Genomic DNA, 72089 nt, shown 5'->3' on the forward strand with positions numbered 1-72089 from the left:
TAGATGGTGGCGGTATAGGGGGGGCAGGATAGGGGTTAATAAATTTATTATAGGTGGCGACGGTGTAGGCGGGGCAGATTAGGGGTTAATAAGTTTAATATAGGTGGCGGCAGGTTCCAGGAGTGGCGGTTTAGGGGTCAATTTATTTAGTTGCGGCGGGGTATGGGATTGGCAGGATAGGGGTTAATAAATTTATTATAGGTGGCGGCGGTATAGAGGGGGCAGGATAGGGGTTAATAGGTATTATGTAGGTGGCGGAGGGGTCCGGGAACGGCGGTTTAGGGGTTAATACAATTATTATAGTTGCGGCGGGGTATGGGAGCGGCGGTTTAGGGGTTAATATATGTATTATAGTTGCGGCGGGGTCTAGGAGCGGCGTTTTAGGGGTTAATAACTTTATTTAGTTGCGGGGGACTCCGGGGGAGCCGGTATAGGGGGTAGAACAGTATAGTACAGTGTTTGTGCTTAGTGACAGCTTATCAATAAAGCTGTAGAAAAGCCGAAGAGCAGCGAGATCGGATGAGTGATAACTATCACAGTCCGCTGCTCATTGCCCCGTACTTGGTGCGCGACTTTTTGACAGATTTATTGATAACTTTGGCGAGCGTATTCAGGTCCGCGACGGCGATCTGAGGCGAGCTTAGGCGAGCGTATTGGGGCCGGCGAAGGAAGGTACGTACGGAGCTTGATAACTAGAGGCCGTTGTGTCTAAATCATAAAAGTTAAATGTTGGTTTTCATGTCCCTTTAATGATAAGAAGAAATTATCAAAGCATATGAGATGTATATTTCTCTAATCTGCACATATGTAAAAATGTGTTCATGTTGTTTACATGTAGCCAAAAAATGTCAAGCACTACCCAGGGGCAGAATATAAAATGGGCATGACCCTAAGATTACATTAAAATTAAGATATCAAGAATCGAAGGAATATCTTCAAATACTCATAAATTGAGATTTGTATTACAATGGAATCCCAACTCTGATTCATGATTCTTATTTTAAAATAACAAGAAAAGAGAATTAGAGTATCCATATAAATATAGATCAATGTGAATGGATTATGTAATGTTATGTCCAAGTTTGTAAGATAAAGGTAAATTAAAATGAGACATACTATGCTGTGACGAACACGGGCTTGAGGTTCCAGCAACAACATCCATATCTGTAAAATATTCAATCAGGATTGGATATCATTAATACAAATCAGGCCATGGACACAAACAATCAGATTTTTATATTCTAATTGACAAAGTAAAATTATATTTGTATTCACGTGAGTTCATTGTTTCCTAAATTAATGTATAAATAAAGAGATCATGTATTCTTATTTTCTATCTTTTGGCCTCTGGGTCTGGACTTTCCGATCCAGCAGCTGGGAGGGAAGAAGAAGAAGTTGAGGAGCAAGAGGATCTAAATCTGCGGGGGACCCGGTGATTGAGGAGGCCAATAAAGTGACCTCCGACAGGCTTTTACCCACTCCCATATTTGGTCGACTTTATGGCTTAGTTGCAACCTCATATCCCTGACCCTACGCATGATTTGATCCGTGGTCCTCTGGATGCCACACACCAAATTAACATCATTGGTGATAGACGACCAGAGGGCCTTCTTAATACTTTGCTTCGTCGACTTCTTCTTGTTCCCAAACAGCTGCGGCTAGAAGTCCTCGACGGCGTTGACAAGTGCTGCACTCTCCAACCTTGTGAACCTGGGAGACGTCATGCCTGCCGAGATGTGTGTGTATATATATATATATATATATATATATATAATATTAATATACCAGCAGGCATTAGAGAACTGACAAAAATGGCGACATGTAATGGACTTTTATATGGTGAAGTAAACATGAGATGCACCATGGGACATGGTATCTGTACGTCTGATTGGATAAAATATTGAAATTTTGTTATCATGTCTGTGAGACCATACTGACTTAAGTTATGTTTGTGTGATGAACTCTGATTGGTTGTTCCTTAATGTTTCATATCTTAGTAACTTCCATTCACATACCTCCTGGGGGTGCTGTTACTACATTTTTCATGTAGACGTATTTGTAACTCATGGGACTGTTAAACGGATATGTGAGACGCAGATTTAATATATGTAAAAATATTAATTTTACATTTGATCTCTATTTGATTTTTGGCAAATATAATCCAGTCACATTAGTAAATGTTTTACACATTCGATGTTTAATCTTGATCAGGTAATTTAATATAAATAATTTTTATTTGAAAATAGTAAACATTGTATGTATTTATTGTTTATTAAAGAAATATCGTGACTTATTGTGAAGTATTCACATTGCTCTATTAAATGTATTTATAATGCACATTGATTGTGTGCTAGTGCGTGGCATTATACTAGTATTTTTAAAGATGCGAATCTTGTGTTGCCAGATACGTTTCCCACGCTATATTTCTGAAATGCGTAATTTGTATTTATAATGGACGGAACATGGATAATCTGTTAAACTACACGTTTGTTCATTATTAGTAAATAAACCTCGAGCTTGTATTTGTCTGAACTGCTCACATATGTTATTGGGCAACGGCGTCTTTATTTTTAAAGGGACATTACACCCAAGTATTTTCTTTCTTGATTCGGAGAGAGAATACAGTTTTAAAAATGTTCAATCAACTCGATCTATTTAGATTATTCTTTAGATATCTTTTACAGAAGAAATAGCAATGCACATAGTTGAGCCAATCACACAAGGCATCTCTGTGCATCCACCAATCTTCAGCTACTGAGCATATGGTTGTAAAGGAAAGTATATCAAAATAATGAAGGGAATTAGATAATATAAGTACATTTTAATGTTTACATCCTGAAAGAAACACTTTTGAATTTCCGTCCCTTTAATGAGTTAATATGCAATCTTTAAATTTATCAAATACATCTGTCTAAACATTGTAAATATGCATTGTTGCCCACCCACAAATAAGTAGATATTTCCCTGTAATGCTTTGCTGATCATAAACCTATGCGTCTCCATTTCTCAAACTTAGGATAACATGAGAATAAAGCATATTTGTATTACCTTCTGTATTGTTTGCCCCACTGTGAATGAAATATCTTCCAATGGCTGTATTTATACAGCTTTACCTTAAAGGGACATTAAACTATATGTTCTTTCCTGATTTAGATGGATAATACAATGTTAAAAAAACGTCTAATTTAGTTATATTATCTCATTAGCTTTTATCTCTTGATATTTTTTCCTGAAAATCATATCTAGATAGGCTCTGTTGCTGCTGATTGGTGGTTGCACATAGATGCCTTGTGTCATTGTCTAACCCATGTGCATTGCTATTTCTTTAACAAAAGATATCTAAAGACTGAATCTAATTATATAATAGAAGTAAATATAAATGTTGTTTTAAAAGATTTGTATTATCTCTCTGAATAATTAAATTACATTTTGGTTTTAATGTCCCTTTAAGGACAAAACCATTAGGAATATGTGGAGTTAACATTGTAGAAATAAACTAAACTAAAAGGTAATGGAAATACCTATAGATATGCGATATCTATCCAAAAGGTAAAGAGTATAATTGCTAGATATTATCTTTTGATATATCTATATTAACTGACCCTTCAAATAACTCCACTAGAGCTAAAAAGTAATCAATATGGCATACAATAACTAGCTTGGTATAAATGTGAAATTAACTTACGTTTTATTTAAAGATAATTTCTAACATATTACCTTAAAAATAATTAAAGCCGAATAACCTATATTTAGTTTAAGAATGTTTTTGGATACCTAAGAAATATTATAGAGATTAGAATGTAAATCTAGCATTAAAGTACACTGTCACTTTAATGCAAGTTAAACACTTTAATTTCTTAAAATTTAAATGAACAAAGTTGTTATGCATAATTTATACTACATATCCTCGTCATAAAAATTGTATGATTTTAACATCTATAAATCACACAATAAAAGCATAGATGGATGTATTTAACTAGAAACTTAAATTTTGTAAGATACTTGACTTTAACATTATCTGAATAAGCTGTGTTGATATTTTTTTTATTCAATACATTAAACAAAATTAGTATATTTGATATCAGGCATGTGCTTGTAAAATAGATGACTTTAACAGTCATGGGACTAATATTTTGTTTACATGTCAGAATATTAGATGGATATATTTCTTCTTAACTTACTGTGATAGAGATATGTCTCAAAGAATATGTATTTTAAAAAATTACATAGAAAAATATATAGTATGAAAATATTATTTTTTTACAAAAAAAATAAATAAATAGGGAATTCATCACAGATGAAACTCTGAAAAAGAAAGAAAATAAATATTAAAAACATTAATCATTTAGGTTATTTAAAGAACACATGTCTTAACATATTCATGAAATAATTAATATAAATCATATATATATATATATATATATATAAAAATAATAATTGTTAAATCATCTTGCGTCTATGCTCTAACATATATTTTTTGTCTTGATATTAAAAACAGGTTCAGACTTGAAATCTATATAGAGCCATAATTTGAAATTAATCCCATTATATTGTCTAATCAATAGTTGAATTACACATTAGCATTTAAAATTAGACGAAATAATGCATATCAATTTTTTAAATAATTTTAAATTTGAATGTATGAGGAACATAATTGAATGTAATATTTCATGTCCCTTCAAATAATATACCTAAATATCAACTATAAAATATATCCCTTTGTCTGATTGGTCAGAATCTGAGTCCTCTCTAGCACAAAGTAGGGGTAATGTATCTAAAATAAACATATTCTAATATAGGACATGTATATATTCCTAATTCTTGGAACATTCTTCCTCCTATGATTCTTAAATAGCATGCATTGTGCAAACTAACCTGGATGTATGGTCTTTGAAAGGCAATTCTCTTCAAAATATCAGTTTATCTTCATTAGGTGTCATATTCATAATTTTCAAAATAGAGGATTGTGAAATACCATCTAAAAATCAAATATAAAATTAAATCTAAGTGTCTCCAATAGGATGCATCCACAGTCTTGTTCTTACCATGTGAACATGTTTTTGTATGGTTTTCAAGGTCAGCACATTTGAAAGACAATGCCACAGACATGATCCCATTTGTATTCTTCACTTTCAGTCTGGGATTCTTCCCTTTCAGTCTTGAATTCTTTACTTTCAGTCTTGAATTCATCACTTTCAGTCTTGAATTCTTCACTTTCAGTCGTTGGATGAAGTAATCTCCCTAATGGAAGAAAAAGTGTATATCAAATATTTAATTAAAGTGTGTGACTTAGTTCTGCATCCCCCCTCACCATTTCTGAAACTATTTAGATCACTAGCTTACTAAGCGTGTGTAGCATTTTGTGTTATGTTCTATCAATCAAGTGTGAAACTGAGTCATACATTGTGCAGACCTAACCTCTGATGTATGACTTAGAATATGACTTGGAAGCATATAGTATTGCTAGATAATCCCTTTCTGAGTATCCAAAAATCTAGTAATATGTAAACTAAATACTACTTTTTAAAATGTATTCCATATGATGGCTGATTGTGCAAAATTCCCCCCACCCACAGTCCATACATTGTTTTTACTTACCATCTGATGTTGTCTTTGAAAACCAGGTGGTGAAGTCATTACAGGACCCAATGCCAGAATCATCTGATGTATAAATTACCTATGATAATAATTTTAAATTATATTTTTTTTATAATCATTTGATGAACAATCCTAACATGTTTGCACAATTCTCTCCTTCTCATTTCCCTAAAATTCACACATATTCACAATGCTCCTATATAACTTCTAGTATTTACCGTCTGAAGTGGCGGTTAATAATGTTTGCTCTGACATTGAGCCCCTCATCCCGGAATGGCCCCTCTAGAACAGGGTCATTCTCCTCATCTTGGAGGAGGTCTCGGGGCGCCTGGACAGCCTGCAGCATCCCAGCCCACTGAGCAATGTTATGCAGGACGCTACAGGCTATAATGATCTTCGCCACCTTACTAGGGCTGTATTGGAGGTCTCCTCCAGACCTGTCTAGGCATCATAACCGCATTTTGAGGAGCCCAAAAATCCTCTCCACTACAGGTCTAGTCCACTTGTGCACCTGATTGTAGCGCTCCTGGGCCTCGTCCGTGGGGTTACGTATAGGCATAATGAGCCAAGGCCGGCTCATGTAACCCGAATCACCTATAAATAATGAACATAACAAAATGACAAATATTAAAAATATAGTTCAAATTATTATATTAAAATACAATTCATTTGTGTACACGAAAATCCCCTAAAATAGACATTTGCTGAAAGACAATTAGATGGTTGAAGCGCATTCTATATCTGCCCATTTAAGCTAGGACATGCTACATATGCGTATTTCGCATAAACCAGACATTTGCTAAAAGAGAAAGAAATGGTTAAATTGCATCCTAGAGCTGTCCATTTAGGCTAAGACATGCTACATATCTGTTTGGAGCTAAAACTAGACATTTGCGCAAAGAGACAATTAAATGGTTAAAGCACATTCTATATCTGCCCATTTAAGCTAGGACATGCTACATATGCGTATTTCGCATAAACCAGACAATTGCTAAAAGAGAAAGAAATGGTTAAATTGCATCCTAGAGCTGGCCATTTAAGCTAAGACATGCTACATATCTATTTGGAGCTAAAACTAGACATTTGCGGAAAGAGACAATTAAATGGTTAAAGCGCATTCTATATCTGCCCGTTTAAGCTAGGACATGCTACATATGCGTATTTCACATAAACCAGACATTTGCTAAAAGAGAAAGAAATGATTAAATTGCACCCTAGAGCTGGCCATTTAAGCTAAGACATGCTACATATCTGTTTGGAGCAAAAACTAGACATTTGCGGAAAGAGACAATTAAATGGTTAAAGCGCATTCTATATCTGCCCATTTAAGCTAGGACATGCTACATATGCGTATTTCGCATAAACCAGACATTTGCTAAAAGAGAAAGAAATGGTTAAATTGCATCCTAGAGCTGGCCATTTAAACTAAGACATGCTACATATTTGTTTGGAGCTAAAACTAGACATTTGCGGAAAGAGACAATTAAATAGTTAAAGCGCATTCTATATCTGCCCATTTAAGCTAGGACATGCTACATATGTGTATTTCGCATAAACCAGACACTTGGTAAAAGAGAAAGAAATGGTTAAATTGCATCCTAGAACTGCACATTTAAGCTATGATCTGCTACATATCTGTGTGGAGCTAAAACTAGACATTTGTTGAAATAAATAAATGGTAAAATTTTTTTGAAGACTACAGTGGCAATTGTCTAACTAATTAACCATGTTGTGCACAAGTACTCACCAACAAGCCACCCAGGGGGAAACTGTCTGGCCTCAAACTGCCACCACAGGGACGACTGTCTGAGGATGGGGGCATCATGACAAGCCACCTGAAATTCACACATACCTGCATAATCCGCATATGTGTGTCGCAAACAAACTGCATGTTGAGACTATGGAAGTGTTTGCGATTTCGGAAGGGCAAGTCATCTTCTAGAGCACGCAGCGCAATGTGGGTGCAATCTATTGCTCCCAAGACATTGGGCATTCGAGCTATTGCAAAGAATTCCCTCTTTAGGCGCCTCCAATCACCATCATTTTGAGGGAATCCTATGTAACGCTTACTGACTCGTACCATGGCATCCAGAAAGTTGTCAAAAACCACAGAGAAGGTACCCTGAGACAGCCCATGCATGTACCCCTCTCCAGATTAAAAACTCCCGGAAGCCAGGACGTGTATGCAACTTAGCATCTTGGTCATACCAGGGATTGCAGTTCGCATACGTCTACGTGGCTCCATATGAGGTTTAAGAACATCGTAAAGGCTAATGAGCTGTTCGCGATTGAGCCTATACTTGTCATAAACCTCGAAGTTGCTCATGTTATCCAAGGTGGGCCTCACCCTATGAACAGGAGGACCTCTAACCAGACGAGCCCTTTGTCTCTCATGGAGACGCCGAGCCTGCCTGATTCTATTGAACACCACTCGTGCAACAGCACCAGCAGCAACTAACTGAGGATTATCCATATTTGCCAAGCTAAGCAGCACAAAGCCAAACAGCAGAGCAAACACACAAGGAGTAACAAGGTATGCAAAAACACAAAAGCGATTTGATACAATGTCGATCACAAAGGACGCTTTGGCCATGTTGTTTGGGGGATTTATAGTGCAATTAATCCAATGGTAGCAAGTTCGTAATGATTGCTGATTGTATCCACTTGATTGCATGTGAGCAGCGCGAATGCTTTCAAAGTGGTTTTTTTTAGTTGTTTGCTGAAATTTTGTTTTCCCCCAAAAAATCATAATGTGATAGTGTAAAATGTAACATATACAGTGCATCTTCGCAATGTTTGTTCATATGCGTAATAAAAACGTATTAAATGCGATCTTATAGTAAAAAGCACACGTCCACGCTAACATAAATGAAAGTGCATACTTGTGTATAATGTGCCTAGACATGGCATAGAATCTGATTGATCAATGTTGCTGCAATATTGTTTAAAAACGATAAAGTAACTGCTGACGTCTGTAATCTTCTATATATAATTTATTGGCGAAATTTCAATATTTTACGTGTCCCATTGAAATCGCAATAATAATGAAGATCTTCCGGCTACCATCTGTAGTATTGTATATATAAGTGATTTGCGAGATGTCAATATTGTACGTGTCCCATTGAAATCGCCATAATAATGAAGATCTTCCAAACTCTCGTTTATGTATATGTAATATTGTAGTATTGAGTGAAAAACCTCTGAAAGGGGTGGTACAGTCCCAATGCTGTAATCTGTATGGTTGAAGCTTATAATGACGTCATCATATTAGCAACCTGCCTGTCTAGTTAGCAAATCCTCATTCTGTTGTTGTATTTTACAACATTGTTATTGTGCGCTGATTCAAATATAAATGCGTGCTTTGCTGTTGTGTGATGCGTGTTATGTACATCTATGTATGTATGGTGATTCTCTCACACATATGCTGACATATAAAGCAGTGTAGCATTGTTGTTCATTCCAAAAAGTGACAGCTGTAATATGTTCTAATGATGTTCTTATTGTACGTAATTCCTAATGGTATATTATGAGTGAATCGTGATGTTAAAGGGACACTAAATCCATATTTTATGTTTCATGATTCATAGGGAGAATCCAATGTTAAGCAACCTTCCAATGTAGTTGTATGATGTAAATGTATTCATTGTTTATATGTGTTTTTTGGCCAGAATATCAATGCACATGTATGAGTAAATGGCAAAAGTCATGTATGTGCATCCATCAATGATCATGTGTTGAACCTATGTAGATATGCTGTTCATCCAAGCATATGAGTTGAATAAATGAAATGTTATAATAGAGGTAAATGAGACGTGTTTACAATTGACTACTGTTTGTGAATAATGAAATGTAAAAATTATTTTTCTTTCCGTTTAAATAAGATGTAATTTTAAAAACCGATTTCGTATTGTTGATGGTGATTTGTAGTTGAAGTAATGTAATTTCCTTTAAGAATGTGATGTTGTAGTGATGTTCACACAAGTAAAAGCCATAACTCCATAGGGAAATAGTAATTTCTTCATCTATTTGTCATAGCGGGACTAACGCAAGAAAGAATGAGTTCGTTCCACAATTGTAACGCTGGTATTACGAGTTTTTAAGTCTACGCATTTTGCATGCGTTAGGTAAATCTGCCGGTCGCGTGCAAGAGCACGTCTTCCCCATAGAAGTCAATGGAGGAGAAAAATTTGTTGAGAAATAAAATCCAACACTTGTTTTGAGCGTAAAGTGAGTGACGCCATGTTCTGGTGTGAAAAAGTAGCTAAATCGTGTTTATTTCCTAATAAAAATCTGTTTTGTTTAGGTAATGTGCTGTATATTGTTTGTATGTATCGATTTGTGTATGTATGTGATAATATTTGTAGTTAGATGTAGCTATATGAGTGTATGTTCCCATCTGTCTATGTAAGTCAATGTAAAATGGTTTTGTGTGGGTTTTTTTTCAAACATTTAAAAATAAATATTGTGTAGGGTTTGTATGAGTGTAAGTGTACTTTGTGTAATGTTTTTGAAGTGATTTGTGGATGTTTTTGTTAGCGGTATATGATTTACTACTGGGTCTGGGTTTACGTTAATGATTTGAGCAGAGATGGTGAATTTTGTTGCGTTACGTAAACTCGTAATACCAGCGGTAGGGAAAAAGCAGCGCACAACTCGTAATCTAGCCGACTGTATTTATATGTATATAATCTATACACATTGGTTAATAAAAGCAAATTAAATCAAATGAACTGTTGGGCCTGAGACTCCTCATCTATCACAGAATCTCACCCACTTAAGGTGCAATAGTCCTATTTCTGATAAATAACCCAAGAGCAAGCCACACAGATATGTGTTACACCCAGTGCTGGGTGATCACACAGCAGGACTGCTTACAGGCTTACATTTAATGTATTGTAGGAAGTGTTACTGCCAATTACTAGATCTCAATATCCCTCTAACCAGACTGTGCTTCAGCTCCTCCACCAAACGCAGCAGCAGTGTTTAGTGAAGCGTTTATGTTCTCTTTCCAATGGGATTAGCTGAAGAAGCCCATGGAAGTATGTACCTTTTACAACCTATTCTTTGGCTGACTCATCAGCTGATTTAGTGGTAGAAGAGGAATCATGAAGTATTAATAACCCATCCTATTACTTCATCATTCAAATGGAAGGCGTTCTTTATAGAATCCCATAAGGCTTTGACAACCTGTGCACAAACCATTAGTTGATTCAATTTTCAAAACTGTTCTGGAGGATTAAAATTGAACTAATCAGATTCAATTGTCTCTTAAGAATACACAGAAAGTTCAGGTACACCTTGTGATTAGTTTGGTTACAAGGACATAATGAGCAATGGCTGGTGAATGTCATGAGGGACATATGTCACAATGTATCTACCCTTAGGCAGAGATATGTCCCACAAATGGTAATAGCTTCTAACTTTATTTCCTTGTCATATTATGGTCTTAATATATATCTTCCTAATTGTTTTACAGTAATAGCAATATTGGTATCTATTATTCAGCATACATGGACAATTAAAGGGACATTATATATTTTTAAAATAATCTTACTAAATGCATTTATTTGATCTTTTGTAGCTTTCTTATTTTCACATCTATTGAATAATTATTGTTACAGTTAATGTTTTCCACCATAGTTGTCTATCTTTCCATGTTCCCTGCTTCCCATCTTGCTCCAAAAAATGAAGAACACTTGTGTAATCAAGTAATAATGATAATCATAAGCTGTACTATACACACCATTAAATAAAATGCTGTGCGCAGTCATGCCAGTCTGCTCAAGCAAATGCTTTATGTGTGAGCCATCTTAGACATATCAAGTACGCTTGAGCAGAGCTGAGTGAGTGCACATTGACTATTGTCAATGGAGTGGACAGAAGACCTCTTATTAGCTATACCACTCACTTACAGAACTGTTAAAACAGGTCAAATGGGAGTCAGGGGACATAGGTGGACACTAGACACCTTTTGTGTTGAAATATAATTATTGTAAAGTATCTAAAGATAGGAATTAGCACACAAAGGGCTCTGTTAGAAGTGGAGTACAATTAAAGGGACACTCAGGTTAAATTAAATTTTCATGATTCAGATACAGCCTGTAATTTTAAACAACTTTCCAATTTACTTACATTAAAAAAAATGTGCACAGTCTTTTATATTTACACTTTTTGAGTCACCAGCTCCTACTGAGCATGTGCAAGAATACACAGACTATACGTATATGCATTTGTGATTGGCTGATTGCTATCACATGGTACAAGGGGAGTGGAAATATACATAACTTTGAAATTTGTTATAAAAAAATCTACTACTCATTTGAAGTTCAGACTAAGTGCTATTGCATTGTCTTGTTATCTTGCATTTGTTGATTATGCAAATCTAATGTGTTGACTGGTCCTTTAAGTGCGAGTAACCTGTTTAGTGACGCAAAGAATAACGCACAAATTTGGTATGACAAATAATGGTTGAACACTTTAACAAAAAGCATCTTAACATGTCAAAACCTTTTTTTTAACGTAATCTATCATTTTGATTGATAGCTCAGGGTGCGCTATTGGGTGACTTATTGCAGATAAATTACAAGTCGTGAGTTAAGAGGATATGAAGCACCAATTTTTTTTTCATGATTCATATAGAGCATATGATTTGAAACATATCCTATTTTCATTCTCTTGGTATCTTTTGTTAAAAAGCAGGGATGTAAGCTTAGGAGCCAGACCATTTCTGGAGCACTATATGGCAGCTGTTTTGCAAGAATGTTATCCATTTGCAAGAGCAATAGATGGCAGCACTATTTCCTGCTCCAGGTGCCTAGCTAAGTATCTCTTCAACACATATAAAGGGAAAGCAAATTTGGAACTTTTTTAAAATGGTACACTCTGAATCCCAAAAGAAAATATGTTTGGGTTACATATACCTTTAAGTGTTGCCCTCAAGTGTAATCACACACGAACTACCCAACATGCAGATGTTAGTGCACCCTAATGCTTGAGCAATAAAAATGACTTTGTACTTGTAATATGAGCTCAAAAATAGAAGTGATATTGATAGCACTTGAGCAATGTTAAAGGGATATTAAAGTCAAAATTAAACATTCATGATTTGGATAGAGCAGGCAATTTTAAACAACTTTCCAATTTTACTTCTGTTATCAAATTTGTTTAATCTCTTGGTATCTTTTATTGAAGAGTAAAACTAGGTAGGCTTATAAGAGCTCAGGAGTGTGCACATGTCTTTAGTACTCTATGGCCTCTATATATCAAGGTCTGTCGGACCTGATCCGACAATGCGGATCAGGTCCGACAGACCTCGCTGAATACGGCGAGCAATACGCTCGCCGTATTTAGCATTGCACCAGCAGCTCACAAGAGCTGCTGGTGCAACACCGCCCCCTGCAGACTCGCGGCCAATCAGCCACCAGCAGGGGGGTATCAATCAACCCGATCCTACTCGATCGGGTTGATTTCCGGCGATGTCTGTCTGCCTGCTCAGAGCAGGCGGACAGGTTATGGAGAAGCAGTCTTTGTGACCGTTGCTTCATAACTGCTGTTTCTGGTGAGTCTGCAGGCTCGCCAGAAACACGGGGCATCAAGCTCCATTCGGAGCTTGATAAATATGCCCCTATGGCAGAAGTGTTTTACAACATTATTTGTAACTTTGTAATACAATGTTGCAAAACACTGCTGCCATAGAATACTAAAGACACGTGCACACTCCTGAGCTCTTATGAGCCTACCTAGTTTTACATTTGCCTTCTCTGAGATGGTGGAGAGGGTTTAGGAAGCAGTGAGCCTGCAACCGATAGGGGCATTCTGCATGTGATATATGTGCCCAATCGTTTTTTAAAAGTTCCTTAACTTTTATGCATACAGTCACGCTTGCTATGAACACCATTGTTGCTATACACTGCTTTACAGGGAGTAAAGTAAGTAAAGTCCAAATTAAACGTACATGATTCAGATAGGGCATGTCATTTTAAACAACTTTACAATTTACTTTTATCATCAAATTTGCTTTGTTCTCTTTGTATTCTTAATTGAAAGCTAAACCTTGGTAGGCTCATATGCTAATTTTTAAAGCCTTGAAGGCCAACTCTTATCTGAATGCATTTGACAGTTTTTCACAGCTAGAGGGCATAAGTTCATGTGTACCATATAGATAACTTTATGCTCACGCCCTTGGAGTTATTTAAGAGTTAGCACTAATTGCCTAAAATGCAAGTCTGTCAAAAGATCTGAGGTAAGGGGCAGTCTGCAGAGGCTTAGATACAAGGTAATTACAGAGGTAAAAAGTGTATTAATATAACAGTGTTGGTTATGCAAAACCGGGAATGGTAAACAAAGAGATTATCTATCTTTTTAAACAATAACATTTTTGATGTTTACTGTCCCTTTATGTGGCTATTAATAACCAAGGCATATGTCTCAAACTCATTAGATGTGTATTTCTGTGACACTAAAACGTACTACAAACATTGCAAAAGAGCTAGACAATAATTTAGTCAGCTTATGTTGACATAAAAGCCAGTAATGTAGACCATCGTTCGGATAATGGGGATCAGTGTAATCTTTACTGAAATCTATTTATGAAATTTAACTAAGCACTAAGACAGGGGTGGCAAAACAGTGGCACAATTATGGGCTTCTACCATACGGATAGATTTAATTTGCTGTATTTGTAGTGCTTATAAAAAAAAATCCATTCTATATATCATTAATTAAACTTTTTTTTTTTTTGTTCAAAAAGAGCATGTCATTTTAATATACTTTTCAGTTTAATTCTATAATCAAATTTAGGGCTAGTTCCATAAAGTCTTACGGCTAGATTTAGAGTTCTGCGGCCAAAGGGGTGCGTTAGCTATGCGTGCTTTTTTTCGCCCGCACCTTTTAAATATCGCTGGTATTTAGAGTTCACAGAAGGGCTGCGTTAGGCTCCAAAAAGGGAGCGTATAGCATATTTAATGCCACTGCAACTCTCAATACCAGCGTTGCTTACGGACGCGGCCAGCTTCAAAAACGTGCTCGTGCACAATTCCCCCATAGAAAACAATGGGGCATTTTGAGCTGAAAAAAACCCAAACACCTGCAAAAAAGCAGCGTTCAGCTCCTAACGCAGCCCCATTGTTTCCTATGGGGAAAGACTTCCTAAGTCTGCACCTTACACCCTAACATGAACCCCGAGTCTAAACACCCCTAACCTTACACTTATTAACCCCTAATCTGCTGACCCCGCTATCGCTGACCCCTGCATATTATTATTAACCCCTAATCTGCCGCTCCGTACACCGCCGCAACCTACGTTATCCCTATGTACCCCTAATCTTCTGCCCCCTAACACTGCCGCCCCCAACGTCGCCGCCTCCTACCTACAATTATTAACCCTTAATCTGCCGACCGGGCCTCACCGCTACTATAATACATTTATTAACCCCTAATCCGCCTCACTAACCCTATAATAAATAGTATTAACCCCTAATCTGCCCTCCCTAACATCGCTGACACCTAACTTCAAGTATTAACCCCTAATCTGCCGACCGGACCTCACCGCTACTCTAATACATTTATTAACCCCTAAAGCTAAGTCTAACTTTAACCCTAACACCCCCCTAAATTAAATATAATTTAAATCTAACTAAATAAATGAACTCTTATTAAATAAATGATTCCATTTTAAAGCTAAATACTTACCTGTAAAATAAACCCTAATATAGCTACAATATAAATTATAATTATATTGTAGCTATTTTAGGATTAATATTTATTTTACAGGCAACTTTGTAATTATTTTAACCAGGTACAATAGCTATTAAATAGTTAATAACTATTTAATAGTTACCTAGTTAAAATAATTACAAAATTACCTGTAAAATAAATCCTAACCTAAGTTACAATTAAACCTAACACTACACTATCAATAAATTAATTAAATAAAATACCTACAATTATCTACAATTAAACCTAACACTACACTATCAATAAATTAATTAAATACAATACCTACAAATAAATACAATTAAATAAACTAACTAAAGTACAAAAAATAAAAAAGAACTAAGTTACAAAAAATTAAAAAAATATTTACAAACATTAGAAAAATATTACAACAATTTTAAACTAATTACACCTACTCTAAGCCCCCTAATAAAATAACAAAGCCCCCAAAATAAAAAAATGCCCTACCCTATTCTAAAATTAAAATAGAAAAGCTCTTTTACCTTACCAGCCCTTAAAAGGGCCCTTTACGGGGCATGCCCCAAAGAATTCAGCTCTTTTGCCTGTAAAAAAATAACATACAATACCCCCCCCCCAACATTACAACCCACCACCCACATACCCCTAATCTAACCCAAACCCCCCTTAAATAAACCTAACACTAAGCCCCTGAAGATCTCCCTACCTTGTCTTCACCTCACCGGGTTCACCGATTCGTCCTGGCTCCGACATCTTCATCCAAGCCCAAGCAGGGGGCTGAAGAGGTCCATGATCCGGCTGAAGTCTTCATCCAAGCGGGAGCTGAAGAGGTCCATGATCCGGCTGAAGTCTTCATCCAAGCGGGAGCTGAAGAGGTCCATGATCCGGCTGAAGTCTTCTATCAAGCGGCATCTTCAATCTTCTTTCTTCTGGATCCATGTTCATCCCGCCGACGCGGAACATCCATCTTCACCGACGACTTCCCGACGAATGACGGTTCCTTTAAGGGACGTCATCCAAGATGGCGTCCCTCGAATTCCGATTGGCTGATAGGATTCTATCAGCCAATCGGAATTAAGGTAGGAAAATTCTGATTGGCTGATGGAATCAGCCAATCAGATTCAAGTTCAATCCGATTGGCTGATCCAATCAGCCAATCATATTGAGCTCGCATTCTATTGGCTGTTACGATCAGCCAATAGAATGCAAGCTCAATCTGATTGGCTGATTGGATCAGCCAATCGGATTGAACTTGAATCTGATTGGCTGATTCAATCAGCCAATTAGAATTTTCCTACCTTAATTCCGATTGGCTGATAGAATCCTATCAGCCAATCAGAATTCGAGGGACGCCATCTTGGATGACGTCCCTTAAAGGAACCGTCATTCATCGGGAAGTCGTCGGTGAAGATGGATGTTCCGCGTCGGCGGGATGAACATGGATCCGGAAGAAAGAAGATTGAAGACCCCGCTTGGAAGATGACATCGCCCGGATGGAAGACTTCTTCAGCGCCGCTTGGAGGATCACTTCATCGGATGGAAGACTTCTTCAGCACCGCTTGGAGGATCACTTCTGGCGCTCCGGATCTCCTCTTCAGTTCCATCGGTGGCTCGGCTGAGTGAAGACGACTCAAGGTAGGATGATCTTCAGGGGGGTAGTGTTAGGTTTTTTAAGGGGGGTTTGGGTAAAATTAGGGGTATGTGGGTGGTGGGTTTTAATGTTGGGGGGTTGTATTTTTCTTTTACAGGCAAAAGAGCAGTTTTCTTTGGGGCATGCTGGTAAGGTAAAAGAGCTTTGAACTTTTGTAATTTAGAATAGGGTAGGGCATTTTTTTAATTTGGGGGGCTTTGTTATTTTATTAGGGGGCTTAGAGTAGGTGTCATTAGTTTAAAATTGTTGTAATATTTTTCTAATGTTTGTAAATATTTTTTTATTTTTTGTAACTTAGTTCTTTTTTATTTTTTTGTACTTTAGTTAGTTTATTTAATTGTATTTATTTGTAGGTATTGTATTTAATTAATTTATTGATAGTGTAGTGTTAGGTTTAATTGTAGGTAATTGTAGGTATTTTATATAAATTATTTATTGATAGTGTAGTGTTAGGTTTAATTGTAACTTAGGTTAGGATTTATTTTACAGGTAATTTTTTTAATTATTTTAACTAGGTAGCTATTAAATAGTTATGAACTATTTAATAGCTATTGTACCTGGTTAAAATAAATACAAAGTTGCCTGTAAAATAAATATTAATCCTAAAATAGCTACAATATAATTATTATTTATATTGTAGCTATATTAGGGTTTATTTTACAGGTAAGTATTTAGCTTTAAATAGGAATAATTTATTTAATAAGAGTTAATTTATTTCGTTAGATTTAAATTATATTTAACTTAGGGGAGTGTTAGTGTTAGGGGTATACTTAGCTTTAGGGGTTAATAAATGTATTAGAGTAGCTGTGAGGTCCAGTCGGCAGATTAGGGGTTAATACTTGAAGTTAGGTGTCGGCGATGTTAGGGAGGGCAGATTAGGGGTTAACACTATTTATTATAGGGTTATTGAGGCGGGAGTCAGGCGGATTAGGGGTTAATACATGTATTATAGTAGCGGTGAGCTCCGGTCGGCAGATTAGGGGTTAATAATTGTAGGTAGGTGGAGGCGACGTTGGGGGCGGCAGATTAGGGGTTAATAAATATAATATAGGGGTCGGCGGTGTTAGGGGCAGCAGATTAGGGGTTCATAGGGATAACGTAGGTGGCGGCGGTGTGCGGTCGGCAGATTAGGGGTTAAAAAATTTTAATAGAGTGGCGGCGATGTGGGGGGGGGGCCTCGGTTTAGGGGTACATAGGTAGTTTATGGGTGTTAGTGTACTTTAGAGCACAGTAGTTAAGAGCTTTATGAACCGGCGTTAGCCCAGAAAGCTCTTAACTACTGACTTTTTTCTGCGGCTGGAGTTTTGTCGTTAGATTTCTAACGCTCACTTCAGCCACGACTCTAAATACCAGCGTTAGAAAGATCCCATTGAAAAGATAGGATACGCAATTGACATAAGGGGATCTGCGGTATGGAAAAGTTGCGGCTGCAAAGTGAGCGTTAGACCCTTTCCTGACTGACTCTAAATACCAGCGGTAGCCCAAAACCAGCGTTAGGAGCCTCTAACGCTGGTTTTGACGGCTAACGCCAAACTCTAAATCTAGCCTTTAATTTGGTGTGTGTGAGGTTGCAAACCGAAAAATATGCTGTCGTAAGCAATTTTATCGACTGCTTCCGATGGTGTGATATACCACACTATTGAAATATTTTTGTATCCCATAGAAAGTATTAAAAGCCGTTAAATGCTAATTTACACCAGTTTTCCAATGAAAGCACAAAGCGCTAATACACTGTTGGAGGCTGTCAATACATTGGAAAATATTAAACCCAGCTCAACTAGGTGTAAAAGAGGAAATATTTGCTTTTTGAGTCCTTCTTCCCATTGAAATGTTTAAACTTGCAAATAATGCAAGTGTTTCAATATAAAAATGTAATATGCAATATTTATTGTTGTCCTATGTATAGGAATAGTTGCATTTATGTTCTTATGGAATTATTAATATGTATTTGCATACAAGAATATATGTTAGCACAAACTAGACCTATGCCTAGGGCAGCAATACATATTACATATATTCATAAAGTACAACATGCAATTATAATAAAAAGTAGTAATTGCTTATAGTTAAAAATATGTATTACAAATAAGTATATCTTTGTTTTGTGCACAAAGTATTTCAATGGAAACCTGGTACTAAAATAGAACTGTAAACTACTTTTAGCTGTCAGCAACTTAGGTAGGTAGCGGCTCCATTATTTATGGCTCAACGGAAATGAGCCCTAACTTTTTCTCTTGGTTTTCTTTGTGCAGGAGAAGCATTGCACCTCTTGGAGCTTGATGGTAATTGTTCGCTGCACACAAATGCCTCTTGTGATTTGCTCACCAGATGCATTCAGCTAGCTTCCATCAAGCAATAGGGAAATAATAAAATACTCTAACCCATCACAGCATTATCTTTACCATTTGTCAGTCCCTTTAAGTTACAACTGGTGAAATAGATTACAGATTTACAAGTAAAAAGAATTTTCATTTTGTTCTGCCCCTTTAACTAAAAGGCACCATTCTTAGAAGATTATCACCTATTTTAGTGCACTTCCTCAAAAAGGATTGTCACCTATGACCTGGAACCAGACCTGTATTAACTGTTTACAGGGAGATTCTAAAAGAAATAATCTGTCCCCCTGTACCATCACCCATACCTCTGTACAGTCGCCCCACTGTTATAGCTTCAAGACGTTCTGAGGTCACTCCTAACCTGCAAAAAACACAGTTTGCCCCTTCAAAATTGCTGAGGTTGGCTGGAATAAATTAGTTTAAATCTGACTACTGTATCTGAAAATATAGGCAACTTAATTATGTTTTACTGTATAATGTCTATTTTTAAATAATTTCAACAGTGATACCTTCTATATGCAGCATTGAAGCAAATGTGAGTTTCATGTATAGGGAACCATTTATTATCAAATCCTGGAGAGACAAGGTTCATTGCTTGGAATCTATCCGCCTGACATCCATTGTGCACAGTTATCATTGCACACACAACCAATTTTGCCAAAACAGGGCTTTGTCAGTCGTCCTGGTTGGACCTGACTGGTATGATTTAAGAAGCAGCAGTCTTGCAAGTTTACATCACTAAGGCTTTAAAGTGTCAATCTCAGCATCACAAATGGAGCCAATAGAGTAAAGGGTGTGAATTCTATAAGTTCCTATAAAACTAGGCTTGCTACTTGTGGCTCTTGCAAGTTATGAATTTCACTTTTGAATTGGATCCTGCGCTGCAAAACAAAACAACTTTATGATAAAGAAAAACACTGTGCAAATTCTCCCAAATACCCCTCAAAAAAGATGCTACTTACAAATGTAGACACCCACTGGTTCTATAATAGCAGTGACTCAGTTCACTGCACTTCCATCTACAGGAACACTTGAATGGTGATAAGAAAACCTGAAACACTGAAATGTAATAATCACTGTTTCCAAGTATCACACTCCATACGTAGTTGTGAGTTAAATAAACTTTTGGATTGGTTGAAAAAAGTGACATTTATTAAAAGAGCATATAAAAAAATACAACAAAAATAAGTCACTACAACACTCAAAGGGATAGGTCAAACTTTAATACACACCTTTAATATTAGACACTGGATATTTTGTATATATAACTCCCATAACTAGTGCCATTTGAATAATATATTTTTTATTAATCCTATTTTTCTAGATTAATTTTTGAATGTGAACCATTGTATGACAAGATCAATCTCACCAGAGCCATGAGTTTTCTTGAATCAAGGCCTACGAAAATAAATAAATCAGATATAATATTTGCATGCTTCATCTGATATTCAAAGGTCAACATTCATTCTATAAAAAAATTTGAGCCTCAGAATGTATGTCAAGGGGAACATTCATTCTGATATTCAAATTGCAAACTCCTGAAATGTTCTCCATTCCTATTATCATAATATAGAAAGAGCTGTTACAAGAGGATCATCCAAGTTATCATGGATGTGCTGCTCTAAAAACGTTAAGAAATGTTAAGTGAAACAAATGTCTTAAATTGCAATAGGTGTAATATTATAAGATCGAAAATTATATTCTTGTCCCTTTGAATGGGTTAAATTTGTAAAAAGAAAACCAGGCAGCATTGTATCTCTTTTTGTATCATTCTCCTCCCATGCCTTCCCGTTTCTTTGTTGTCTCATTTTATGTTACACGCCTTTCATGAAGGCTTTCGTTTCTCCTTGCATGCACCGCTACCTAGATAAGCCTTTTCCAATCAACTGCATGTTATCTTGTGGCACTGTTAACTGGATATAAATTAACAAAGAGCAGTCGTATCTTATCACCAGGAAAGAAGAAATTCACATCAGAAAAGCAAAGCACAATAGGAAGCATTTATATTCTGAGACTCTAATTATGTTCACACTTCATATGCTGATGTGATCAGTTGGCAGAGCTCTCCAGATATTCTTCCTTCTTGATAGAGAAGAAGCATAAAATATCAAGCTTCAACCACTATTAATGGGTTTCAGAGCTTTAATATCCTAACAATATGCTGGGTATTTATAAAGTAATTGAAGGGATATTAAACTCAAAATTTAATTCCCCATAACATTTTCAAAAAGACATAAAAGTTAAAATAATTTGGGCATTTCTGTTGCCTTTCTACAGAATAACATCTGTCTAAAATGTTAAAAACAAATTAACATTGTTTGCTGCAACTGTTTTTCAATAGCTAGACTCACCCACCACTTATTTAGAAGAGCCAATCTGGGCTTTCTTATGCAGACAGCAAGGCTAGCCACATTCATTAAGTTAGTGTAACGTGAATTGTTTTGCAGTTGTTTTCAGTTACAGTCTATTAGGGAAGGATTTATAGCATGACTAGCCTTGAGAAGTCTGCAAGGTCATTTACAATGCTGCAAATTAGAACATCCACATTTATTTATAAATGTCCTGTGGATGGGTGAAATAAGAAATGACTTTTGGTTTATCATGCATTTATGATCATTTTGTTGTTTACTGTCCCTTTATTTCTGTTATCAGTCTGACCTCTTTCACTTGCTGCATTCCGTGACAGCATACTGATTACATACATAACATACACATGACTTGAGCACTATAAGGTAGCAATTTGCATCAATATTTGGGATCTTGTACACATACACATCCCTTTTAAGGGCTATTTGTAGTTTAGTTTTAGATTATTTTTTTTTATTTAGTGGTGGTTTTTTTATTTTGAGGTTTTAGAATAAACATAACTCTTTATTTTTGGTAATTTGTTATTTTTTGTAATGGTAGTTTTTTGTAATGGTAGGGTTTTTGTAATGGTAGTTTTTTGTAATGGTAGTTTTTTGTAATGGTAGGGTTTTTGTAATGGTAGGGTTTTTGTTTTTGTAATGGTAGTTTTTTGTAATGGTAGTTTTTTGTAATGGTAGGGTTTTTGTAATGGTAGGGTTTTTGTAATGGTAGTTTTTTGTAATGGTAGGGTTTTTGTAATGGTAGTTTTTTGTAATGGTAGGGTTTTTGTAATGGTAGGGTTTTTGTTTTTGTAATGGTAGTTTTTTGTAATGGTAGGGTTTTTGTAATGGTAGGGTTTTTGTAATGGTAGTTTTTTGTAATGGTAGGGTTTTTGTAATGGTAGTTTTTTGTAATGGTAGGGTTTTTGTAATGGTAGGGTTTTTGTAATGGTAGGGTTTTTGTAATGTTAGTTTTTTAATTTTTGGTAATGTTAGTGGGTTCTTTGGTAATGTTAGGTTTTTTTGTAAAGGTAGTTTTTGTTGTTCTTTATTAACAATAGAGATCATAGACATAAGAAATATATAGGCGTTATGTGGGAGTTTCATGGGCGTTTCATGAGAGTAATATATATTTTAATGGCAAAACATTGCTGTGAATTGTTAATTTTAAAAGCGCTATACTCCATGTTAGATGGACCTTTTCATATCAGTGTCACCAGATTTTCCTTGTCAAAACATTTCTATTGTAAGAAATCTAGTGAATAATTTACTTCAGCATTATTTGAAGTGTTACAATTTTTGTTTAGTGACATTGAGTTGTGTAGACATACTTTAAAAACAGCCTCCCCTTGCCAAGATTGGAGATATCTTTGGATGTTGGAGGACATTTGCTGAAACAGCAATATCTATTTTTCCGAAGGGAAACACATTGGACTTGTCAGAACAGAGAGGGTCAGTCTACGTTCTTTTAAAATATCGCCGGACCCACAGGGCAAAAAGGAAATTTCTCTTGGTTCTGACAATGTTTTTATCATCAGGGCCTAAGGTGATGTAAGTTTGAGCACAAACATTTCATTCATTTATGTTGATTGATATTTATATTTAATCTGTAGCCTGTAACTTTAGCTTTTATTAGCTCTTGTAGCTTATATTAGCGCTTCTGCCTTTGCGGTTATTACAGTATCTTTATTACCCAGAACATTTAAATGAGCCAAAAAAGATTTGCCCGTACAGACTCTTTGAAACATATCTTGTGTGCTACCTGGCAGTATGATTGACCTATGCTCTCTACTGCATAGCCCTTCCCCTAAAACCATGTAGGTACAAATCCCCCAATCCAGCAAGCCAAAATCCATTTTTTTTTAATTAATATTTTAAAAATTAATATTTTTAAAAAAATTTTTTTATCAGAAAATACTATTTTCCCTGCCTGTAAGTCACAATCTTCTCTGCTTGTGTCTTTGTTTTGTTTTTGTTGTTTTTTTAGTTCTAAAATGCAAATAATAGTCTATATTTATTTAAAACAACAAATATTAAAGTTCTGATTACAGTGCTGTAATATCTTTCTGATGGAACTAGGCATACATAAATAAAAAGAGAGAAGCGCTCAACCTGAGAACGAACAATAGTTCTATGGATAGTTACCACCCAAGAAGCAGCCTCTTTTTGAGCAAAAAGAGACTGCTTCTTGGGTGGTAACTAGCCATATAACAAGCTATTATGCTATTGTTCGTTCCCAGGTTGAGCGTTTCTCTCTTTTTATTTATGCAAATTATGACACTTAAGGAAGTCTCCCTAAGTGTGATGCGGGAATCCAGACGTGGACCCAATGCTCAGTGTGCCTAGAGGGATATGGCTGCACCTCACTGACGAGGCCAACAATAGGCCGAAACGTACGTCTGGGGTTTTGCTGTTTCTCTCATTCAGAAAGGGATTGTCTGGTATTTCGGGGCTGGACTGTACTGTGAGGTCAGGATCAGACTGATATGCTTCAGGAAAGTTCTTCTCTGTGAAAGGCATATGTTGAGCAAAAAGAGGCTGCTTCTTGGGTGATAACTAGCCATATAACAAGCTATTATCCTTCATACTCCACATCCAATTGCTCTCTTCCTCCTGTCGCAACCACCTACGCAATATCGCCAAAATTTGTCTGTTTCTGAGTGCTGAAACTACTAAACAGCTAATCCACCCCCTGGTAATCTCCCGACTTGACTACTGTAATAACCTACTAACTGGCCTCCCTCTCTCCTGCCTCTCCCCTCTTCAATCCATCCTAATAGCAGGCTAATATGCTAATCCACCTCTCCCGATGCTCTGTATCTGCTGCACCTCTCTGCGAGTCCCTTCACTGGCTCCCCATCCACAGCAGAATTAAATTCAAAATTCTCATCCTGACCTACAAAGCCCTTACCATTGCAGCCCCCCATACCTGTCCTCACTCATCAACAAATATTCTCCAGCCATCCCCTAAGATCCAACAATGACCTGCTCCTTGCATCTTCTACCATCACCTCCTCCCATGCTAGGCTGCAGGACTTCTCTCGTGTGGCACCAACCATCTGGAATGCACTTCCTAGAGCTGTCAGACTCTCCCCTAACCTTTCCTCCTTTAAACACTCCCTAAAGACCTTTCTATTCATGGAAGCCTATCTCCAAATCAGTAACAAATTAATTCCACTTGCCTAACTGCTGCCCCATCTAACTCCACACTAACATCATTCTCACCTTTGCAGTCACCACCTCCTGTTTCTCACCCTCCTACCATCTAGATTGTAAGTTCCCATAGGAACAGGGCCCTCAATTCCCCCTGTATTTGTTTGTTAAACTTTGTTTGGTGTCTTTTATATTGTATTGTACTGTACTTTTATCTTTGTACCCATAGACAGCGCTGCCGAATCTGTTGGCGCTTTATAAATAAAGAACAGTAATAATAATAAAATAATTATACTATTGTTCGTTCCCAGGTTGATCGCTTCCCTCTTTTTATTTATGCAAATTATGACTCTTAGGGAAGCCTCCCTAAGTGTGATGCAGGAATCCAGCTGTGGACCCGTTGCTCAGTGTGCCTAAAGTGATATGGCTGAACCTCACTAACGTCGCCCACAATAGGTCGAAATGTAAGTCTGGGGTTTTGCTGTTTCTCTCGTTCAGAGAAGGATTGCCTGGTATTTTGGGGCTGGACTGTACTGTGATGTCAGGATCAGACTGATATGCTTCAGGAAAGTTCTTCTCTGTGAAAGGCACATGTTGAGCAAAAAGAGGCTGCTTCTTGGGTGATAACAAGCCATAGAACAAGCTATTATGCTATTGTTCGTTCCTAGGTTGAGCGCTTCTCTCTTTTTATTTATGCAAATTATGACACTTAGGGAAGTCGCCCTAAGTGTGATGCGGGAATCCAGACGTGGACCCGTTTGCTCAGTGTGCCTAGAGGGATATGGCTGCACCTCACTGACGAGGCCCCAATAGGCCGAAATGTACGTCTGGGGTTTTGCTGTTTCTCTCGTTCAGAGAGGAATTGCCTGGTATTTCAGGGCTGGACTGTACTGTGAAGTCAGGATCAGACTGATATGCTTCAGGAACGTTCTTCTCTATGAAAGGCACATGTTGAGCAAAAATATGCTGCATCTTGGGTGGTAACTAGCCATAGAACAAGCTATTATGCTATTGTTCGTTCCCAGGTTGAGTGCTTCTCTCTTTTTTTATGGGAACTATGTATACAACAGTATTAAACAATTATATAAAACTACAAAGTTGCATGTATAAGCTGTATTATGACATGTAAATATTGCCTAAATTAAATAACAAATTGTCCATCCCTTCTCAAAACTGTCCAATTTTGCAGATACAAATATTCCAAAGTCCAAACTATTTCAAAATCTAAACCTTTTCCTCTCCCAAGCAATTTGGATAAAGGGTTTTCTACCTGTAAAAGGAAGCATCAAAACCACAGAACTAAAGGGAGATAAAATGGTTGGTTCTAATGAAAATACAAAAGTCATGTGTGAGTGTGAAGGATAACAGTGTAAGAGGTATGAAAGAAGGGTATATGGTCATGAGAGAGATAGAAAAATGCAAGCGTGGGAAAAAAGGGAGAGAAATATAACTCAGCAAATAGGCAAGTGAAGGGGAGAAAGTAAGTGAAAATGAATAAAGACAAAGGAAAGTCAAGGTATTAGGGAGAGGTAGTGAGAATGTTAGAGGCTAGTATGAAGAACGCAAATAGAAAAGGAGTGAGATTAGGGTTGCCACCACGGCCATGTTTTCCTGGACACTTATGTGTTACACATGCTGCAGGGTGTGCAGAGGGCAACATGCATAGCATACCTGGGATGCGCAAATTTTTTTATATTCTGATTCATATGTTAGAACGAATGTTATTGTCAGAACTCCCCTGCTCTAGGTTAAGTAATGGGCTCATCCTCAAATCTCAACCTCCTTTCCTGTTATAAGCTCTGCTCACCTTCACACAGGTGCTTAGTAATTTTTCTTATTCCACAGGTGTATCCTGACTAGCAATTCCTAAGGCTCCTGGCATTCACTGTTATTCCTGCAGTCTATGCCCTTACAACATTCCTGTGACCTCTCTGCAACGTCTCTCTGGCTGTACACAGCAGCTGTGCTTCTCGTCTCCGGAACTCTGCACACAAGTATACCGCAATCATCATCGCTGCAAACAGCTGATCTCCTTCAAGCCAAATGTCTGTGTGACAAACTCAAGCATGGTAACGCTGCTGAATAACGGTAAAACCTTTTTAGTACCTGACTTACTTTACTTGTACTTAGAACTGCAAGCACTCTAATCAAAAGGAAGATAAGTTTGAATACAATCTCAACCTGATTAAGTTGTCATTTAATCTGATTGTTCTTCCTCAATTTTGTCTCCATGCTTATAACTGCTTCTGTTTCTTAAAGGCACAGGAGCACTGTTACTTTATAACTCAAACTAAATTCACTTACATATAATCTACCTATTCTTGTCAGTAATAGGTTGTGAGTGTTTGTGATACAAATCTATATATATATATATATATATATATATATTGAGTTGATCTAAATAACAACTATAAGAATTGTTATGTTATTTAATAGTTTTGATGAATCTGCAGCTGTGATCCCTTAAGTTAAAACAATTCATTATAGTTATTGTAGAAATTCTATTTCACACAATTGTATGTTGATAAGAACGAATATTCATAAGAATTCAATAATCGAATTATATTTACTGTTTTTGAATGTCACTTTCAAATTTGAATGTTTATAATTAGATCGAATGTCCACATTCGAAATTTTGAATGTAACATTCGATTAAACAAATACTATTTAGAAGTTCAATAGTTCATGGGGTAGGGAATTTAGTAAATTAGTGCATAATAGATACAAATATATTGATTTGAATGTTTCTGTTTCAAATATTGCATAATTTGAATATTGCATTTAAAGAAAGCATTATAAAAACAATAACAAATATATAAATTAGATTTTTTCATTTAGAATATTGCATAATTCAAACATTACATTTAAAGAAAGCATTAGAAAAACTATTACAAATATATAAATTAAAATCTTTTGAATTAGAATATTACATAATTTGAATCTAATTATTAGAAAATTTGAATCGAATATTACATTTAAAGAAAGCATTAGAAATACTATTACATTAAACAAATGTTAGAATGTTGTACATTCAAAATTTGAAACAAATAAACAAATGTGTTAAAATCTGTTTCATTTTTCGAATGTTGCGAAACATTCGCCCATCCCTAGTACCTGGACAGCACACGAATAGTGACCCTAAACAGCACTATTCATGTTCCTCCCTGCACACCCTACAGCATGTGTAACTCATAAGTGTCCAGGAAATCATGGCCAACACTAGGTGAGATAGTGTCAATGGTTTATTTAACCCTTAAAGCCCTTAGGACATTCTATGCCATCCTAACTGCACTGGGCTTTAACAACCTTAGGACGGCTATAAACGTCCTAGCCTTTTGGCTTTACTAAAGCCAAAGACGCGTCCCGAATGGGATCGAGGGCTGGAGGGTGTGCCTAGCATCATAGGTACTACCCCCCAGACACGATCCCATCATTAAAATCACATGATCGCATGAACGATCGCGTGATTTTAATTTTTAACTTATTTGTTTACATTGGAACTTTGTTCCAATGTAGACAGATATAAGTCCGGCTGTTAAGGGGTTAAAGTGATAATAAACTTTAGATAATCAAATGCCATATTTCTAATCATTGCCAATAAAAAGTATATGTGCACTTTTTATTTAATCTATCTGTTGAAAAGGTTAAATCCATGCCTATAGTAATATTTTTTTTTGTTTTTTTTTAACAAGCTTTATTGAGACAATAAAAAACATAACAGAAACGAAGGACCATACAATTACGTGCATCTGATAACAAAAAAGATATGTATACATGTTGCTCATGGTAAGGAGTGCAGAGTGGTTGAAAGAAAAAGTCTATTGCTAGCCAACAAGTCCATGGAAGGCTCATGTCATGGCCGGCCAGGGTTCTCCCTGTGCCAGCAGACTTTTGCGTCTTTTGTCCTTAAGCATGTTCGTATGGTTCACCTCTAGTTTGTAGCTTGGTTTTCCAACAAAAAGTTATAAGTATACAAACATAAAAACCATATGTTAACATTTAGGTAAGATTAAATACTCATCTGCAATATGAAATGTTCACCGGTTAGAAAGAGATAGCTAGCTTAGAAAGAAAGGAGGAGGAAAGAGGAGGTGGGGGGAGAAAAAAAAAAAAAGGGGGGGGGGTGCGAGAAGGTGGAGCTGATCTAAAGCCAAAAGACCATGACTAATTCTACTAATTTAATTCCACATGGACATCATTATGTCGTAGGTGGAAGACTGATTGCTCATTGAATAATGCAGCTTTTCCAGCACAAGTAGCTCATCTACGGCAGATCTCCAATCCGAGATAGTTGGTATCTCCGATGATTTCCATAGTCTGGGGATGAGCCGCTTTGCTCCTGTGAGCATAATCAAAAGAAGAGCCCTTTTCTGCCTCTCCATTTGTTCAGGGAGGTGCAGGAAGAGGAGGGTTTCAGGCGTGTTTGGTATTTGTATATTTAGTTTCTCCGAAATTGCCCTAATAACTGTCGTCCAGTAGTTTGTTAATTTGGGACAAGCCCACCAAATATGTAACAGTGTGCCTGTCTCGCAACAGCCTCTCCAACAGGCCGCTGTGGCCGTCGGGAAGTAACAATGTAGTCTGGATGGAGTATAGTACCATCTGGTTAGCAGTTTGAGCTGTATTTCTTGGACTGTAGCTGAGACGGAAGAGCATTTAACCATGCGGAATGACTTCAGTATATTAATGTTTTTATTACAATGTTATGGCAGCCCACTAGGAAAAACTCTTTTTTAAAAAATTATAATTCCAATGAACATCCAATCAATGCGTGTGTCAAATGACACTCTTGAAGTCTAGCCCTTTAAAAGCCCTTTAGGAAGCCTATGTAGAGAGTGGGTGGGACTGATCTCTATGTCCCAGCCCAGCCAAAAGAGGAAATAAAGAGAGGCAGAGGAATAGAAGACACCAATTACGATTATAAATCTTTAATTAAAAAATATACACTTTTTAAAAATTTTTTTTGTTTTTGCAGTTTTCCTTGTACACTAGCATATTTTTCATTACAACATTCTTAAAGTCTGAAATCTACCATCACTTTGTATTTGCTGCTGCTCAATGGCATTGGGAAAGTCCCCCACCCCCAACAATTTTAGCTGATTTTTGCCTTTTCCAGAACACTAGACAAGAGACACATGGAGGGGCCATGCAACCTCACCAAACTAGGTACATAGAATTATTCAACTTTGTAAACCTCTACAACTCCAAATTATTGCAGTTTTTCTTTTATATATGTTTAAGCTCTGTAACTCATTTAATGGTAAACATATAATTCTGTAACATAATACACGCTATAATTATTTTTATTTTTATTTTGTATGAATATAGTTCAAGTATATATAATGCATTTATAAATTTGCAAACACAATTACAGATTAAAACATTCTCCTAGTACATAAGTTAAGTTCATTTTAGTATTGCGTGGTTAGGGATATAACAATAGTAAAAGTACTTGTACAGATGTTATCAGAATGAACCCTGAGGCATACAGACGGACAGAAAGATAGATGAAACGCTCACCTTGAAAACAAAGGCCTGAATGTGTTTTATCAAGGCTAAGCTGTAGGGGCCCTTGCAGCAAAGTCACTCACAGCACAGTGGAGAGCAGTCCACTTTTCTCATCCTTACAATATAGTTCCTGTTATTCTTATCTACTAAAAATCAGCAGATAACTGAATATAAAGATACATTTTAACTGTAATCTCTCTGGTAAGGCCTAGTTTAAAGGTAACATTTCATTTTTACAATCTAGCTTTTTATAAGTAAAATGTTTCTTATAACAGTGGGAATGTGTTTATATTGTGTAGCACATTCACATGATAATAGACACTGCTACAAAATATCTATGGACCATTGAGCAAAAGGAGCATATGGTCTTTATCTTCACGTTCACCTTTTATCTAAAGTATATAGACTGACTGTTCTTGCATATACAGTTTTATCTAGGGCAATACCATGCACCATACCATGACTACAGTATTTTTAAATGGGAGGGCAATGTTCCCAGCCAGGGAACCTGTTTTACCATGTTTGACGCTCACCATCTTAATTTATGATTGCACAAACAATTACTTGTGCAACTTGCTCTCCCTTGCCAAAGCTTACCAATCATTGTGGATAAATTAATGGTCTAGTTGAATGACATTACTGGCTAATTTTAATCATAACATAAAATATATCAGATTACATTTTACATAGATGCCCATAACTCATTCATGACAATAATGAGAATACTAGGAGCACTCTGACAATTTGACACCCAACCATCCAGGGTACAGGGTAAGGTTTTTAGAAATGAAAGATAAACTGCACCTAGTAAAGTTTGTCCCTTGCAACCAGGGTTGCGCTAACAAACATTAGTAAAAAGCTACAGATGAAGACTGTAGGGTGTTAATGGGAAGAAACTGTTTCTATTACTTAATTTTGGTATTTTAATTTAAAGCCACCCCATTACATCTCTTCTTGTAAAGTAAAGGGCCTTGCACATTTATAGCTGTTGACACTGTTTAGCATTGGGAGGGTGCTAGAGCAATGAATGGAAGTAACTGAGCTTCCACCAGCAACCAATAGAACCACCACTATAATTTAACTTTAGTAGGTACAATTAAACCATACTTAAATTACTATAGGTTGCCACATAAATAGTTAGTTACGGGGGCGTGTCTCTTGAATGGATGCAATATCGGTTGCTCTGAGTGGAACATTGATAATTTGCCTTTTATCGGTGTCTAAGAGGGTCATCCATCTACCCTAACCTGATATCTAGAAACTACACATTCAGCTGAATCGAATGATATAACAACATTGGGTATTCAACCTTTGATAACTGATCTGGAGCGTTGAGGCCTAGGGCAGACTCCTCAGTGAGAGGCTCTCAACACCCCCCCCCCCCCCCCGGTATACTACAAGCCGGGTAAGCAGTGTACTATCACTGAAAATTAGAGATACTAATATCCAAGCAATGGAGCATAGGAAGATTGTGGATAAGCTCCATCCTGGAGTCCCATAGAGTACAACTCTGCAGCGACATAGAGATGGCATTTAGATCTGTTTTATAATGTGAAAAAGGTTGAAGGCGCCTAGTTACGATAAGTGAAAAATATAAAGATCAGGTTAAGGTCTATATATGCCTCTAATAGAGGAAAAAGTATTTTTCTCAAATCTCAAATAAAATATGAGAATAGGTGTATAAATATAATACAAAAGTGTAAAAATATCCAGCAACAATGAATAGATTAAATTATATAACTAGTGAATCACAGTGAGTGAAAACATAATACAAAAATATAAAGTGAAGCTAAAGTTGTATAACGTGATGCATACAAAGGCACTACGAGGAACTAAAGTTCATATAAGTTTGTACCCATACACCATCCAGGATATATATGTATCCAAAAGTCCACTTAATTTCGGGATGTGCGGCAGCAAAACTCCTTCCAAAACTGATAGGCACCAGCGTGGATCTACAGATAAGTGGAAGATAAACAAAAAGGAGGCGCCACAATAGTGTGAGATCGTTGGTAACAGTGAACCCCCGCACACAATACAAAATCACTTACTAGAAGATGAGCACTTGAGAAGTGCCACTGGTGCAGACTGAACCATTAAAAGCTGTCCAGCGAGCTTATCCTCACGAATTTTGAGCCAGCAGACTTGCTTCAGAATCCCAATCCAGTAGGGGAATCAGGGAGTTTATCCTCACAGATATGAGGATAAACTCACTGATTCCCCTACTGGATTGGGATTCTGAAGCAAGTCTGCTGGCTCAAAATTTGTGAGGATAAGCTCGCTGGACAGCTTTTAATGGTTCAGTCTACACCTGTGGCACTTCTCAAGTGCTCATCTTCTAGTAAGTGATTTTGTATTGTGTGCAGGGGTTCACTGTTACCAACGATCTCACACTATTGTGGCACCTCCTTTTTGTTTATCTTCCACTTATCTGTAGATCTTTTTTATGCAGCCACGTGAAAACAGGGGAGCAGCCATCAGAAGCAAACTCCTCCATAGATATCCAGGAGCCTAGCGCAGCGGAGGAGAGTATGGTAGCTACCGCTCAGAGAATAAACAATAAACATATTGCTGGACATAACAGAGTGCTTAACCATCTAGGGGCTAAAACCGCATCTAAAGGTTCTACTTCATATGTCCCTGCAATGGCGCGCATGAAACAACAATTCCGGAAAAGACAGGCCCGCAAAGCTCCACATCTATTACGTCTACGGAGAAATCCGGACTGCAGCTTCCACCAACAAGAGGTGAAGTACATGGGTGTGGATGGGATGGATACGCTATATTTACTGAAGTCATACACACCACAAAAAGCTGCGCGACCAGTAAACTCAGCCTCATACAAAATTTTCAAAAGCCGACAAGCCTGGAGGTTCCTCACCTAGAACCTACAGGCTGTGGACGACACAGAGAGCATAGAGTCCTCCATGGTGGAAAGCAGGGAAGATCCATGGGAGCCTTGACTGCACCTATGTAAGCTTTAAGGTAGGAGTCGGCTGAAAATACTATATTTGACTCGGTATGGACTGGCGATCAGATGTATGTACGGATCGTTGCATCTAAATTGCAAAGCCAGGACTCTCCCTTCTAAAAACAATTCAATTGTTCTGTACACTGTTTTTTTCCCTAGCCGTTTTTACAGTCTAGATAAATGTGTTGCTATATTTAATGTTATGGCCGGAATACGGATGGCACATTAGAGCATCCCTGCAACCCACATTTAAACGTTTGTGAAGATAAATTAGGTGTCTGTGCTCCTAAATGTGCCTGCTTAGCTCAAATGTAACTGTATCTGGCCCCATGCTCACACATATTTTACTAATGCGGGTATGTTGTGATCTATCTGTGTGTTCCACCCCGAATATGCTCTTATTAAGTATTCCATTCAGGAAATGATGGTCAATTTTAGTTTCCTACCTTTCGCTATCCTGAGCACTTATCTAGACAGTAAGAGATGTTTGCATTTGTATATACACCTGCTGGCTGGTTAGATTTAGCCCTCTTCCCTTCAACCTGTTTAATAGTTAATAATAGATGGGTCCATATTTTGATCTTATGCTATCAAGAGCCATGGTGGCATAACTCTGTATAGAGGGATATATTTGGGTTAGGCTCCCACTAGAGACGCTGACCAATGGAATTATAGATCATTAACCCTGGATATTCTATAAAGGCCTGATAGTTCTCCAGTTGAACAATAAGCTTGATGTGCTGTATGGGACCCCCAGTAAAAATATACCCCTAGATTCACCAGACCCCTATAACCCTGTAAAGACAAGGGGGATAACACTTATATAATCCCCTACACTTACTTAACCTGTTAGGGGGCTATTTTATTTTATATAACATCATTATTAATGCTCTTTTTTTTCTTATCCTCATAGTTGGAGTGTTGTTATTCCACAATCTTTATATTATATTCACTACTAAATATCATTGCTTGTCTGCAACTATAGTTTTAGGGTCAAAGAGTGGCCCTAATTGTGCCACAACTACCATTCGGCTAGATTTAGAGTTTTGTCGGTAACGACCCGCGTAGCTAACACTGGCTTTTTTCTGGCCGCACCTTTAAAATAACTCTGGTATTGAGAGTCCACAGAATGGCTGCGTTAGGCTCCAAAAAAGGAGCGTACAGCATATTTAACGCCACTGCAATTCTCGATACCAGAGTTGCTTACGGACGAGGCCAGCCTCAAAAACGTGCTCATGCACGATTCCCCCATAGAAAACAATGGGGCTGTTTGAGCTGAAAAAAAACCTAACACCTGCAAAAAAGCCGCGTTCAGCTCCTAACGCAGCCCCATTGTTTGCTATGGGGAAACACTTCCTACGTCTGCACCTAACACTCTAACATGTACCCCGAGTCTAAACACCCCTAACCTTACACTTATTAACCCCTATTCTGCCGCCCCCGCTGTCGCTGACCCCTGTATATTATTTTTAACCCCTAATCTGCCGCTCCGTAAACCGCCGCTACTTACATTATCCCTATGTACCCCTAATCTGCTGCCCCTAACACCGCCGACCCCTATATTATATTTATTAACCCCTAATCTGCCCCCCACAACGTCGCCTCCACCTGCCTACACTTATTAACTCCTAATATGCCGAGCGGACCGCACCGCTATTATTATAAAGTTATTAACCCCTAATCCGCCTCACTAACCCTATAATAAATAGTATTAACCCCTAATCTGCCCTCCCTAACATCGCCGACACCTAACTTCAAACATTAACCCCTAATCTGCCCTCCCTAACATCGCCGACACCTAACTTCAAACATTAACCCCTAATCTGCCGACTGAAGCTCACCGCTATTCTAATAAATGTATTAACCCCTAACGCTAAGTCTAACCCTAACACTAACACCCCCCTTAATTAAATATAATTTACATCTAACGAAATTAATTAACTCTTATTAAATAAATTATTCCTATTTAAAGCTAAATACTTACCTGTAAAATAAATCCTAATATAGCTACAATATAAATTATATTTATATTATAGCTATTTTAGGATTTATATTTATTTTACAGGTAACTTTGTATTTATTTTAACCAGGTACAATAGCTAAAATAGTTAAAATAATTACAAAATTACCTGTAAAATAAATCCTAACCTAAATTACAATTAAACCTAACACTACACTATCAATAAATTAATTAAATAAAATACCTACAATTACCTAAAATTAAACCTAACACTACACTATCAATACATTAATTAAATACAATATCTACAAATAAATACAATGAAATAAACTAACTAAAGTACAAAAAATAAAAAATAACTAAGTTACAAAAAATAAAAAAATATTTACAAACATCAGAAAAATATTACAACAATTTTCAACTAATTACACCTACTCTAAGCCCCCTAATAAAATAACAAAGACCCCCAAAATAAAAAAATGCCCTACCCTATTCTAAATTACTAAAGTTCAAAGCTATCAGCCAATCGGAATTCGAGGGACGCCATCTTGGATGACGTCATTTAAAGGAACCGTCATTCGGCGAGTAGGCGTCGGGAGAAGAGGATGTTCCGCGTCGGATGGAAGATGATGGCTCCCGAAGAAAAAAGATTGAAGATGCCGTTGATAGAAGACTTCAGCCGGATCATGGACCTCTTCAGCTCCCGCTTGGATGAAGACTTCAGCCGGATCATGGACCTCTTCAGCTCCCGCTTGGATGATGACTTCAGCCGGATCATGGACCTCTTCAGCCCCCCGCTTGGGCTTGGATCAGGACATCGGAGGAGCTCTTCTGGATCGATCGGTGAACCTGGTATGGTGAAGATAAGGTAGGAAGATCTTCAGGGGCTTAGTGTTTGGTTTATTTAAGGGGGGTTTGGGTTAGATTAGGGGTATGTGGGTGGTGGGTTGTAATGTTGGGGGGGGGGTATTGTATGTGTTTTTTTACAGGCAAAAGAGCTGAATTCTTTGGGGCATGCCTCGCAAAGGGCCCTGTTCAGGGCTGGTAAGGTAAAAGAGCTTTGAACTTTAGTAATTTAGAATAGGGTAGGGCATTTTTTTTATTTTGGGGGTCTTTGTTATTTTATTAGGGGGCTTAGAGTAGGTGTAATTTGTTTAAAATTGTTGTAATATTTTTCTGATGTTTGTAAATATTTTTTTATTTTTTGTACTTTAGTTAGTTTATTTCATTGTATTTATTTGTAGATATTGTATTTAATTAATGTATTGATAGTGTAGTGTTAGGTTTAATTGTAACTTAGGTTAGGATTTATTTTACAGGTAATTTTGTAATTATTTTAACTATTTTAGCTATTGTACCTGGTTAAAATAAATACAAAGTTACCTGTAAAATAAATATAAATCCTAAAATAGCTATAATATAAATATAATTAATATTGTAGCTATATTAGGATTTATTTTACAGGTAAGTATTTAGCTTTAAATAGGAATAATTTATTTAATAAGAGTTAATTAATTTCGTTAGATGTAAATTATATTTAACTTAGGGGGGTGTTAGTGTTAGGGTTAGACTTAGCTTTAGGGGTTAATACATTTATTAGAATAGCGGTGAGCTCAAGTCAGCAGATTAGGGGTTAATGTTTGAAGTTAGGTGTCGGCGATGTTAGGGAGGGCAGATTAGGGGTTAATACTATTTATTATAGGGTTAGTGAGGCAGATTAGGGGTTAATAACTTTATTATAATAGCGGTGCGGTCCAGTCGGCAGATTAGGGGTTAATAAGTGTAGGCAGGTGGAGGCGACGTTGTGGGGGGCAGATTTGGGGTTAATAAATATAATATAGGGGTCGGCGGTGTTAGGGGCAGCAGATTAGGGGTACATAAGGATAACGTAAGTAGCGGTGCTTTGCGGTCGGCAGATTAGGGGTAAATTATTGTAGGTAGCTGGCGGCGACGTTGTGGGGGGCAGGTTAGGGGTTAATAAATATAATATAGGGGTCGGCGGTGTTAGGGGCAGCAGATTAGGGGTACATAAATATAACGTAGGTGGCGGTCGGCAGATTAGGGGTTAAAAAAATTTAATAGAGTGGCGGCGATGTGGGGGGACCTCGGTTTAGGGGTACATAGGTAGTTTATGGGTGTTAGTGTACTTTAGAGCACAGTAGTTAGGAGCTTTATGAACCGGCGTTAGCCTAGAAAGCTCTTAACTACTGACTTTTTTCTGCGGCTGGAGTTTTGTCGTTAGATTTCTAATGCTCACTTCAGCCACGACTCTAAATACCGGAGTTAGAAAGATCCCATTGAAAAGATAGGATACGCAATTGACGTAAGGGGATCTGCGGTATGGAAAAGTCGCGGCTGAAAAGTGAGCGTTAGACCCTTTCCTGACTGACTCCAAATACCGGCGGTAGCCTAAAACCAGCGTTAGGAGCCTCTAACGCTGGTTTTCACGGCTACCGCCAAACTCCAAATCTAGGGCATTGTTTTTAACAAGGGTTTATTGTATGTTAAAAAAAAAAAAAAATGGAGGTTTTTCAGATGGGATCCAAAAGTGGTCCCCTATTGTTGATTATTGTCCTTTGCAAGTCGTATCCCCCCTATAGCACAGTGAAATCCAAAAGTGGCCTCAGATGTCAATTATAGGACATACAGTTTTTCTGGCAACCATGTTGTATACTATTATTTTCTATGCAATATCATATGTTTTGAATGTCTTGGTTAAACCAATTCTAGTTATACAAGTTGAAACGATTTCTAAATTTTGTTTTCATTGAAATGTATTGTTTTGTGACGCAAATTTAACCTCAATAAAAAAAAAAAAATTAAAAAAAAAAATAGTTACCTGAAAACAAGTATCTTATTATGGAAATTAAAATGTCTAATCTTTAGAAATGTCAATCACAGAACATTAAGGGGCCAATTTATCAATTTGCGAGTGGACATACGCTGTTGGCATTGATCATTGTACAAGCATTTCTAGTGAAATGCTTGTGCAATGCCACCCCCTGCACATTCGCAGCCAATCGGCCACTAGCAGGCGGTATCGATAAATCCGATCGGGCTGATTGCTGTCCACCGCCTCAGATGATTTAAGGAGCAGCGGTCATAAGACTGCTACTTCTTAACTCCTGTTTCCGGCGAGCCTGAAGGCTCGTGAGGAAACAGATGCATACGAGGCTTGATAAATCAGCCCCTTACTCTCAAGAAAAATTAAACATCAATGATGATTAATAAATAAAAATATAATTAAAATATATTTTTTATAATGTGAGAAGAATAAAAAACAAATATATAAAGTCACTCTGTTGAAAAAAGCAGTTAATATCTAATAGTAGGCTTCATGGCACATAAACAGCGGCTTGAATCATACAACACACATTCATTTGATCATGTAATCCCACAAGAGTTAATCATCAAATATGTATTACCTGCTATAATGTATTAGGAAACACTTATTCAATTCAGTGTTTTTGTTCCCAACATGTCCAAATTGTAAGGCCAAATAACTGATGCGCAAAAGCCTTTCTGTAATATTCTCCAACGCTTCTCTCTAGCGGTGTCTGTTACCTATTTTATATAGGTACACATGGTTATTGTACTGAATTAATCTCTCCTCAGTGAACCATGCACGGAAAGGACCTAAGCAAGGGCTACAGATTTGCAGGTTTAGCGGTTTCTTTTACAGAATTCCACAAGGAATCTTGTAGAGCTCAAAAGGTCGCTCAGAACCTACTTGTTTTTAAAATGTGTTGCAACTAAGAGACCTAGAAGTTCAAACCAAGCTTTTTTTATAAATCTGGGCCATAGACTTATTTTTTTCTGGTATGTAAGACAAAAAAATAAAACTACTACATTTTATATTCATATGATTCTATCCGCCAGCCAGGTGCATATTTATTTCTGAAACCTACCTGTCTGTTATTTGTTTTTTTATTTTATTTTATTCTCTTTGGAATAAATTCTGAGGAATTTCTTCTTTTCAAAGTTGAAAAAGACATTTCTTGTCTTTCTTATCTGTCATATTTTGGATGCCTTTCTTTTATATTTTCACATTTTCTTTTTTGTTGTAGTTTGGTTGCCTGTCACATTCACTCTAGTTTATATCCTCTTTGGAGATGGTCACTCCAATTGTTAGTAGTAATTTTTTCTCCAAGATAAAAGGCAGACTTCAACAGCTTATAAATCAGTTTATGAGCCTACCTAAGCTTAACTTTTAACAAAGAATACCAAAAGAACAAAGCAAAGTTGATGATAAAAATACATCGGAAAGTTGTTTAAAATTGTATTCCCTCACTGGTTTTCACACCTGTCCACAGGCCTCCACAACAGGCCAGGTTTTCAGGATTACCTTGGATGAGAGCGGGTAAAATAACTAGGTTTACTAATCAGCTTATTATTTCACCTGTGCTCCATTTTGGATAACCTCAACATGTGGACTGTGAGGGAAGCCTGAGGACAAGTTTGAAAATCAGTGCCCTATCTGAATCAAGAAAGTTTAATGTTGACTTGACTGTCCCTTTAAATGACTTTTATAACTTTTTATCTTTTTTACAGGTACTCTCACCAGTTCCTAATAAATGTAAACAATTTAGAGAAGTACTTGCTTATCTTTCTTTTTTGTCAATTCTGATCCTTCTATAGCCCTATTTTAATCTATTAGAAGATATTTGAAAAAGCATAGTATGCATGTACTAGCAATGTATTGTTTTCTTCTTTTAAGACATAACAACGATTTGAGGAGACACTTGAATTAGAAAATGTGTCTGAATTGCATGCATGATATAATAGGATATGCTGAATAAATATACAAAAAAACGGTTATCTACAAACTTCTCAATGTTTTGTCTTTCTATAGGATTTTCACAGACTTTTATGGAAGTAAATTATGCCTAGTTGTTCAAACTATTCAAGATAATACTTTAGCAACTTGTGATTTTTTTTTTTTTTTTTGCTAATGGTACCTTGTACCATTGTTTATTTACCTAGTCATCTGAAATAATAATTCATATATATTTAGGATAGTGAACATAGAAAATCAAAAGGAGAATGAGCATACTTTAATAAGGATTACTTGTTTTGTGATATACAAATTAATACTCCTCTTATAGGTGGCGAAGTTATCTTAGCATTTTTTTTAAATAAAATATTAATATAGTGGTCATTCTAAATGATAGTCATCCAAGGACTTTAAAGGAACATTAATTAATGCTAGCTGACTGATAATCTTTTTTTTTTTTTTTTTTTAAATGTAATTATTTTTTTAATCAATCACTTGTGACAAGATTTGTTCCAGATGATTGGATAATTGCTAATGTAGTACTACTTTATAAAAAGAAAGCGTAAAGTATTTGTAGGCATGTGATTTTGACTTCAGTAGTAGGAAAATGTACTAAGTTGATCTAATGGAAAGAATTGTGTCGTATATACATACTACTAATTAAAATTGGGGTGTTTTTACTCTACAAAGCTGATATCAAAATAATTTAGTTTTTAAACCACTTGACAAAAGTAATTGGACATGGCACGGAGGTAGACATAGCTTGTCTAGAATTTAGCAAAGCATTTGACATTATTTAGCAAGATAAATCCATAAATGGTGTCTTACCACCCCATGGATGAATCCCAAGGGTGTATATTCCAGTCTGCTTTATAGTATTTTGCATGAGTAAAGATTGTGCAATAAGCCATTTATAAATTCATTGCCATCTCAGTCCATTCGAAAATAAAAGGATTTAAAACTACTTTTGTAATGCATTCACGCTGTGTTAATGTCAGATATTTTAAATTTAAACTTTTCCAATTCTTTAGAAAATACCACCTGCAATATTTTATAAATTTTAAACATATTGTTACATCTAGACTTTTTGTAGTTTTATTTTTAGCCTTCTACTCACAAAAAGATCTCAGTTTATTGTAAACTTTAACAAATTAAAGCCCAGTTTAAATAATACTCTTAAAAACAGGGGCACTTTACTTAATTAAAGTTTACAAAGATGCTTAATTTTTAAAATACTTACCTTTGCGTTATGGTAATTATAACGCTGACCCTCCACCCACATCTGCTGCTTTTTTTAGCAGATCGATGATGAATCCGGCTTCCTCCAATCTTTCTGTGCCCCCTTTGGCGTCCAGCTCGTAAGGCATGCAACGATTGGAGGAAGCCTATGACATGACACTCTCTTGAATTTTGGTAACTTTATGCCCATATTCACTGTTACATATTTTATATTGCTAACAGTGATTTATTGCTCTATATTAGTCTAAACTTCTCATTGTGAAAATTTTCATGGAAATGAGCATATGCCATAGACTGTTCATTTATGGATTTTCTTTAAAAAAAACAAATGTATGGTGCGATGAAGATTTGTTATCTATTATTAAGCTCCAAATATGGACTAAACGGTCTGATCTAATTTCTTTGTGATTTTATAATGTATGATAATGTCTAGAAAAAGGCATTACTTTGTAACACAATTAATGCATAATATGGCAACTGTAACTCTGTTTGCTGCAGTTACTTAACCTGTTGTCAGCATAATGTGGTGCAGCCAAGTTATTACAAGAAATAAACAACGTATAGATTGCTGTTTATCTATTTCTATCTATAGCTATCTATTACTCCATTGATCTATGTAGAGCTAACTGTAACCCTCTTATCTCTCTGAATAGATTGAAAAATAACATTCAGTAGGAAGGGCTTGTTTTTTGAGAGGCCAACAGAATTTTAGTGGGGTCCTATTCCCATGACTAAGGGCCCAATGATAAAAAAAACAGCTATGGAGAGAAATCACACAAAATCTTCAGGATTTTTTTTAGACCATATATTGTAATATAGGAACCTCTCCTTCACATACAGAACCTGCATAGTGAGATAAACATCTCTCAATGTAAATTTTGTGTTTCTAAATATGTTTGAGGGACCTCACTGCACTAACAAGACTTTCTAGATCTCTGAGCAGAGAGATCATTAGGCCCTAGGAGTTAAGTAAAGGTTCTGCATCCTCCTCTAGTTATAAGATGTCTAAAATGTTGGATTTGCCTAAATGTGCACATTTCTCTGGGCTTACGCTTGTATATACAATGAAGCTTAATAAACTCACCCAATCTAATAAAATAAAATGAATTGCCAAAAGCAATGTTATCATATGGATTACCCAACACAATGCAATAACATAGTACAGACAGCTGGATAAGTTCATATTTTTAAGTTATCTTATTGAATGTGACAGAGCCATACATTTGTCATAAACTATATATAATTCAAGAAGTGGCATTGCCATTGTTCACATATAGCAAAAGCATTACAGTGAAATACATTTACAATAAATGTAGCTACATTCTGCAATCCTGGATATTGTAATATACAGTATCTTTGAATAGAATAGCAGACCTGTACAGAAATAAAGGTGTCCCTATTGAGTGCTTTAAAATAAGGTACTTGTTTTCAGAATGCCAGTTACGGATGAACTGCCCTATTCTACACTCAACTTTCTTTAAAAAATAAATCTATAAATCCAAGGCACTATAGGGCAGCAGTTTGCAACAATGGGGTCTATTCCAATATTTCGGATTGTGTTCATTGACTGTTTTTACAGCTCCTGATATGCTTTTTTCATCATTACAATTGCAATGCAAATTAAATCAACATTTCCTTATCTGAAAAAGAGAGTATTGCATCTGAGCAGATATTGGAAAATTAACTCATAGGATGTATTAAAATCATCAACATCTGTAATCAAAATCCCTCTCACCTCTAATTATCAAATTAATATCAACCACATAATCAGCACATCAAGTTAAACAGCCAAAGACATTTGGTAAATGCTTAAAACCCACATATAGATCATTTAGATATGCACAGGCTCAGTTTAGAAAACAAGAAGGCGATGCCCAAGCCAACAATGGAGATGGTCCCTTTTGATGATCCTAGAAAAAATTATAAATGATACTGAATATGTCCTCATTATTGATATGTTAATAGAAAACATCAATAAATTATATCTACACGATATTGCTAGTTGCAAAATCAGTATAGACTTCAATACCAATGTTTATCTATCAGCAAATTACATTAAAACTAATTTTAATAACATATTAATGCCACTCTATCCAACTGCAAAAACATACACATGGACTCAGTTAACCCTCTATAAGGAAGCACTCACTGATAGGGGCCATGTTGCAGGTTGGTCATGTTGTCAATGTGTCTACTGAGGATACTGAGATAGGCAAGAGAGTGTGCATGTTTATAACGTTACAAATATTGCTGCAAACTGCTGTCTTATACTGCTCAAATCATGGGCACTTTCCTGGGCCTACTTCAGTTTACTCTGCATGAAAATGAGCTAAGTTTCAACAAGGATAACAAGAGAAAGAGGTATATTTGATAATACCAATATCTGATTTTTTATAATTGTACATAATTTCTCAGTCATGAACATTTTATTTTAATCTCCACATCCCATTAAGACTACAATGGGAAGTGGATTAAGAATGTTTTAAAGTTATAAAAAATATGATTATATATTGAAACAAAATAGTAAGGATATGGTTAATTGCAGACATGCCATGAATGGTCTGCAATCAAACATACAAACCAATACTGAATCAATTTATGATTAAAATCTCCTTTTCAATTAACCCATTTTTTTTTTTGCTTCTATGTAGGTCAGCAAAAATCCAGTGTCAATGCCTGTTACGTACAGGTTTTCATATGTTTCTTTAAGATTTATGTAAGAAGTCAAGATGTCCCGGTATTAACAATGACACACCTTTGCTCAGCCTAATGTATTCAAACAAACGTCTAAATCAGCTGAGATGAAAAATTATGATTTTGAAAGTCAAATTCTAAAAGATTGGATATACCCCTTTGTTTGACATTGACCTAAATTTAAGGGATTTGATTTCTGGCTTAATACCGAAACTTGAAAAGATATGTGACATACAAAATCCTTACAAGTGAAAGAAATAAAGAAACTTGAATCAAACAGATTTGAATATAAAGGAACATGTAAGTGATGGCTTGACTTTTGCATATCATTTCTCTGTGGATAATAAAACTTAAATTCCACACTAGGCTGTTAATTAATTTATTTTTTTAGGTTGTCTGGCTACGTAGTCTGTTATATGTATTTGTATTTTTTTTATCATTCATCAGTCCTAATGGCCTAGATTTTGTAAAAATAAAAACTAATACTGAGCAAAAAAACTTGCCACAACATCCCAACTCCAAAATTGCTAATCTATGAGTTGCGGGTCACTCTTTATTGTAATCAATAGAACACCATCTATTTCATTCACTTCTGGGGACATAGAACACATTTCACCGTGAAGAACACTGACATCACAAAAATACCTTCAAAATATGACAGAACAACGTAAAAAAATTAAAACAAAAAATACTCGATGTATAAAACAGTGCACACTAAAATAAAACACAAAGAGCTAGAATACAAGTGGCGAGCTAACGTTAAATATTACAAGTTGAAAGTAAATGGGTAACATAAAGTGTGAAGGTTAAAAAAAAGCTGCACCAAGCACCACATAAGTACATTAAAATAAAGTGTTACCCTTACATATTCGTTATCTGATAAAAATTATTCATATAAATATTTAAAAAAAATAAATTATAATGGTTAAAAGGCATATGGTATGTGACAAGGTGCTTGACTGCAAATGGCTATTATATATATGTGTGTGTGATTCTAAATATGTGTGTATAAATATTTGTGTATAAATGTATACACATGTGCATTTATATGTTTATATATGTACATACCTACATATATACATATATGAACACCCATGTATACTTTGGAGCCCTTCCTAGACAAATACCATTAAACATGAAAATTAATTTTAATTCAAATTTAATATTTTTCATTTTGTTTAACTCTGCTTCAATGTAAATAATTTCCATTCCAATGTTCTTCACATAAAGGAAAATGTTATTTGTATTTTAAATAAATATATATATATATATATATATATATATATATATATATATAATCTGGACAAGGATAAGCACTCACTGGATTTAAACACAACAAATTATTTATTCGGCAGTGACGTTTCGGGGCATTCACCCCTTCCTCAGACGTCTGAGGAAGGGGTGAATGCCCCGAAACGTCACTGCCGAATAAATAATTTGTTGTGTTTAAATCCAGTGAGTGCTTATCCTTGTCCAGATTGAATATTTTGTTAAGCACCCTGGTCTATGTTTGGGTTGGCAAGTGAGAGTGCACTAATTTGGAGTCTATATATATATATATATATATATATATATATATATATATATATAAAAGAATTCAAGGGAAAATGGACAGAAAAATTGCTTTTAATTTTGGTAGTGTTGATAGAACAAATTAGATAATCTAAGCGTTCTAATATAAATACCAACTCATATAAATGGGTATGTTGGTATATTAGTAAATATTGTGGTGCAGACCCATTAAATAATTATTAACCAATGGCAAAAAAGATCTAGTGGTTTAAAATAAAATCACTCTAAAGACTGGGGATTCAGCACTCTTTTTTGGAAAAGTTTAAAGCCCTGAGGAAGCCCCGTCTCTCTAGTGACGAGGGGTGAAATGCGCGTTGGCATTGGCTGACCGCTCCACGTGACCTGACATGCTGGTTTGTTTGTTTGCATTGCGGAGGATTTGAGCATGCTACTAACTTAACAAGCCAATGTAAGGCAAATATTTCTGGACGATATCGACAGAACCTACTTGGTTTGCACAGCAGACTCTGTATTATACCTGCATAGCAGTTTCCAGATGGAACGTTCATGGAGCAATATGAAAGTCCTGTAAAATAACAAACTGGTGCAGTTGACAGAAGGGTACGAATCTACTAACAAGGTATCCTCCTGCATCTTTGTGTTTGTTTTTGCTTTTCCTTGACACACAGCATGTTTTAAACCTTTGCTTCAATTACTCTGCTATAAACAAGATAGGTGCAGTTGACAGAGGGGTATCATAACATCTAAGGAATATCATCCTGCATTTCTGCATTGTCCTGCTGAATTACTAATTTACATGCTTCATGCATATCGTTCTGGCTCATATAAGTACCAGTGGCACGACTGCATATAAGTTCTTGCTCTCCTGGTTCTACTTATTACTGTAGGACGTCACTAAGAGCTCCTAGACACCTTTAGGAAGTGTTATACCAAGGAAAAGACTTAACGTCTATACAGTCCGCAATAGACTGATAATTTCTTGGCACTAAGACAATATGTCTAGCCCTCTTGGGCTTATAGTATATAACCTTCCTGTAAATCCGCCCATATAATATAGCTATGTTATTATTTGCACATGCGTTCCCTCGCATGATATCTTCCTAGTGTTCATGTAATGCTCAGTATTATAACCTATGTGTCATTATCTTTAATATGACAGATGACTACACACAGATTGAGTAATCTTGATTATCTTAGTTTTCACTAAAACCAATAGAGGTCTGAGAATATTTTAAAGACTCATTATCTGTGCTTATTCACTTGTAGCATTGGTATTTGTTTATTTATTTATTTATTTATTTATAAAATATTTTACCAGGAAGGATACATTGAGATTTCTCTCGTTTTCAAGTATGTCCTGGGATCACAAAACATTGCATTGATACAATAGGGTACAATAAAATACAAAAACAATAATAAAAATACACATTATATGCAAACATTTAACATAGAGCAGGTATGAAATATTTAATCAACCATGACAGGAGCATTCTGTTTTGAGATATGTAGAGAGGGATCTCTTAAAGGATTTTAGGCTTGGGGAAGTTTTTAAAGTGTGAGGGAGGTCATTCCATAATTGTGGCGCTCTGTAGGAAAAGGAGGATCGAGCTGCTTTTTTTTTTGCATTGAGGCAAGCTAAGTAATGTGCTGTTATTGGATCGGAGGTTATAGGAGGTGGGAATAGCAGGGGAGAGCATTCTGCTCAGGTAGGGTGGGAGCTATCATTATATTGTGTACTCTAGGAAGTATTTACACTATTTAGCTCTTACAAGCTGTTTGTCATCTCACATGGACCGGTCCTAATAATTTTTTAGTATATGTGAATATATTTTGATTTGTTGTTTTAACCACGACATTCATTTTACCCAGTGTTAATGGGAGCTGACATCCTGATGCCTGCGCTCGACACAGTGTGAAAATAAACCTAACCTTGTTAAAAACTAAGCAAGTGTTGCCAAGTGTTTTTAAACATTTCCAAAAAAGAGTGCTGAATCCCCAGTCTTTATAGTGATTTTATTTTAAACCACTAGATCTTCTTTGCCATTGGTTAATATACTGTATATATATATATATATAAATTTCCAAATGAACTCTGCACTCACTCCACTGTACAACCGCCCAGGGTGCATCCAATGCCACAGTGTGCCTTCACATATATCCAAAAATGAGAGCACTCACCAGGACTTAACACTTTAAAGCAATCACAGCTTTATTTTAACAAAGTGACGTTTCGAGGATTCTAAACTCGTCCTCAGACTTTACATTTGTGTACATACCTCAGTTCTTTTAAACCCTCCACCGACTATCACCGCGATACCGGAAGTCACCCGGCGTCCTGTGCGCAAAACTGCGCATGTCCAGAGCGTTGGCATGGCAACCGGCCGCGGTGTACACTAAAAACAAAAATGTGAATACAAATGGTTACAATACAGAGCTATTCAGTTGTTGCAATATTCCTAATGCACTTAACATCCTAACAATGCGTGCTACTATCTATTTCAAGAGTTATATAACAATATTGTTAAAGCACTTAACATCCTAACGATGCGTGTTAATATCCATTTCAAGAGTTACATAACAATTTATATCTATACAACTGTGAATTGGTATGGACTTAATTCCTAATCTTATATCAAACCTACCACATCGTATGGCTATATCAGCAATCATAATTCAATACACAGATTACTACAAACTAGCGTAAGATAATACTCCCTTAACTTGTTGCTTATTATTTCCAATACTATTCTAATTGCCACTATAGTATTATAGGTAAGAATCTATTTCACAAATAACAGTGCCAGTCCAGGTTGGTATTCAAACCATAAGGCACCAAAGTGCCCAGATTGAAGATCTACCTGGACTCGCACTGCAACAGGAGTCTATCTCTGTCACCCCCCCTAGTCGGGGGTGGAATGTGATCTATGATCACATATCTCAAGTCAGCAACCGTATGGCCAGTCAACGCAAAATGTCGTGCCACGGGTTGGTCAGACCCCTTGTTTTTTATGGCCAGTCGAATGGCTGCACGATGATTGGCCATACGGGTGCGTAAGTCATCAATAGTCTTTCCAACATAGAATAACCCACACGGACAGTGTAATAAATACACTATATGTGTCGTCGTGCAGGTTACTCTATGTCGGATAGTATATCTACGATTGGTGGTAGGATGAACAAAGAATTTTGCATTAGACAAACCACTACATGTAGTACATCCTGCACACTTATAGCATCCAGGTTTTTTAGTCTGTAGCCAGTTAGATTTTTCATAACACTGTACAGGATCAACCTAATCATGTATATACATATGTATAAATATATATAGATGTATATATATATATATATATATATATATACATTTAAACTAAAAAGAAAATTTTTTTCTATGTGAAGAACATTGGAATGTCAAATTTTAGTAACTCACTTTGATTTTAGCACAGTCGGTCAAATACGGTAAGTGTTAGGTTTATTTTTTAAAGCACGCTACATTGAAGTGTATGGGGAGAAGTTATTGAGGTTGCAATATCGAAGTCTTGAAGTTAGAGCGCATCGGGTTTCACTCGTGTGCTAACATTTTAGTATTAATTTGTAATTCTGCACGAACCTGCCCGCAGTAAAAGCTTACTTTGAACGCCCATAGCATGCCACATGTAATTTAGTTTGAAAACAGTTAAAAATAAATCAAATAAAAATAAGTCAATTATGCTTAAATAGTGACATAGAACCGAGAGGCAAGATAGTGAATAAAGTCTTTATAAAGTTCACATTCTGGGCCTACCTGTAGGTGAAAAATCCCAGTCACGCTTTTGGAAAGCCCCAGAACACAATGATCAGCTTCTGGAGACACCGTCCTTTATATACAGCAAAACTTATTTACTGTAACAAAAGAGACTCGCAAATATTTTACTGATACAAACATTTACATAAACCATTTTAAAAGCTTTGTTTCTAAGTGTTGTGTTTACGATTATTGTTAGCTTACGGCTGATATGCACTTCCAACTAATGCTTATTGGCTGATAGCCACTTCCTACTAATGTTCATTGACTAATATGCACTTCCTACTAATCCTCATTGGCTAATATATATGTACAGCTAATACTTATTGGCTGATAGCCACTCCCTACTAATGTTCATTGACTGATATGCACTTCCTACTAATCCTCATTGGATAATATATATTTACAGCTAATGCTTATTGGCTGATAGCTATTCCCTACTAATGCTAATTGACTGATATGCACTTCCTACTAATCCTCATTGGCTAATATATATTTACAGCTAATGCTTATTGGCTGATGGCCACTCCCTACTAATGCTCATTGACTGATATGCACATCCTACTAATCCTCATTGGCTAATATATATTTACAGCTAATGCTTATTGGCTGATAGCCACTCCCTACTAATGCTCATTGACTGATATGCACATCCTACTAATCCTCATTGGCTAATATATATTTACAGCTAATGCTTATTGGCTGATAGCTTCTGGAGACACCATCCTTTATATACAGCAAAACTTATTTACCGTAACAAAAGAGACTCGCAAATATTTTACTGATACAAACATTTACATAAACCATTTTAAAAGCATTGTTTCTAAGTGTTGTGTTTACGATTATTGTTAGCTTACGGCTGATATGCACTTCCAACTAATGGTTATTGGCTGATAGCCACTTCCTACTAATGTTCATTGACTAATATGCACTTCCTACTAATCCTCATTGCCTAATATATATTTACAGCTAATGCTTATTGGCTGATAGCCACTCCCTACTAATGTTCATTGACTGATATGCACTTCCTACTAATCCTCATTGGCTAATATATATTTACAGTTAATGCTTATTGGCTGATAGCTATTCCCTACTAATGCTCATTGACTGATATGCACTTCCTACTAATCCTCATTGGCTAATATATATTTACAGCTAATGCTTATTGGCTGATAGCCACTCCCTACTAATGCTCATTGACTGATATGCACATCCTACTAATCCTCATTGGCTAATATATATTTACAGCTCATGCTTATTGGCTGATAACCACTTTCTACTACTCCCTGTTGACTGCTACACTGATCCTCCTACTGCTCATTTGCTGATTTCCACTACGGTTAAGGCACATTGGCTGACAGACACTTCAAACTAATGCTCACAGGTTCTTAGGTGCTTCCTGCTAATACTCATTGATGATTATTAGCTAATGAGTATTAATAGGAAGTGTACAGACACTGGTATTTTTGTTTAAATGTAAATTGAAATAGCTTTTACTGCAAATTTATTCCAATAAAAAAATGTCAACATGTTGAAATGCGCTTCTTTCATATGAATGACAAAAAATGTACCATTTTAATAATCTGATTGGGAAATAATGCTTTTGAGCCAAAACATAATTTCTGTGGCCCTTTATCATTTATTGCTGTTAACATTTTTACATTTGGAGCAAATACAAGTAAACCCTCAAATTTCTAATCACTGTTTAACACGTCCCACTGCAATTTAGTTAACTGGAACAAGCAACATCAGTGTTAATGTGATAATTTGGGACAAGATCAATAGGATATATCAGCGCCGAGAGGTGAACAGAGATGTATGTGTGTGAGAATTAGTTGTGTTATTGTACAAGTCATTTCTGGCAAAAGCCCTCCGTCCTAACTTGCATTCGTCCTGCTCCAATGCCTTGGCACTGACAAACTATTTAATAAATGTAATCAGGTTTAGTGCAGCAGAGGGCTGGCTGCAGACAGTGTCTGCCAGTTACTCCATCTATTACTCACGTTAGAGACCTGTGGCTTCGCTGGTGCTTTTTCATTTAGAGAATTAGAAAGGGGTGTTTTCAATACAAAAGCAAGGCAAACATGTTATTGTTTGATATCCTATTTATTATGGAGGGAGCAGCGAGCTTTAGACCTTTTACTTAATCACTGTAAGGTTTCAGAGCAAAACTAAAACGCGTATTCCCGTACTGACCGATGTTAACCCAATGTCAGCTTCTGGGAAGGTAAAGAATTATTACTTTTATTAAACCTTATGAGGCTGTGTCATGTTTCCAGAGAAGTTGGAACAATACAATAAATCTTTTGCTTGAAACCCCCCAATCTTTACTTTTTTAGTGACTTAATGAGTCTTTTGGGTCTGAAAAAAATGCTTTAAACTATGTTTTCAAGTACATTTGAATTAAAACTGTCGCCACTACACAATACATTTGACAGTTTTCAAAAGTTACATCACATATCTTGCAAAATATTCTTATATAAGAGAAGTTCCTTTAAAGAGGCAGAATAATGTACTGATGTATCTGGGAAAGAAAATATATTTAATGATATGAAAGGGACATGAAACCCCCCCCCCAAAAAAAATCTTGATTTAGATAGAAATTGCAATTTTAATTTTTCCAATTTACTTCTATTATCCAATTTGCTTTGTTCTCATGTTATTTTTTGTTAAATAGATATCCAGATAGGTAGCATGTGCATGTCTGCAGAACTACATAACAGGAAATAGTACTGCCATCTAGTGTTTTTGCTAATGCATGACACTATTGAAAAACTGCTTCCATATAGTGCTGCAGAGACGTGCACACTCCTGAGTTTATGTCCCTGATTTTCAACAATGGATAACAAGGAAACAAAGAAAATTTGACAATAGAAGTAAATTGGAAAGTTGTTTGAAATTATATGCTCTATCTGAATCATGAAAGAAAACCCCCCACACAGGATTTATGTCCATTAATTGGATTCATTTGAAATATCAGTTGACAAAAGAGAGACCTATTCTTTTATTTGCCGCTAAGATTGCAGTTTTCTGAGAAATCATTTTATATGCATATGTGCAATTAACTTTGCCATAAACACATTAGGTTATGCTGCTTTATCAAGGGCACAAAGAGAGAGAAAAAATAACCTAAATTTGACTCTTCTTTCAATCTGGGGTGAGGGATGGATTTCCCATTAAAAATGTCAGTGTTTGTATGTCATTATCTTATGTTGAAGGGAAGTAGCTTTGGGAGTAATTTGGTGAAGCACTTCTTTAAAGAAAGGGTGACTGATTCATAGGGGCTGATTTTTCAAGGGCTGAATGGCCCCTGATGCCCATGTTTCTGTGTGAGCCTCCAGGCTTATTGATATCAAGCATATGTCTCTTGTCATTGTCTCACCAGATGAGTTCAGCTATGTCCAAGTAGTGTGTTGCTGCTCTGGAGCTGAGTTTAACTATGTATTTAACTCATTTGCAGGTGGTAAACACATTTTCATTTTGCGCTTTTATGTCCCTTTAAGCTTGCACGTTATAGGAAATATGGGCCTATGGTTTTTATCTGCTGTTATAATCTGTATTTTTATGTTTCTGCATAGGAAATATATATTTAAGAGGCTAGGAAGGAGAGATGGATGTTCTACAAAATCAAGGGAAAAGGAGGAGTTGGGAGATGAGTAGGAAACAGAAGGAAGCTAGACCAGAAGCTAAAAGAGATTTAGGAGGAAGAAATCACAGGCCTCAGTTGAGAATTATTTTTCAGTGTGTTAAGCTGTTAAGCCAATGGACTCAATAAAGAAACTGTTTTAAAATTTCTTTGCAATGTGAACTCCTTTAGACATTTTTAAATAAGAACTCTCACTAGAAGTATTCCTGGCCTTTAACAAACACTTCTGTTTTTTTAAATGTTCTACCAGTTCTACTCCTGCTTCTGCCAGCAGGGGGTGACTTCTGTCAGGGGACCAATGGGCCAGGGGGGCCCCATGAGGCAAGAACAACTAAAAAAAAAAAAAAAAAATTTAAATTTTGTCAGTCACCAGTGGGAACTACAGCAGAGTGCTAATTGATCATGGGAAATGTTATTACAAGGAGTAAAGTATTAGCATTTCAGAGGATTTCTGAGTGTGCACTAAACCACTATGCACAGTGTGAGACAGGCTTGACACTTTGTTTGTACAGTGAGTGCCTGAGTCAGACAGCATTACAGAGGAGGTAGGACTTAGTAAATGTTTTTTATTTCTTTGTACAATTTTGGATTGTAACTTCAGTGTGGTAGTAGTTGTATGGTGGGGCCAGAGGTCCATAAAATCACATTTTTTAGCAGCAGTGTATTTATGGTTATTTGACAATGCTGTAGAAATTCTATATTTAAAGCCATGCAGGAATGTTTCCTCCTCAATACACAAATGGTGGGTGCCCTTTTGGCAGAGATGCGTTTTTTTTTTATTAATATATATATAGTAATTACATTCCAGTTTACTGCCCCTTTATGCAAGGACTTTCCAGATGCAAGGAGGAATTTTATCTAAGATTTTTACATCTGTTATACTCTCAGACTAAGATTTCTCAGTGTTTGAAATGAGACAGGGTAACTTAAAACTGTTCAGTTTACACTACAGCTGACTTAATTTTGAAATACATACAAACAAGCATTTAACCAGATCTAATGGTATGAGTACCACAGCGTATGGTTCCACCAAGACCATATAGAGTACAGCATTTTCAAAATCCATAAGTACCGCTGACAGATGGGAACATTTGTACACTATATTTGAAGTGGTGCTCTTGGTTGGGGAAAATGGAGAAAAAACAAACAAACATATGTCAACCTTTTAAAAATACTGTTCTTCATCTAGCCATCTACCCAGATCATTAATGTACAATTTTGAATTCACAGAATTATTTTTGTTTGCACATTTACAAATATGATTCTTTAAAAAGTGATCTCTTAATTTCTGCTATTTTTTTATCATGCATGTCACACACTGTTGATTTAGGGGATGCAATGTGCAGAAATGTTACTTCCTGTGAGTGTTTTTGTGGGTGTCTGTGTTTATGTCTTTGTGCTTTTGCCTGTGTCTCTATGAGTGTGTATGTATTTTTTTTTCTGTGGGTCTCTCTGTGAGGGTGGGTGTGTATGTCTGTGCATTTTCTGTGGATGTCTGTGAGGGTGTGTGCGTATGTCTTTGTGCTTTTTCTATGGGTGTCTCTTTGAGGGTGTGTGTATGTATGTCTTTGTGTATTTTCTCTGGATGCCTCTGTGAGGGTAGGTTTGTATATCTCTGTGTTTTCTGTGGATGTCTCTGTGAGGGTGGGTGTTTTCTGTGGGTGTCTCTGTGAGGGTGTGTGTATGTCTGTGCATTTTCTGTGAGTGTCTCTGTGAGAGTGTGTGTATGTCTTTGTGTGTTTTCTGTGGATGTCTCAGTGAGGGTGTGTATGTATGTCTTTCTGTGTTTTATGTGGTTGTCTCTCTGTGTGTGTATGTTTTTGTGTGTTTTCTGTGGGGGGGGGGGGTGTGTATGTCTTTGTGTGTTTTCTGAGGCTGTCTCTGTCTGTGTTTCCTTGGGTGTATGTGCAAGTTTGTGTTTGAGTTTGTGTGTGTGTGTCAATTGACTGTTACTTTTTAGGACATTTTGACCTTACTACTGATTATTCACATCTTTCTACAGACTTTAAGACTAATGAGACCTTTCTGGAAGTCACCAATCCAACATTTAACCTTTAAATTATTGTTTACGCAGTTCAGGGCCCTTCCTTTCAGCCACTGCATGCTGTTGTCATCATTTAGTTGGCATCTTCCTTGACAAAAAGATCATCAGAACTCCATATTTTGATTTGCAAATCTCCTTTTTTGACAAAAGTGTAGTCTACCTCATTACTTGTCAGGTCAATGTAAACAAGTGCCTGTGTGTTTATTTGCGTGTCTGCTAGATTGTTTATATGTGAATCATTATGTGTGAGTGTGTGTGTTTCAGTATATGAGTGTGTCTGTGTGTTTCTGTCTTTGTGTGTTACTACCTACTTTACAACATTTCCAAGTTTGACTACACTTAAGAATAAAGTGCATATACGTTTTAGTCACTTGGTCAAAAATTGCACATGTCAAGGGGTGGGGGGGGCCTGATCAATGGTAAAGTCAGGGGCCCCAAAATTTCTAGTGGCGGCCCTGCCTGCCAGCACTGTTACAAAGCCACATTTCTTTTTTAAAAAAACACCATTTTTTTTTTTACATCATTTTTTGTGACTACAATATTGCATTGGAGTGGTTTCACAGTTTACAGTTTCAGAACTGTTGAAATCCAGTTTTAGAAGATGAGAGAAGACCTTGTAATAGAAACCTGTAGTCTTCTTCTTGATTTCAGATGCAGATCACATCAAACCGGAACATGGTGCCTTAGAAATCAGTAAATGTAAATACATTAAAAAAAAAAACAATAGTTTTAAAATAAAGTGTCAATATAATCTTTAAGATAACAAGCTCATTATGTCCATCTTACCTATATACAATTGACATTCATTGTTTAGCAGTGATTGAGAATAGTTTTTTTTTTTAAACTCCTGGTCTCGAAATGCGTGATTGGTTTTGAAATCCCTGTCATGAAGACGCTTGTAGAGAAAGAAATTGAAACACACCATTTCTAGATATATATATATATATATATATATACTAACAACACGCACTCTATGAGCACAAGGTGGCGCTATGAAAAATGTGCACAAAAGAATTAAACACAAAATGTTAAATGGAAAAATAAACAATAAATAATCATGAGAAGAAAATAAATCAATAGTTAATACTTCAGTTAATACTTCAGTCCAAAATATGTTCAAAGCTGTCCATCCTTATGCCTGAGGAAACTGCTTGTAAGCAGAGAAACGCGTTGCATTACATTAAGGGTTAACCAATTTGTTAAAATCACTTTTTGTTGATTAAATTTATATTTAACATTCAACAAATCGTTTGGTTCCTGTTTTGCTACCTTCAACACACTTCACATTGGAGTTCCAGATTGCTGAAGAATAGTGAGCTGAAGCACTACAAATCTTCAGTCTTTGTCTATAAGCAAAATTGAGTGCTGCTTCCAAATGTGAGTACCCTGTATATATTTTAATTAATAGGAGTACCATTTGGAATTGCTGATACACACAGGAGGCGCCCTTTCATTTGCTTTCTTTGCAGAAACATTTGATCATATATATATATATATATATATATATATATATATATATAGATATATCTTTTTTTGTGGCGGTACTCACCGGTCCTGAGTACCCCCACCTCTGCCAACTCATAATAGGTAATATTAGTGATCATCATGTAAATACTTTAGTTTTCACAAAAGGAGGCTGAAAAATACATAAAATATAGTAAAATATTGTCCCTTTGCTTTTCTTAAAGTTACTGAGCAGAATGTATCAACCAATTATCAATGAGTAACAGAACTTTTTTTTTTAGTACCGGCACCTTTTCTTTTACAAAAATGCACTGTATATATATATATATATATATATATATATATATATATATATATATACACACACACACACACACACACACATATGTAAATGAACATAAACATATGTAAATGTATGCCTTGGCCACTGCCGACAGACTGTACAATAGAGATGAATAGAGCTTTAATGAATTGATACCATTTGTGCAAATACATCTCCAAAAGGTCTCCTGTGGCCATTTCAGGGTGTCTTGCACATGAGAAATGTAATAGACTGATTCTGAATTGTCTTGGAATACTTCAGAGATTTGCAAAAGGCCATTTCCAGGCTATACGAAGTGTCTTTAGGTCTTGAAAACCTGTTTAAAAATATCAGGAAAACAGATTGTGATCTTTTAGAACTTTTCGGCTCCATGATAGAAAAGGGGCTTTTATTGGTGAGACGAAAACTCAATTACAAAAAGGCCTTTTTTGGGCCATGAAACCACCGAGAAACAATTCAGCCAATAGATTGTGATCGACCCCAAAATTAGAAACATTGAGGAACATCTTCAGATGTTCCACAGAGACATAAATAGGAAGTGCATGGTCTAGTTAGGGATTTAAAGGACGTGATGAGACACAGTTCCATTTAAAGCATAGGGGCTCCAGATTCACAATGATTTTCTCTCTCTAGTGTGTCCAAAGATTTTGAAAGTTCAGATTTATTTGCCAGAGTAGAGTACTGTTTGTTGTTGAAAAAATACTGAATAAGAAAAGTTCAGTAAAGAGGTTTCTATAGTCAGCAGTATTATTGAGCCAAAGGTCAGTGTTAAAAACCTCAGTTTTGAATAAAAAAGCAATTGTAATGAAAACAAATAAAATAAAAGCTACACATACATTAAAGGCAATTTTTTCAAGAGGTGCTATAAAGTACGGAGCCCCTCAGCTGTCATGCTGGGAAAAAAACAAACAAACACATGCTGTAATACATTGTGCTACCAATGGAATAAAATGACCCAGATTACAAGTTGTGCGCAAAACCGGGTGCGTAAATAATGGAATAACGGTATCGCACTCTCCATAGCGCTGCCATTACAAGTTACTGAAAAACCTTCTTTTGTTGTGCGGTATGGTGTGTTAAGCTCCATACAGCACAAAACCCAAGGCCTGTCTTGACGTGCTCATGCACGTTTTCCTCCATAGACATCAATGGAAAGAAAGTGTTAGAAAAAAACTAACACCTGCGATTGCGGAAACACCCTCACATAAACCCCTAGTCTAAATACCGTTAATCCGCCGCCCCCGACATCGCAACACTAAATAAAATGATTAACCCCTAATCCGCTGCCCCCCGCAGGCATCGCTAACACCTAAATAAACCTATGAACCCCTAAACCGCTGCCCCCCCCGACATCGCCAACACTAAATAAACCTATTATTATTATTATTATATGAGACACCAGACAAAATTTAACAAACAAATACAGGGGGAATTGGGTAGCCCTGTTCCCGTGGGAACTTACAATCTAAATGAGTAGGAGGGTGAGAAACAGGAATTGGGGACTGCAAAGGTGGGAATGATGTTAGTGTGGAGTTAGATGAGGGCAACTATTAGGCAAGTGGAATTCATTAGTTACTGATTTGGTGATAGGCTTCCCTGAACAAGAAGGTCTTTACGGAGTGTTTGAAGGAGGAGAGGTTGGGGAAAAGTCTGACAGCTCGAAGAAGTGCGTTCCAGAAGGTTGGTGCCGCACGAGAGAAGTCCTGTAGTCTAGCATGGGAGAAGGTGATGGTAGATCGTTGTTGGATCTTAGGGGATAGGCTGGAGTATATTTGTTGATGAGTGAGGACAGGTAGGGGGGGCTGCATTGGTAAGGGCTTTGTAGGTCAGAGTGAGAATTTTGAATTTAATTCTGCTGTGAATGGGGAGCCAGCTAAGGGATTCACAGAGGGGTGCAGTGGATACAGAGCATCAGGAGAGGTGAATTAGCCTAGCAGAGGCATTTAGGATGAATTGAAGGGGGGAGAGGTGGGAGAGAGGAAGGCCAGTTAGTAGGTTGTTTACAGTAGTTAAGCCGGGAAATTACTAAGGAATGGATTAGCTGTTTAGTAGTTTCAGCGCTCAGAAAAGGATGAAATTTGGAGATATTGCGTAGGTGGTTGTGACAGGATGAAGAGAGCGATTGGATGTGGGGTATGAAGGACAGATTGAAGTCAAGTGTAACTCCTAGGCAGCGGACTTGGGGTGATGGGGAGATAGTGGTGTCACCAACAGTGATAGTAAAGTTAGAAACTGGAGTAGAATTAGATGGGGGGATTAGAAGAAGCTCAGTCTTGGACATGTTGATTTTTAGGTGGTGAGAGGACATCCAGGAAGAAATGCCAGATAAACAGTTGCTGATGTGGGAAAGGACAGAAGAAGAGAGGGCAGGGGTGGATAGGTAGATCTGAGTATTATCAGCATAGAGGTGATAGTTGATGCCATAGCTACTGATAAGTTTACCCAGTGAGGAAGTATAAATAGATAAGAGTAGAGGGCCTAGAAGAGAGCCTTGAGGTACTCCAACAGACAGAGGCAATGGATAGGAGGAGTCACCAGCAAATAAGACAGAAAAGGTCCTATTAGAGAGATAAGAGTTGATCCAGGAGAGGGCAATGCCCCAGAGCCCAAGGGAGCTGAGAGTCCATAGGAGGAGGGGATGGTCAACAGTGTCAAAGGCAGCAAACAGGTCAAGTAAGATAAGTATAGAATAGTGGCCATTGTTTTTAGCAGAAAGAAGATCGTTAGTAACCTTGGTGAGGGCAGTCTCAGTTGAGTGTTGGGGATGGAAGCCAGATTGCAGGAGGTCAAGCAATGAGTTGGAGGATAGGAAGTGGGTTAGGAGATTGAAAACTAGTTTTTCTAGGACTTTTGAAGCTAGGGGAAGCAGTGATATGGGGTGGTAGTTTGCAGGAGAATTTGGGTCAGCCACCACATCGCTATTACTATAATACAGTTATTAACCCCTAAACCGCCACCCCCATATCGCTAATACTAAACTAAACATATTAACCCCTAAAATCTAGGCCCCCACATTGCAGATCACTAAATTAAACTATTAACCCCTAAACCTAACACCCCCTAACTTTAAATTAAATTTACAATATAACTATCTTAAAATAAATAAAAACTAAGATTAAACTATAAATAAACCTAACAACTATTTTAATAAAATAAAATAAACTACAAATATAAACACCCCCTAACCTAACAATAATCTACCAATATCCCTTAAAAGGGCCTTTTGTAGGGCATTGCCCTAAGTTAAACATCTCTTTTACATTAAACAATTACAAAGTCCCCCCTTACAGTAAAATTACCCACCCAACCCTACCCACCCACCCAACCAACCCCCCGATATAAAAAAACCCGAGTCTAAAAAAAACCTAAACTACCCATTGTCCCTAAAGCATAATTTTTATGGGCATTGCCCTTAAAAGGGCATTCAGCTCTTTTACTGCCCATTAAAATAAAAAAAGCCCTAATCTAAAAAAAACAAACAAAACCCCCCCAAAAAACGAACATTAACCCCAGGTAATCTACTCACAGTTCCTGAAGTCCGGACATCCATCTTCATCCAGGTGGTGAGAAGTCTTCATTCAGGCGGTGACATCTTCATCCATCGCGGAGGCATCTTCTATCTTCATCCCGGTGGCATGGAGCTATCCAGGACCGGCTTCAACATTCAGCTGGGAACGTCCTCTTCATGCGATTGACCGCTGCACACTGAAGCTTGAATGCAAGGTACCCCTTTTATATTGGGGTACCATTGCATTCCTATTGGCTAAAAAATTCAAATAGCCAATAGGAATGCAACAATACCCCAATATAAAAGGGGTACCTTGCATTCAAGCTTCAGTATGCGGCGGTCGATCGCATGAAGATGACGTTGCATGCTGGATGTCGCCGTCGGTCCTGGACAGCCACCGGGATGAAGATAGAAGATGCCCCCGCGATTGATTAAGATGTCGCGGCCTGGATGAAGACTTCTCGCCTTATCTGTAATGTTCTCAGCCATTATGTTCTTGCTTTCCATGCTGCATGTGCCTTCATGATTGTGCGATTCCCTGCGCTGCATGTGCGCACACTTCTTTTGGTCTTAGGATTTTAAGAACTAGGTATAATTTAGCTTAATAAAAGTATATTTATAACTTTATTAATTTTGCACTTTCATTTGTCTGCAACCTATTCATCAATCAGTATTTTGAGAACTGGGAATAAAACAGAGTGGCTGAGAACGTGCTGGGGAAGGTCGATCATATAGCAATTCTTGCGATATTACACAATGACACGCCTACAGAAGGAGGGACCGGTGACCGTAATTATTACAGTTATATTGTGTGCATAAATTAACTATCTTTTGCGTACAATGTAACTGCATCGCTTGGAATCAGTAAATCGTGATAGCTGCCATGCTCACAATGTATTACATCGTGGGGACATTATGAATTTATTTTTCAGAATGACACCTCTGGGGCTCTACAATAATGTAATATTGTGATTGAGAACATTAAAAAATCAAAAGTTTGTAAATTGGTTTTTAGAACTCAAAGTTCCTAAAAAATAACATCCATAGTGTAGTATTTTTTTAGAAACCTTGAGTGTTGTAATGTATCTTTTTGGTATCAAAAAAACAAATTTACAAAGTTTCTATTTCGACACACAGCAGGATAACTTTAGTGAGATAACTTAGGGCTAGATTACAAGTGGCACGCTAGCGTTGTGCGCATATTACAAGTTTAAAGTAAACATGAATGCTCAAGAGCAAACTAAATTTGTGTTAGTCAAGTTAGCGTGACTAAAGACCTTGCGTAAAGGGTTAGGGCTAAAAAAAGGTTGCATTAAACACAACATAAATGCATTAAAGGGACAGTCTACACCAGAATTGTTGTTGTTTAAAAAGATAGATAATCCCTTTATTACCCATTCCCCAGTTTTGCATAACCAACACAGTTATAATAATACACGTTTTACTTCTGTAATTACCTTGTATCTATGCCTCTGCTGACTGTCCCCTTATTTCAGTTATTTTGACAGACTTGCATTTTAGCCAATCAGTGCAAACTCCTAGGTAACTTCACATGCATGAGCACAATGTTATCTATATGACACACATGAACTAACACACTCTAGTGGGGAAAAACTGTCAAAATGCATTCAACTAAGAGGCGGTCTTCAAGGTCTAAGAAATTAGCATATGAGTCTACCTAGGTTTAGCTTTTAATTTAGAATACCAAGAGAACAAAGCAAAATTGGTGATAAAAGTAAATTAGAAATTTCTTTAAAATTGCATGTCCTATCTGAATCATTAAAGTTTATTTTGGACTTGACTGTCCCTTTAAGTGTATTAGTTACACTCATATAAACACTATAAAAATATTTATAAAAAGGGGTTATAATCTCTATATACATACATATGTGTATGTATGTATATGTACGTATGTATATGTCTATTTCAGTTTATGTGTGTATATATGTATATACATATTGTGACAAAGCAAGGCCTGGTAATAAATGTGAGGTATTAAAGAGCAAGACTTTTAAATAGCATTACTCCTTTCACTTAAAAACCCCAGGGAAAAGATTGTTTGTTTGAATTGTGCAATTTATAAACTGTGTTCTGGGTCCCTGGGGTTGGAATAATTGGAGAGAAAGGTGGGCCATTAGTCCAACAGCTATGAAGCTGCTCAGCCCAGGCTTTTGATTAAGCAGCTTGTTGTCACAGGTGTGATCAAGCAAAGGAAAAAACAGCCTTTTTAACTCCAGAAGGCTTATTCCAATATACAGTGTTGCCGTTTCGTTTGCATGGTTACCCTGCCATATTTCAGAGAATGATGGATTAAATTCTGAAACCTTGTGTTCGTTATGCTGTAGCATATTTAGGGGTCTATTTATATATGTGCGGATAGACATGATCCGATATAGCGAACCATGTCCGATGCACATCGATAAATGCCGACAGCATACGCCGTCAGCATTTATTATTGCACCAGCAGTTCTTGTGAACTGCTGGTGCAATACCACCCCCCTGGGAATTTGTGGCCAATCGGCCGCTAGCAGGGGGTGTCAATCAGCCCTATCATACATGATCGGGCGGATTGCTATACGCTGCCCCAGAGATGGCATATGAGTTTAGGAGCAGCAGACTTAAGATCGCTGCTTCTTAACTCCTGGTTCCGGAAAGCCTGAAGGCTTGCGCGGAAACAAGGTGAACAAGGAATGGCCCTTGTTAAATAGACCCCTTAGACAATTTTATCATTTATAATACAGGTTGGGAATCTCACCTACCAAAAATTACTTGATGCAATACGATCTGCTGGTTTAATTGCAAATCCTGCAAAGTGTACTATTGGCTTAGAGGAGGCCAAATACTTGTGATATACCATCTGTAGAAGAGTGGTTAGGCATTTGAAAGATGCCCTTTGTGCCCATACAGTTTTGGTAACCCATAACTTCTATAAAGATTTTATTGTGCAGACAGACACTTCTGATGTTGGTTTAGAAGAAGTCCTCTCCCAAGTGCATCAAGGTGAAGAGCACCCTGTTCGTTTCTTCAACAGAAAACTAAACCCACAGGAGTAGAAGCCAGTATTCAGCATTATTGGCCCACTTGCTGATATCAGTGATTGGCTGGATAGGAAGTACAAGGCCAGATTTCAGAACTTATTATGTTAAAGGATGAGGCCAATACACAAGAAAGGAACAGAGTTTACAGGTCAAGAGCAGAGATAACTTGGGTTTGATAACAAATCACTTGACCTGTACTAACAGACTAATAGGTCAGAATGCTAATATGGGCAGACTATCAGACTAACGGTAAGGCACAGGAAGGAGGACTAACAGTTAGGTAAGGCAGATATACAGTAGGCATGTATAGACAAAAGGTCAGACAGAGTATGAAATCAAAATATAAAATTTATTTAGTACATAAATGTAATATGTAATGTTACACTTATTACGTCACACAAGCAGTGTAAAAGATCTGTCACATTTATTGCATTCATATATCTCTAGATTAATTTTAACAAGATTAGTTTATATATCCCATTATCCATGTGTGTAATATCAGACCAGATTTAATTGGGACTTAACCTATGAGAACCAAAATTCTCTTGGTAAAGAATATATATGCAAATTCAATATATAATATTTCCCCGTTTGGATTTCTAGTTTACTCCAACATTAACCCCTAGACACCGTTAGGATGATCCATGCCCCCTAAAAGTTTCGGGCTTTAACTCTGTTAGGATGGCATGGAGAATCCTACCTTGTGCGGCCCATGTATAAAACTGTCCCCCAGGATTCAATCAGTGCAGGGATTTCAGTGACAATGAGTCACTAATACAATGTGAGTGGAAGCAATCTTTGGCATTGTATGCACTTCCTCTCTCTTTCAGGGTGATCTGAGGTGAGAGAGAAAGTAATATCAGTGATACATAATGTCCCACAGTACTGTAGAGATTTAATATAATTATTTTTTAATTTAACCATTTCACTGCTAATAACAGTCTTATTTTGCCAAGTGGTTGCAAAAAAAGAATGGACATACCCCTTTTGCAGTACCCTAAGTAATTGGTATGCCATCTTGGGGGCAATTTTCATTCCTGGACTGACATACTGCTTTAAAGGTGACATAGGCTCAGAAAATCAATTTGCCAAATTTCCATGTAAATAGGCAGGCCCCATTATTAGGCCTTTAACAACCTGAAATCCCAGAAAAACCTGTACATGGGGGTATTGCTGTACTTGTGGGACATTGCAGAATACAAATATTTAAATTAAAACCTATCCGTATTATGATATTTACAATATAAAAATGTGTGTGTGTGTGCATGTCTGGAAAACATACCATTTCTTAATTTCTCACACTTACTTAGATTTTGTTTATATTAAATTATTGTTAATATGGAAACATTTGATGTCAAAACAATCCCTATCTGTCCTCTAAAAAATGATATATACTTGGTATGGGTGCACTTAATGTAAAAGAGGTAAATTTTGGTTGAACAAACATATAGCTCCAATTCTAGGTTTTGTTTATGTTCAGAACTAGGACAATTGCCTAAGTTCTTAAGGGGTTAAAATAATTATACTTATATTTACTGAATATATTTTACAAATATATAATTAGTCTTTAAAGGGACAGTCTACTCCAAAATTTTAAATTTTTAAAAAGATAGATAGCGCCATTACTATCCATTCCCCAGCTTTGCACGACCAACATTGTTATATTAATATACGTTATAACCTTTAAACCTCTAAATTTCTGCCTGTCTCTAAGTCACTACAGACAGCCTCTTATCACATGCTTTTTTATTAGCTTTTCACAGCCAGACAGTGCTAGTTCATATGTACCATATAGATAACAATGTGCTCACTACTGTGGAGTTATTCATAATTCTGCACTGACTGACTAAAATACAAGTCTGTAAAAAGCACTGAGATAAGGGGGCAGTCTGCAGAGGCTTAGATACAAGGTAATCACAGACGTTAAAAGTGTATTAATATAACAGTGCAGAGAAATAGAAAAGCGAGGACTCTCAGGAACAGGTAACCAACGTGGTTTATTCAAGCAAACAGGTAAGGCACTATCTGAAGCGTTTCACTCATGCTTAAATGCGCTTCATCAGAGATCTACAGGTGTTCACCAGGTGAGCACTGATATACTATACATTATCCAATGGGAATGCAAATAAGCGTGAACGAGTGCAAGTGATGTGATACAAAGTCAAAACTATTAAACTAAGCAGTGACAATATTATACGTGATTAGTGAATAAACACAAAATTACTTTTAGTCTCATAGAAGAGACTCTATACAAGGTATCGCTAATATAACAGTGTTGGTTATGCAAAACTGGGGAATGAGTAATAAAGGGATTATCTATTTTTTTAAACAGTAAACATTTTGGAGTAGACTGTCCCTTTAAGCAGCAAAAATAGTTTAATCGCTAATAATTCATGACAACATATTATTTGTTAAAACTCAAGGGAAGTTTAGTTTAAGAAGTGATATTCCAGAATGTTAACCTTAAAGGGATACTAAACCCAAATTTTTTTCTTTCACGATTCAAATAGAGCATGCAATTTTAAGCAACTTTCTAATTTACTCCTATTATCAATTTTTCTTCGTTTTTCTTGGTATCTTTATTTGAAAAAGCAGGAATGTAAGCTTATGAGGAGGCCCATTTTTGGTTCAGCACCCTAGATAGCACTTGCTGATTGGTTGGCTACATTTAGCCACCAATCAGCATGTGCAACTCAGGTGCTGAACCAAAGATGGGCTGGCTCGTAAGCTTACATTCTTTCTTTTTCAAATAAAGATACCAAGAAAAACAAAGAAAAATTGATAATAGAAGTAAATTAGAAAGTTGCTTAAAATGTCATGCTCTAACTGAATAATGAAAGAAAAAAAAATAGGGTTTAGTATCCCTTTAATGTTAGTTTATAATATCCTCTTTAAAGTACAACTATTTTTTTTTTTTTTAAATTGACTGGCACTTACAATTACTGAATTGTGTTGATGTTGGGAATAAAAGAGTGCATGACCAATAGTCAAATACAGGCAGGTCTAGGTAGGAAATTAAATTCAGCTGACATAGGCAGAAGGTCAGGGTGCATTACATTTAGGCCAAGTAAAGCAAAGAATGTTACCACTAAGTTTAGCGTAAGGCAGAACTCCCAAATGTCTGTACATTTCGAATTGTGGGAATGTCCTATATATGTAAGTGTGTGTGTGTGTGATATATATATATATATTATAATGTGTAATAAAACAGAAGAACTCATCCTGGAAAATAGCCAGGTTGAAAAAAGACAGGGAAACAGCACTCTTTTGAAAAAACAATATTTTTACTAGCACGATTTATATACATAAGTGGTAAAGGGGATGGCAATCGGGAGTCCTGCCTCCACCCTTGAACCGCAAGGATAGGCAAAGTACACTGTGTGTTAGGTACAAAATAGTTTGCAACAACAATATTTGTCAAAAAAACAAATATTTATAATGGGACCTTCCGAGTCCAATATACAAAACCTGACCGGTCAGGGGATGTGCGGAACAAGTTGCGCAATATGTAAATGCAGCACAATACAAAGCTGACTTAAGTAAAGCCTGTCACACTTCCTACACCCAGCTGCACACAGCACCTCTGTGAAGAGGTAATTGCTGGGCAGGTAAAACGTAGTAAGGGATCTAAGAAAGTGATGACAGCTTTATAATCAAGCGGGATAAGCTAGTCAGATATACCTTGCAAACTGTACATAGAAGAATTTATATTCAGAGGGGAAGTGTATTCCTGGGATCAACTACACCCTGCTGCAGCCGACGCCTCACTCAGGAGGTATAGCGGTCGGGCAGGTAGAAAAATGGGATCTAAGTGATCTTAATGGAAACACGCCCTCAGGATATGTACATAAGTAGATAGACCAGACATTTAAATCTTCATGTATGGATGACATGTATTGCAGACAAGGTATAAGTAAGTACATTCAAGAAAACAGCGTTATTGCATGCCATGCAGAAAAGCAATTAGGTGTGTTAGTATTCAGCATATGTCTGTCCATTTTAAGTTCCTAGAAAAAGCTGTGCCCCCTCTCGACAGAGTGGCGTTTGCCAGGTGCGAAATTCATGCACATAAGCCAAAGCTGATTCATGCAGTTAGCGGCAAGGAATGTAATGGAACCATACGACCTGATAGCTGAAATGACAAGTCGGCCGTGCCGAGTAGCTGTGAGTCCATGACATGTATGCCAAAATATGCCGAGTTTTGATTCTGACTTTGCTTTAAGAGTGCCTGGTAGTAAACCCCCTAGCTAAATAACCAGGAATATCATACATTGCCCTGGTAAAACTTTGGGGTTCCTTTTGGCATTCTGGATACCTTGTCTCCGGCTTTGAACCGTGAGGTTTTGGCATATATATTACTTTACAAGACGCTATTAGAATGGCATTTACATTTTCAGATGAAAATTGGGAGGCTGAACTTACAGCTTCACTATCTGTATCCAATTTGGAAGAGAGTCAGGATACTAGTAGCAATACACCAGTCAACATCTATGGTGCTTTTAAAAGCTATAAAAAACAACTTGTTAAACAAGTAAAACTTAGGGCTGAGACATCAAGCCTTGAGAATTATATTAAAATGAACATCATCCCGAGGGGTTTACGTCTTCGATTGGACCCTGGGACTAATCTGAGGGAAGACGAGGGAGGTGAAGAGTTTATGGAAGGTTGGAATTCCAGCCTCTCAGACTGCTCCATCATTTTGATGAAAAAAATGGTCATTCGTAACAAAGAAAGACTAGAAAAGACCATCACTCAGGCAGAGGAATCACTTAAACTGGTTAACACTTTTTCAAGTAATACAAACTTTGCAAAACTAAATGAGGAGATAAAAGAACAAATATCAAGGTTACAAACTGATATTAAATTAAGAAAAGGTAGGAAATTCTCGCGAGACAATGATGATTATAAAAATAAAAAAGTTTATAATTATCTGCCACAAAGAAGTTCCTACGACTCGGGTACTGATGGGTCAGATATAGAATCTGAGCACCGAAGATCTACCCGTAGGAACTCACAGTCTTTTTTAGGAGAAGGAGGAGAGGGGGAAGAAAAAGGAGGAGGAAAAGCAGCAGGTACACACTTAGAAGAGAGGAGGTATCCCTCCAGACAACGACGGCAACGGAGTTACGACCAGAACCAAACGAACTACCCTCGGGGCAGATCGCGAGGGTTTCGGGGTCGAAGGGGATATTGAATAATTCAGAAGAGGGTCTTCAGATAATCAATCTATCCTCCTTCAAATTGAATCTCATACATATAGAGGTTTTAAAAAAAGGATTGACCTTTTGTCCTACTAATTCACTTAATAAGTTTAAGTTTATTAAAGACCTACACCTATTTGCACGTCGGGTTGTACTATCGCAAATTATGAAAGGAAAGAGTAGACACCTAGTGGAGGATGTTGCTCTAAATAGAGAAGATACATCTAGCATATTGAACCTTCAGAGTCTTTTGGCAGATAGTGAAGGCAGCCAATATGTCCCCTCACAGATGGAAGACTCCATCCAGTATGAGAGGTTTCACTCTAATTTTAAGGCAAAATCCAAATACATGCCACAGCTATCCATGGTACCAGCTGTGAACATTTTCGTCAGAGAAGTTGAAAAACAAATCCTAGGACTACCCTTCACTGGATTGGTCAATGACAATCTAACAAAATCTGAAAGAAAGGCACTTAACCAGCTAATGAATGCCAAGGGCTTTGTAATAAAACCCGCGGATAAGGGTGGGAATTTGGTTCTCTGGGACGAAAACATGTATACTTTGGAGGTTAAACGTCAACTCTTGGATAAAACATTCTACAAGAGTTTAACGTTTAACCCGATCCCTGCATTACAATTTGCACTTTTCAATATTTTGAAAGAAGCAAAAAGCAAGGAAATTATAACCTCCACAGAATTTAAGTACCTTTATCCAGAACATCCGGTGATGCCTGTATTTTACTGCATCCCTAAGATCCACAAAAATGCCAACCATCCTCCAGGTAGACCGATTGTGGCTGGCATAGGCAGCCTTACTGAAAATCTGGGCAACTACGTGGACTCCTTTCTTAGACCCTACCTCATCACCCTTCCATCATACATCATGGATACCTCGGATTTCCTACGTAAGATTGACAGGTTGGTGCTCCCCGAAAATGCCATCCTTGTCACCCTAGACGTGGAGGGACTATACTCATCAATCCCACACGAAGTAGGACTTAGGGCATGTAAGCATTTCCTATCGACGAGAGGTATGAGTGCTGTACAACATACTGACTTCGCGATTGAACTGCTAAAATTCACACTTACAAATAACATATTTATGTTTGACAATAAGATATATTCCCAGCAACAGGGCACAGCTATGGGAGCAACATGTGCTCCCACTTATGCGTGTCTCCATCTAGGCATCTGGGAAATGGAAGAAGTGTACCAGAATCCCCTTTTCGACGAGAACATCCACATATGGCTACGATATGTGGATGATGTCTTCCTAGTCTGGGAAGGCTCAGAGCAGACCTTGAAAGAATTTGTGAATTCTCTAAATAAGAACAAGAGTAATATCTCACTTACCCTACAGTTTAGTAAGGAAGAAATATCCTTTTTGGATATAAATGTGAAGATTAAAGATGGCTGCCTGATGACAGAAAACTATCGCAAAAGCACGGCCACTAATAGCCTTCTTCACGCTTCTAGCCATCACCCAAGCCACCTAAAAAGGGGTATCCCTAAGGGCCAATTTCTCAGGCTACGCCGAAATTGTTCCACAAAAGGGAAGTACTATCAGCATGCGGCTGAAATGGAAAAAAGGTTTTTGAATAGAGGATATTCAAAGAGGATAGTGAAACAAGCCCTAACCGGTGCGGCCCATCTGAATAGGGATAGTCTTTTGGTACCCAAAGACAAGACTGGTGAATCATCAAAAATTAGATTGGTCACTGAGTATAATTGCCATTGGACCTCATTAAAACAGATTTTGGCACACAACTGGCACACTTTGACTAGTGATGAAGCAGTATCACGTGATGTTGGGGATTTTCCAAACATCACAGCCAAAAGGGCACCGAGTCTTAAAGACAAATTGGTGAGGAGCCAATATTTGTCGACTCCTAAACAACAAAATTGGTTGTCCAAACACAGATCCTATGGCAACCATCCCTGTGGGAAATGTGTTGCATGCAAGTATATGGTTAAGACCAAACAATTTGCAACACACACAGGAAAAACATATACTCTAAAACACTTTGTGAATTGCAACACGGAAGGGGTTGTTTACCTTCTTTCGTGTAGCTGCCCGCGTTATTACGTGGGAAAAACGAGAAGGGCCATAAAAGACCGGATAACAGAGCACCGGGACGATGTGAAATATAAGAACCAGAAAAGTAACGTTGCCAAACATTACGAACACATGCATGACAGTAATCCTGACTCTCTCTCCTTTATCGGGATAGATAGGGGCATAACCAACAATAGAGGGGGGGATAATGACAGAATTCTCCTCCAAAAGGAATGCAGGTGGATCTCAGTTTTGGGTACCCAGCTTCCTGCAGGCCTCAATGACAAATTGGATATGGCCTGTTTTCTGTGAATGAACACATTCTCTAGCGTCTTGTACTATAGTAGGCTAAATTCTGTTAATTTTTAATAAAAAGACGATTGCAACATCAATATATTTATTATTTTCTCCTTTATATTTCTCTAAATTTCAATGTAAAGTAAGATAGATCCTTTTTTATTACTTCATATTTGAATATAGACACATTTTGGTTTTTCCTTAATTGTTGATACTTTGCAAATACTTGCAATACTTTCACCCGTCAGTAGAGGCGCAAAACGACACTAGGTATAAATAGAGTGACAGGTGCACCTTGGATATCACGCCCTGACGAAGCCCGTTAAGCAACTTGGACGCACGGGTGAAACGCGCGTCGGCATAGGTCCAGCCGACCGGATCACGTGATGTGCGTGTGAAGATCATTGAGCAAAGAATCTGCAAACAAGCCCTGCGGTTTACTACCAGGCACTCTTAAAGCAAAGTCAGAATCAAAACTCGGCATATTTTGGCATACATGTCATGGACTCACAGCTACTCGGCACGGCCGACTTGTCATTTCAGCTATCAGGTCGTATGGTTCCATTACATTCCTTGCCGCTAACTGCATGAATCAGCTTTGGCTTATGTGCATGAATTTCGCACCTGGCAAACGCCACTCTGTCGAGAGGGGGCACAGCTTTTTCTAGGAACTTAAAATGGACAGACATATGCTGAATACTAACACACCTAATTGCTTTTCTGCATGGCATGCAATAACGCTGTTTTCTTGAATGTACTTACTTATACCTTGTCTGCAATACATGTCATCCATACATGAAGATTTAAATGTCTGGTCTATCTACTTATGTACATATCCTGAGGGCGTGTTTCCATTAAGATCACTTAGATCCCATTTTTCTACCTGCCCGACCGCTATACCTCCTGAGTGAGGCGTCGGCTGCAGCAGGGTGTAGTTGATCCCAGGAATACACTTCCCCTCTGAATATAAATTCTTCTATGTACAGTTTGCAAGGTATATCTGACTAGCTTATCCCGCTTGATTATAAAGCTGTCATCACTTTCTTAGATCCCTTACTACGTTTTACCTGCCCAGCAATTACCTCTTCACAGAGGTGCTGTGTGCAGCTGGGTGTAGGAAGTGTGACAGGCTTTACTTAAGTCAGCTTTGTATTGTGCTGCATTTACATATTGCGCAACTTGTTCCGCACATCCCCTGACCGGTCAGGTTTTGTATATTGGACTCGGAAGGTCCCATTATAAATATTTGTTTTTTTGACAAATATTGTTGTTGCAAA

General features: G+C 36.9%; 1 long non-coding RNA gene across 1 annotated transcript; it reads left to right on the plus strand.

The window, feature by feature from the left end:
• The first annotated feature begins 26777 nt into the window (after positions 1 to 26777).
• LOC128662459 (uncharacterized) lies at positions 26778 to 53027 on the plus strand. Its single transcript, XR_008402783.1, has 3 exons — positions 26778 to 26864; positions 43880 to 44222; positions 52815 to 53027. It is a non-coding gene; the product is annotated as an uncharacterized LOC128662459 (long non-coding RNA).
• Positions 53028 to 72089: the final 19062 nt, after the last annotated feature.

Source organism: Bombina bombina, chromosome 6 (assembly GCF_027579735.1).
Source record: "Bombina bombina isolate aBomBom1 chromosome 6, aBomBom1.pri, whole genome shotgun sequence".
In the NCBI taxonomy this organism is placed as follows: Eukaryota; Metazoa; Chordata; class Amphibia; order Anura; family Bombinatoridae; genus Bombina; species Bombina bombina.